This window comes from Mytilus californianus, unplaced genomic scaffold (genome assembly GCF_021869535.1).
Source record: "Mytilus californianus isolate M0D057914Y unplaced genomic scaffold, xbMytCali1.0.p SCAF_25, whole genome shotgun sequence".
NCBI lineage: Eukaryota > Metazoa > Mollusca > Bivalvia > Mytilida > Mytilidae > Mytilus > Mytilus californianus.
In genome coordinates, this window is record NW_026262674.1 from 3,910,700 (window position 1) to 3,982,224 (window position 71,525).

Sequence of the window (71,525 nt, forward strand, 5' to 3'; positions counted from 1 at the left end):
TATCTATCCCATTCGCAGTGGTACTGTAAATATATTTCCGGTTCCCTTTGGTACTGTAAGTATATATCCCCTTCCCTGTGATACTGTAAGTATAAATCCCTTTTCCTCTGGTACTCTAAAAGCCTATTCCCTTTCCTATCATACTATAAGTATCTATTCCATTCCCTGTGGTACTGTAAATATATTTCCGGTTCCCTTTGGTACTGTAAGTATATATCCCCTTCCCTGTGATACTATAAGTTTAAATCCCTTTTCCTCTGGTACTCTAAAAGTCTATTCCCTTACCTATGATACTATAAGTATCTATCCCATTCCTTGTTGTACTGTAAATATATTTCTGGTTCCCTTTGGTACTGTAAGTATATATCCCCTTCCCTGTGATACTGTAAGTATAAATCCCTTTTCCTCTTGTACTCTAAAAGTCTATTCCCTTACCTATGATACTATAAGTATCTATCCCATTCGCAGTGGTACTGTAAATATATTTCCGGTTCCCTTTGGTACTGTAAGTATATATCCCCTTCCCTGTGATACTGTAAGTATAAATCCCTTTTCCTCTGGTACTCTAAAAGTCTATTCCCTTACCTATGATACTATAAGTATCTATCCCATTCCCTTTGGTACTGTAAATATATTTCCGGTTCCCTTTGGTACTGTAAGTATATATCCCCTTCCCTGTGATACTGTAAGTATAAATTCCTTTTCCTCTGGTACTTTAAAAGTCTATTCCCTTACCTATGATACTATAAGTATCTATCCCATTCCCTGTGGTACTGTAAATATATTTCCGGTTCCCTTTGGTACTGTAAGTATATATCCCCTTCCCTGTGATACTGAAAGTATAAATCCCTTTTCCTCTGGTACTCTAAAAGTCTATTCCCTTACCTGTGATACTATAAGTATCTATCCCATTCCCTGTGGTACTGTAAATATATTTCCGGTCCTCTTTGGTACTGTAAGTATATATCCCCTTCCCTGTGATACTGTAAGTATAAATCCCTTTTCCTGTGGTACTATAAAAGTCTATTCCCTTACCTTTGATACTATAAGTATCTATCCCATTCGCAGTGGTACTGTAAATATATTTCCGGTTCCCTTTGGTGTTGTAAGTATATATCCCCTTCACTGTGATACTGTAAGTATAAATCCCTTTTCCTGTGGTACTCTAAAAGTCTATTCCCTTACCTTTGATACTATAAGTATCTATCCCATTCGCAGTGGTACTGTAAATATATTTCCGGTTCCCTTTGGTACTGTAAGTATATATCCCCTTCCCTGTGATACTGTAAGTATAAATCCCTTTTCCTCTGGTACTCTAAAAGTCTATTCCCTTACTTATGATACTATAAGTATCTATTCCATTCCCTGTGGTACTGTAAATATATTTCCGGTTCCCTTTGGTACTGTAAGTATATATCCCCTTCCCTGTGATACTGTAAGTTTAAATCCCTTTTCCTGTGGTACTCTAAAAGTCTATTCCCTTACCTATGATACTATAAGTATCTATCCCATTCCTTGTTGTACTGTAAATATATTTCCGGTTCCCTTTGGTACTGTAAGTATATATCCCCTTCCCTGTGATACTGTAAGTATAAATCCCTTTTCCTCTTGTACTCTAAAAGTCTATTCCCTTACCTATGATACTATAAGTATCTATCCCATTCGCAGTGGTACTGTAAATATAGTTCCGGTTCCCTTTGGTACTGTAAGTATATATCCCTTTCCCTGTGATACTGTAAGTATAAATCCCTTTTCCTCTTGTACTCTAAAAGTCTATTCCCTTACCTATGATACTATAAGTATCTATCCCATTCCCTGTGGTACTGTAAATATATTTCCGGTTCCCTTTGGTACTGTAAGTATATATCCCCTTCCCTGTGATACTGTAAGTATAAATCCCTTTTCCTCTGGTACTCTAAAAGTCTATTCCCTTACCTATGATACTATAAGTATCTATCCCATTCCCTGTGGTACTGTAAATAAATTTCCGGTTCCCTTTGGTACTGTAAGTATATATCCCCTTCCCTGTGATACTGTAAGTATAAATCCCTTTTCCTGTGGTACTCTAAAAGTCTATTCCCTTACCTATGATACTATAAGTATGTATCCCATTCCCTGTGGTACTGTAAATATATTTCCGGTTCCCTTTGGTACTGTAAGTATATATCCCCTTCCCTGTGATACTGTAAGTATAAATCCCTTTTCCTCTGGTACTCTAAAAGTCTATTCCCTTACCTGTGATACTATAAGTATCTATCCCATTCCCTGTGGTACTGTAAATATATTTCCGGTTCCCTTTGGTACTGTAAGTAAATATATCCCATTCCCTGTGATACAGTAAGTATAAATCCCTTTTCCTCTGGTACTCTAAAAGTCTATTCCCTTACCTATGATACTATAAGTATCTATCCCATTCCCTGTGGTACTGTAAATATATTTCCGGTTCCCTTTGGTACTGTAGGTATATATCCCCTTCCTTGTGATACTGTAAGTATAAATCCCTTTTCCTCTGGTACTTTAAAAGTCTATTCCCTTACCTATGATGCTATAAGTATCTATCCCATTCCCTGTGGTACTGTAAATATATTTCCGGTTCCCTTTGGTACTGTAAGTATATATCCCCTTCCCTGTGATACTGTTAGTATAAATCCCTTTTCCTCTGGTACTCTAAAAGTCTATTCCCTTACCTATGATACTATAAGTATCTATCCCATTCGCAGTGGTACTGTAAATATATTTCCGGTTTCTTTTGGTACTGTAAGTATATATCCCCTTCCCTGTTATACTGTAAGTATAAATGCCTTTTCCTCTGGTACTCTAAAAGTCTATTCCCTTACCTGTGATACTATAAGTATCTATCCCATTCCCTGTGGTACTGTAAATATATTTCCGGTTCCCTTTGGTACTGTAAGTAAATATGTCCCATTCCCTGTGATACGGTAAGTATAAATCCCTTTTCCTGTGGTACTCTAAAAGTCTATTCCCTTACCTATGATACTATAAGTATGTATCCCATTCGCAGTGGTACTGTAAATATATTTCCGGTTCCCTTTGGTACTGTAAGTATATATCCCCTTCCCTGTTATACTGTAAGTATAAATCCCTTTTCCTCTGGTACTCTAAAAGTCTATTCCCTTACCTGTGATACTATAAGTATCTATCCCATTCCCTGTGGTACTGTAAATATATTTCCGGTTCCCTTTGGTACTGTAAGTAAATATGTCCCATTCCCTGTGATACGGTAAGTATAAATCCCTTTTCCTGTGGTACTCTAAAAGTCTATTCCCTTACCTATGATACAATAAGTATCTATCCCATTCCCTGTGGTACTGTAAATATATTTAAGGTTCCCTTCGGTACTTAAGTATATATCCCCTTCCCTGTGATACTGTAAGTATAAATCCCTTTTCCTGTGGTACTTTAAAGTCTATTCCCTTACCTATGATACTATAAGTATCTATCCCATTCCCTGTGGTACTGTAAATATATTTCCGGTTCCCTTTGGTACTGTAAGTATATATCCCCTTCCCTGTGATACTGTAAGTATAAATCCCTTTTCCTGTGGTACTCAAAACGTCTATTCTCTTACCTATGATACTATAAGTATCTATCCCATTCCCTGTGGTACTGTAAATATATTTCCGGTTCCCTTTGGTACTGTAAGTATATATCCCCTTCCCTGTGATACTGTAAGTATAATTCCTTTTCCTGTGGTACTCTAAAAGTCTATTCCCTTACCTATGATACTATAAGTATCTATCCCATTCCCTGTGGTACTGTAAATATATTTCCGGTTCTCTTTGGTACTGTAAGTATATATCCCCTTCCCTGTGATACTGTAAGTATAAATCCCTTTTCCTGTGGTACTATAAAAGTCTATTCCCTTACCTTTGATACTATAAGTATTTATCCCATTCGCAGTGGTACTGTAAATATATTTCCGGTTCCCTTTGGTGTTGTTAGTATATATCCCCTTCACTGTGATACTGTAAGTATAAATCCCTTTTCCTGTGGTACTATAAAAGTCTATTCCCTTACCTTTGATACTATAAGTATCTATCCCATTCGCAGTGGTACTGTAAATATATTTCCGGTTCCCTTTGGTACTGTAAGTATATATCCCCTTCCCTGTGATACTGTAAGTATAAATCCCTTTTCCTCTGGTACTCTAAAAGTCTATTCCCTTACCTATGATACTATAAGTATCTATTCCATTCGCAGTGGTACTGTAAATATATTTCCGGTTCCCTTTGGTACTGTAAGTATATATCCCCTTCACTGTGATACTGTAAGTATAAATCCCTTTTCCTGTGGTACTATAAAAGTCTATTCCCTTACCTTTGATACTATAAGTATCTATCCCATTCGCAGTGGTACTGTAAATATATTTCCGGTTCCCTTTGGTACTGTAAGTATATATCCCCTTCCCTGTGATACTGTAAGTATAAATCCCTTTTCCTCTGGTACTCTAAAAGCCTATTCCCTTTCCTATGATACTATAAGTATCTATTCCATTCCCTGTGGTACTGTAAATATATTTCCGGTTCCCTTTGGTACTGTAAGTATATATCCCCTTCCCTGTGATACTATAAGTTTAAATCCCTTTTCCTGTGGTACTCTAAAAGTCTATTCCCTTACCTATGATACTATAAGTATCTATCCCATTCCTTGTTGTACTGTAAATATATTTCTGGTTCCCTTTGGTACTGTAAGTATATATCCCCTTCCCTGTGATACTGTAAGTATAAATCCCTTTTCCTCTTGTACTCTAAAAGTCTATTCCCTTACCTATGATACTATAAGTATCTATCCCATTCGCAGTGGTACTGTAAATATATTTCCGGTTCCCTTTGGTACTGTAAGTATATATCCCCTTCCCTGTGATACTGTAAGTATAAATCCCTTTTCCTCTGGTACTCTAAAAGTCTATTCCCTTACCTATGATACTATAAGTATCTATCCCATTCCCTTTGGTACTGTAAATATATTTCCGGTTCCCTTTGGTACTGTAAGTATATATCCCCTTCCCTGTGATACTGTAAGTATAAATTCCTTTTCCTCTGGTACTTTAAAAGTCTATTCCCTTACCTATGATACTATAAGTATCTATCCCATTCCCTGTGGTACTGTAAATATATTTCCGGTTCCCTTTGGTACTGTAAGTATATATCCCCTTCCCTGTGATACTGAAAGTTTAAATCCCTTTTCCTCTGGTACTCTAAAAGTCTATTCCCTTACCTGTGATACTATAAGTATCTATCCCATTCCCTGTGGTACTGTAAATATATTTCCGGTTCCCTTTGGTACTGTAAGTATATATCCCCTTCCCTGTGATACTGTAAGTATAAATCCCTTTTCCTGTGGTACTATAAAAGTCTATTCCCTTACCTTTGATACTATAAGTATTTATCCCATTCGCAGTGGTACTGTAAATATATTTCCGGTTCCCTTTGGTGTTGTTAGTATATATCCCCTTCACTGTGATACTGTAAGTATAAATCCCTTTTCCTGTGGTACTATAAAAGTCTATTCCCTTACCTTTGATACTATAAGTATCTATCCCATTCGCAGTGGTACTGTAAATATATTTCCGGTTCCCTTTGGTACTGTAAGTATATATCCCCTTCCCTGTGATACTGTAAGTATAAATCCCTTTTCCTCTGGTACTCTAAAAGTCTATTCCCTTACCTATGATACTATAAGTATCTATTCCATTCGCAGTGGTACTGTAAATATATTTCCGGTTCCCTTTGGTACTGTAAGTATATATCCCCTTCACTGTGATACTGTAAGTATAAATCCCTTTTCCTGTGGTACTATAAAAGTCTATTCCCTTACCTTTGATACTATAAGTATCTATCCCATTCGCAGTGGTACTGTAAATATATTTCCGGTTCCCTTTGGTACTGTAAGTATATATCCCCTTCCCTGTGATACTGTAAGTATAAATCCCTTTTCCTCTGGTACTCTAAAAGCCTATTCCCTTTCCTATGATACTATAAGTATCTATTCCATTCCCTGTGGTACTGTAAATATATTTCCGGTTCCCTTTGGTACTGTAAGTATATATCCCCTTCCCTGTGATACTATAAGTTTAAATCCCTTTTCCTGTGGTACTCTAAAAGTCTATTCCCTTACCTATGATACTATAAGTATCTATCCCATTCCTTGTTGTACTGTAAATATATTTCTGGTTCCCTTTGGTACTGTAAGTATATATCCCCTTCCCTGTGATACTGTAAGTATAAATCCCTTTTCCTCTTGTACTCTAAAAGTCTATTCCCTTACCTATGATACTATAAGTATCTATCCCATTCGCAGTGGTACTGTAAATATATTTCCGGTTCCCTTTGGTACTGTAAGTATATATCCCCTTCCCTGTGATACTGTAAGTATAAATCCCTTTTCCTCTGGTACTCTAAAAGTCTATTCCCTTACCTATGATACTATAAGTATCTATCCCATTCCCTTTGGTACTGTAAATATATTTCCGGTTCCCTTTGGTACTGTAAGTATATATCCCCTTCCCTGTGATACTGTAAGTATAAATTCCTTTTCCTCTGGTACTTTAAAAGTCTATTCCCTTACCTATGATACTATAAGTATCTATCCCATTCCCTGTGGTACTGTAAATATATTTCCGGTTCCCTTTGGTACTGTAAGTATATATCCCCTTCCCTGTGATACTGAAAGTATAAATCCCTTTTCCTCTGGTACTCTAAAAGTCTATTCCCTTACCTGTGATACTATAAGTATCTATCCCATTCCCTGTGGTACTGTAAATATATTTCCGGTCCTCTTTGGTACTGTAAGTATATATCCCCTTCCCTGTGATACTGTAAGTATAAATCCCTTTTCCTGTGGTACTATAAAAGTCTATTCCCTTACCTTTGATACTATAAGTATCTATCCCATTCGCAGTGGTACTGTAAATATATTTCCAGTTCCCTTTGGTGTTGTAAGTATATATCCCCTTCACTGTGATACTGTAAGTATAAATCCCTTTTCCTGTGGTACTATAAAAGTCTATTCCCTTACCTTTGATACTATAAGTATCTATCCCATTCGCAGTGGTACTGTAAATATATTTCCGGTTCCCTTTGGTACTGTAAGTATATATCCCCTTCCCTGTGATACTGTAAGTATAATTCCTTTTCCTGTGGTACTCTAAAAGTCTATTCCCTTACCTATGATACTATAAGTATCTATCCCATTCCCTGTGGTACTGTAAATATATTTCCGGTTCTCTTTGGTACTGTAAGTATATATCCCCTTCCCTGTGATACTGTAAGTATAAATCCCTTTTCCTGTGGTACTATAAAAGTCTATTCCCTTACCTTTGATACTATAAGTATTTATCCCATTCGCAGTGGTACTGTAAATATATTTCCGGTTCCCTTTGGTGTTGTTAGTATATATCCCCTTCACTGTGATACTGTAAGTATAAATCCCTTTTCCTGTGGTACTATAAAAGTCTATTCCCTTACCTTTGATACTATAAGTATCTATCCCATTCGCAGTGGTACTGTAAATATATTTCCGGTTCCCTTTGGTACTGTAAGTATATATCCCCTTCCCTGTAATACTGTAAGTATAAATCCCTTTTCCTCTGGTACTCTAAAAGTCTATTCCCTTACCTATGATACTATAAGTATCTATTCCATTCGCAGTGGTACTGTAAATATATTTCCGGTTCCCTTTGGTACTGTAAGTATATATCCCCTTCACTGTGATACTGTAAGTATAAATCCCTTTTCCTGTGGTACTATAAAAGTCTATTCCCTTACCTTTGATACTATAAGTATCTATCCCATTCGCAGTGGTACTGTAAATATATTTCCGGTTCCCTTTGGTACTGTAAGTATATATCCCCTTCCCTGTGATACTGTAAGTATAAATCCCTTTTCCTCTGGTACTCTAAAAGCCTATTCCCTTTCCTATGATACTATAAGTATCTATTCCATTCCCTGTGGTACTGTAAATATATTTCCGGTTCCCTTTGGTACTGTAAGTATATATCCCCTTCCCTGTGATACTATAAGTTTAAATCCCTTTTCCTGTGGTACTCTAAAAGTCTATTCCCTTACCTATGATACTTTAAGTATCTATCCCATTCCTTGTTGTACTGTAAATATATTTCTGGTTCCCTTTGGTACTGTAAGTATATATCCCCTTCCCTGTGATACTGTAAGTATAAATCCCTTTTCCTCTTGTACTCTAAAAGTCTATTCCCTTACCTATGATACTATAAGTATCTATCCCATTCGCAGTGGTACTGTAAATATATTTCCGGTTCCCTTTGGTACTGTAAGTATATATCCCCTTCCCTGTGATACTGTAAGTATAAATCCCTTTTCCTCTGGTACTCTAAAAGTCTATTCCCTTACTTATGATACTATAAGTATCTATCCCATTCCCTTTGGTACTGTAAATATATTTCCGGTTCCCTTTGGTACTGTAAGTATATATCCCCTTCCCTGTGATACTGTAAGTATAAATTCCTTTTCCTCTGGTACTTTAAAAGTCTATTCCCTTACCTATGATACTATAAGTATCTATCCCATTCCCTGTGGTACTGTAAATATATTTCCGGTTCCCTTTGGTACTGTAAGTATATATCCCCTTCCCTGTGATACTGAAAGTATAAATCCCTTTTCCTCTGGTACTCTAAAAGTCTATTCCCTTACCTGTGATACTATAAGTATCTATCCCATTCCCTGTGGTACTGTAAATATATTTCCGGTCCTCTTTGGTACTGTAAGTATATATCCCCTTCCCTGTGATACTGTAAGTATAAATCCCTTTTCCTGTGGTACTATAAAAGTCTATTCCCTTACCTTTGATACTATAAGTATCTATCCCATTCGCAGTGGTACTGTAAATATATTTCCAGTTCCCTTTGGTGTTGTAAGTATATATCCCCTTCACTGTGATACTGTAAGTATAAATCCCTTTTCCTGTGGTACTATAAAAGTCTATTCCCTTACCTTTGATACTATAAGTATCTATCCCATTCCCTGTGGTACTGTAAATATATTTCCGGTTCCCTTTGGTACTGTAAGTATATATCCCCTTCCCTGTGATACTGTAAGTATAAATCCCTTTTCCTCTGGTACTCTAAAAGTCTATTCCCTTACTTATGATACTATAAGTATCTATTCCATTCCCTGTGGTACTGTAAATATATTTCCGGTTCCCTTTGGTACTGTAAGTATATATCCCCTTCCCTGTGATACTGTAAGTTTAAATCCCTTTTCCTGTGGTACTCTAAAAGTCTATTCCCTTACCTATGATACTATAAGTATCTATCCCATTCCTTGTTGTACTGTAAATATATTTCCGGTTCCCTTTGGTACTGTAAGTATATATCCCCTTCCCTGTGATACTGTAAGTATAAATCCCTTTTCCTCTTGTACTCTAAAAGTCTATTCCCTTACCTATGATACTATAAGTATCTATCCCATTCGCAGTGGTACTGTAAATATATTTCCGGTTCCCTTTGGTACTGTAAGTATATATCCCCTTCCCTGTGATACTGTAAGTATAAATCCCTTTTCCTCTTGTACTCTAAAAGTCTATTCCCTTACCTATGATACTATAAGTATCTATCCCATTCCCTGTGGTACTGTAAATATATTTCCGGTTCCCTTTGGTACTGTAAGTATATATCCCCTTCCCTGTGATACTGTAAGTATAAATCCCTTTTCCTGTGGTACTCTAAAAGTCTATTCCCTTACCTATGATACTATAAGTATCTATCCCATTCCCTGTGGTACTGTAAATAAATTTCCGGTTCCCTTTGGTACTGTAAGTATATATCCCCTTCCCTGTGATACTGTAAGTATAAATCCCTTTTCCTGTGGTACTTTAAAAGTCTATTCCCTTACCTATGATACTATAAGTATGTATCCCATTCCCTGTGGTACTGTAAATATATTTCCGGTTCCCTTTGGTACTGTAAGTATATATCCCCTTCCCTGTGATACTGTAAGTATAAATCCCTTTTCCTCTGGTACTCTAAAAGTCTATTCCCTTACCTATGATACTATAAGTATCTATCCCATTCCCTGTGGTACTGTAAATATATTTCCGGTTCCCTTTGGTACTGTAAGTATATATCCCCTTCCCTGTGATACTGTAAGTATAAATCCCTCTTCCTTCTGGTACTCTAAAAGTCTATTCCCTTACCTATGATACTATAAGTATCTATCCCATACACTGTGGTACTGTAAATATATTTCCGGTTCCCTTTGGTACTGTAAGTATATATCCCCTTCCCTGTGATACTGTAAGTATAAATCCCTTTTCCTCTGGTACTCTAAAAGTCTATTCCCTTACCTATGATTCTATAAGTATCTATCCCATTCCCTGTGGTACTGTAAATATATTTCCGGTTCCCTTTGGTACTGTAAGTATATATCCCCTTCCCTGTGATACTGTAAGTATAAATCCCTTTTCCTCTGGTACTCTAAAAGTCTATTCCCTTACCTATGATACTATAAGTATCTATCCCATTCCCTGTGGTACTGTAAATAAATTTCTGGTTCCCTTTGGTACTGTAAGTATATATCCCCTTCCCTGTGATACTGTAAGTATAAATCCCTATTCCTGTGGTACTCTAAAAGTCTATTCCCTTACCTATGATACTATAAGTATCTATCCCATTCCCTGTGGTACTGTAAATATATTTCCGGTTCCCTTTGGTACTGTAAGTATATATCCCCTTCCCTGTGATACTGTAAGTATAAATCCCTTTTCCTCTGGTACTCTAAAAGTCTATTCCCTTACCCCTGATACTATAAGTATCTATCCCATTCCCTGTGGTACTGTAAATATATTTTAGGTTCCATTCGGTACTTAAGTATATATCCCCTTCCCTGTGATACTGTAAGTATAAATCCCTTTTCCTGTGGTACTTTAAAGTCTATTCCCTTACCTATGATATTATAAGTATCTATCCCATTCCCTGTGGTACTGTAAATATATTTCCGGTTCCCTTTGGTACTGTAAGTATATATCCCCTTCCCTGTGATACTGTTAGTATAAATCCCTTTTCCTGTGGTACTCAAAACGTCTATTCCCTTACCTATGGTACTATAAGTATCTATCCCATTCCCTGTGGTACTGTAAATATATTTCCGGTTCCCTTTGGTACTGTAAGTATATATCCCCTTCCCTGTGATACTGTAAGTATAAATCCCTTTTTTTCTGGTACTCTAAAAGTCTTTTCCCTTACCTATGATACTATAAGTATCTATCCCATTCCCTGTGGTACTGTAAATATATTTCCGGTTCTCTTTGGTACTGTAAGTATATATCCCCTTCCCTGTGATACTGTAAGTATAAATCCCTTTTCCTGTGGTACTATAAAAGTCTATTCCCTTACCTTTGATACTATAAGTATCTATCCCATTCGCAGTGGTACTGTAAATATATTTCCGGTTCCCTTTGGTGTTGTTAGTATATATCCCCTTCACTGTGATACTGTAAGTATAAATCCCTTTTCCTGTGGTACTATAAAAGTCTATTCCCTTACCTTTGATACTATAAGTATCTATCCCATTCCCTGTGGTACTGTAAATATATTTCCGGTTCCCTTTGGTACTGTAAGTATATATCCCCTTCCCTGTGATACTATAAGTTTAAATCCCTTTTCCTCTGGTACTCTAAAAGTCTATTCCCTTACCTTTGATACTATAAGTATTTATCCCATTCGCAGTGGTACTGTAAATATATTTCCGGTTCCCTTTGGTGTTGTTGGTATATATCCCCTTCACTGTGATACTGTAAGTATAAATCCCTTTTCCTGTGGTACTATAAAAGTCTATTCCCTTACCTTTGATACTATAAGTATCTATCCCATTCGCAGTGGTACTGTAAATATATTTCCGGTTCCCTTTGGTACTGTAAGTATATATCCCCTTCCCTGTGATACTGTAAGTATAAATCCCTTTTCCTCTGGTACTCTAAAAGTCTATTCCCTTACCTATGATCCTATAAGTATCTATTCCATTCGCAGTGGTACTGTAAATATATTTCCGGTTCCCTTTGGTACTGTAAGTATATATCCCCTTCCCTGTGATACTGTAAGTATAAATCCCTTTTCCTCTGGTACTCTAAAAGTCTATTCCCTTACCCCTGATACTATAAGTATCTATCCCTTTCCCTGTGGTACTGTAAATATATTTTAGGTTCCCTTCGGTACTTAAGTATATATCCCCTTCCCTGTGATACTGTAAGTATAAATCTTTTTTCCTGTGGTACTTTAAAGTCTATTACCTTACCTATGATACTATAAGTATCTATCCCATTCCCTGTGGTACTGTAAATATATTTCCGGTTCCCTTAAGTACTGTAAGTATATATCCCCTTCCCTGTGATACTGTAAGTATAAATCCCTTTTCCTGTGGTACTCAAAACGTCTATTCCCTTACCTATGATACTATAAGTATCTATCCCATTCCCTTTGGTACTGTAAATATATTTCCGGTTCCCTTTGGTACTGTAAGTATATATCCCCTTCCCTGTGATACTGTAAGTATAAATCCCTTTTCCTCTGGTACTCTAAAAGTCTATTCCCTTACCTATGATACTATAAGTATCTATCCCATTCCCTGTGGTACTGTAAATATATTTCCGGTTCCCTTTGGTACTGTAAGTATATATCCCCTTCCCTGTGATACTGTAAGTATAAATCCCTTTTCCTCTGGTACTCTAAAAGTCTATTCCCTTACCTATGATACTATAAGTATCTATCCCATTTCCTGTGGTACTGTAAATATATTTTCGGTTCCCTTTGGTACTGTAGGTATATATCCCCTTCCCTGTGATACTGTAAGTATAAATCCCTTTTGCTCTGGTACTCTTAAAGTCTATTCCCTTACCTATGATACTATAAGTATCTATCCCATTCCCTGTGGTACTGTAAATATATTTCCGGTTCCCTTTGGTACTGTAAGTATATATCCCCTTCCATGTGATACTGTAAGTATAAATCCCTTTTACTGTGGTACTCTAAAAGTCTATTCCCTTACCTATGATACTATAAGTATCTATCCCATTCCCTGTGGTACTGTAAATATATTTCCGGTTCCCTTTGGTACTGTAAGTAAATATATCCCCTTCCCTGTGATACTGTAAGTATAAATCCCTTTTTTTCTGGTACTCTAAAAGTCTTTTCCCTTACCTATGATACTATAAGTATCTATCCTATTCCCTGTGGTACTGTAAATATATTTCCGGTTCCCTTTGGTACTGTAAGTATATATCCCCTTCCCTGTGATACTGTAAGTATAAATCCATTTTCCCGTGGTACTCTAAAAGATTATTTCCGTACCTATGATACTAAAAGTATCTATCCCATTCCCTGTGGTACTGTAAATATATTTCCGGTTCCCTTTGGTACTGTAAGTATATATCCCCTTCCCTGTGATACTGTTAGTATAAATCCCTTTTCCTCTGGTACTCTAAAAGTCTATTCCCTTACCTATGATACTGTAAGTATCTATCCCATTCCCTGTGGTACTGTAAATATATTTCCGGTTCCCTTTGGTACTGTAAGTAAATATATCCCCTTCCCTGTGATACTGTAAGTATAAATCCCTTTTCCTCTGGTACTCTAAAAGTCTATTCCCTTACCCCTGATACTATAAGTATCTATCCCATTCCCTGTGGTACTGTAAATATATTTCCGGTTCCCTTTGGTACTGTAAGTATATATCCCCTTCCCTGTGATACTGTAAGTATAAATCCCTTTTCCTGTGGTACTCAAAACGTCTATTCCCTTACCTATGATACTATAAGTATCTATCCCATTCCCTGGTGTACTGTAAATATATTTCCGGTTCCGTTTGGTACTGTAAGTATATATCCCCTTCCCTGTGATACTGTAAGTATAAATCCCTTTTCCTGTGGTACTCTAAAAGTCTATTCCCTTACCTATGATACTATAAGTATCTATCCCATTCCCTGTGGTACTGTAAATATATTTCCGGTCCTCTTTGGTACTGTAAGTATATATCCCCTTCCCTGTGATACTGTAAGTATAAATCCCTTTTCCTGTGGTACTCTAAAAGTCTATTCCCTTACCTTTGATACTATAAGTATCTATCCCATTCGCAGTGGTATTGTCAATATATTTCCGGTTCCCTTTGGTGTTGTAAGTATATATCCCCTTCACTGTGATACTGTGAGTATAAATCCCTTTTCCTGTGGTACTATAAAAGTCTATTCCCTTACCTTTGATACTATAAGTATCTATCCCATTCGCAGTGGTACTGTAAATATATTTCCGGTTCCCTTTGGTACTGTAAGTATATATCCCCTTCCCTGTGATACTGTAAGTATAAATCCCTTTTCCTCTGGTACTCTAAAAGCCTATTCCCTTTCCTATCATACTATAAGTATCTATTCCATTCCCTGTGGTACTGTAAATATATTTCCGGTTCCCTTTGGTACTGTAAGTATATATCCCCTTCCCTGTGATACTATAAGTTTAAATCCCTTTTCCTCTGGTACTCTAAAAGTCTATTCCCTTACCTATGATACTATAAGTATCTATCCCATTCCTTGTTGTACTGTAAATATATTTCCGGTTCCCTTTGGTACTGTAAGTATATATCCCCTTCCCTGTGATACTGTAAGTATAAATCCCTTTTCCTCTTGTACTCTAAAAGTCTATTCCCTTACCTATGATACTATAAGTATCTATCCCATTCGCAGTGGTACTGTAAATATAGTTCCGGTTCCCTTTGGTACTGTAAGTATATATCCCCTTCCCTGTGATACTGTAAGTATAAATCCCTTTTCCTCTTGTACTCTAAAAGTCTATTCCCTTACCTATGATACTATAAGTATCTATCCCATTCCCTGTGGTACTGTAAATATATTTCCGGTTCCCTTTGGTACTGTAAGTATATATCCCCTTCCCTGTGATACTGTAAGTATAAATCCCTTTTCCTCTGGTACTCTAAAAGTCTATTCCCTTACCTATGATACTATAAGTATCTATCCCATTCCCTGTGGTACTGTAAATAAATTTCCGGTTCCCTTTGGTACTGTAAGTATATATCCCCTTCCCTGTGATACTGTAAGTATAAATCACTTTTCCTGTGGTACTCTAAAAGTCTATTCCCTTACCTATGATACTATAAGTATGTATCCCATTCCCTGTGGTACTGTAAATATATTTCCGGTTCCCTTTGGTACTGTAAGTATATATCCCCTTCCCTGTGATACTGTAAGTATAAATCCCTTTTCCTCTGGTACTCTAAAAGTCTATTCCCTTACCTATGATACTATAAGTATCTATCCCATTCCCTGTGGTACTGTAAATATATTTCCGGTTCCCTTTGGTACTGTAAGTATATATCCCCTTCCCTGTGATACTGTAAGTATAAATCCCTCTTCCTTCTGGTACTCTAAAAGTCTATTCCCTTACCTATGATACTATAAGTATCTATCCCATTCACTGTGGTACTGTAAATATATTTCCGGTTCCCTTTGGTACTGTAAGTATATATCCCCTTCCCTGTGATACTGTAAGTATAAATCCCTTTTCCTCTGATACTCTAAAAGTCTATTCCCTTACCTATGATTCTATAAGTATCTATCCCATTCCCTGTGGTACTGTAAATATATTTCCGGTTCCCTTTGGTACTGTAAGTATATATCCCCTTCCCTGTGATACTGTAAGTATAAATCCCTTTTCCTCTGGTACTCTAAAAGTCTATTCCCTTACCTATGATACTATAAGTATCTATCCCATTCCCTGTGGTACTGTAAATAAATTTCCGGTTCCCTTTGGTACTGTAAGTATATATCCCCTTCCCTGTGATACTGTAAGTATAAATCCCTATTCCTGTGGTACTCTAAAAGTCTATTCCCTTACCTATGATACTATAAGTATCTATCCCATTCCCTGTGGTACTGTAAATATATTTCCGGTTCCCTTTGGTACTGTAAGTATATATCCCCTTCCCTGTGATACTGTAAGTATAAATCCCTTTTCCTCTGGCACTCTAAAAGTCTATTCCCTTACCCCTGATACTATAAGTATCTATCCCATTCGCAGTGGTACTGTAAATATATTTCCGGTTCCCTTTGGTACTTTAAGTATATATCCCCTTCCCTGTGATACTGTAAGTATAAATCCCTTTTCCTCTGGTACTCTAAAAGTCTATTCCCTTACCTATGATACTATAAGTATCTATTCCATTCCCTGTGGTACTGTAAATATATTTCCGGTTCCCTTTGGTACTGTAAGTATATATCCCCTTCCCTGTGATACTGTAAGTTTAAATCCCTTTTCCTGTGGTACTCTAAAAGTCTATTCCCTTACCTATGATACTATAAGCATCTATCCCATTCCTTGTTGTACTGTAAATATATTTCCGGTTCCCTTTGGTACTGTAAGTATATATCCCCTTCCCTGTGATACTGTAAGTATAAATCCCTTTTCCTGTGGTACTCTAAAAGTCTATTCCCTTACCTATGATACTATAAGTATGTATCCCATTCCCTGTGGTACTGTAAATATATTTCCGGTTCCCTTTGGTGTTGTTAGTATATATACCCTTCACTGTGATACTGTAAGTATAAATCCCTTTTCCTGTGGTACTATAAAAGTCTATTCCCTTACCTTTGATACTATAAGTATCTATCCCATTCGCAGTGGTACTGTAAATATATTTCCGGTTCCCTTTGGTACTGTAAGTATATATCCCCTTCCCTGTGATACTGTAAGTATAAATCCCTTTTCCTCTGGTACTCTAAAAGTCTATTCCCTTACCTATGATACTATAAGCATCTATCCCATTCCTTGTTGTACTGTAAATATATTTCCGGTTCCCTTTGGTACTGTAAGTATATATCCCCTTCCCTGTGATACTGTAAGTATAAATCCCTTTTCCTCTTGTACTCTAAAAGTCTATTCCCTTACCTATGATACTATAAGTATCTATCCCATTCCCTGTGGTACTGTAAATATATTTCCGGTTCCCTTTGGTACTGTAAGTATATATCCCCTTCCCTGTGATACTGTAAGTATAAATCCCTTTTCCTCTGGTATTCTAAAAGTCTATTCCCTTACCTATGATACTATAAGTATCTATCCCATTCCCTGTGGTACTGTAAATAAATTTCCGGTTCCCTTTGGTACTGTAAGTATATATCCCCTTCCCTGTGATACTGTAAGTATAAATCCCTTTTCCTGTGGTACTCTAAAAGTCTATTCCCTTACCTATGATACTATAAGTATCTATCCCATTCCCTGTGGTACTGTAAATATATTTCCGGTTCCCTTTGGTACTGTAAGTATATATCCCCTTCCCTGTGATACTGTAAGTATAAATCCCTTTTCCTGTGGTACTCTAAAAGTCTATTCCCTTACCTATGATACTATAAGTATCTATCCCATTCCCTGTGGTACTGTAAATATATTTCCGGTTCCCTTTGGTACTGTAAGTATATATCCCCTTCCCTGTGATACTGTAAGTATAAATCCCTCTTCCTCTGGTACTCTAAAAGTCTATTCCCTTACCTATGATACTATAAGTATCTATCCCATTCACTGTGGGACTGTAAATATATTTCCGGTTCCCTTTGGTACTGTAAGTATATATCCTCTTCCCTGTGATACTGTAAGTATAAATCCCTTTTCCTGTGGTACTCTAAAAGTCTATTCCCTTACCTATGATTCTATAAGTATCTATCCCATTCCCTGTGGTACTGTAAATATATTTCCGGTTCCCTTTGGTACTGTAAGTATATATCCCCTTCCCTGTGATACTGTAAGTATAAATCCCTTTTCCTCTGGTACTCTAAAAGTCTATTCCCTTACCTATGATACTATAAGTATCTATCCCATTCCCTGTGGTACTGTAAATATATTTCCGGTTCCCTTTGGTACTGTAAGTATATATCCCCTTCCCTGTGATACTGTAAGTATAAATCCCTTTTCCTCTGGTACTCTAAAAGTCTATTCCCTTACCTATGATACTATAAGTATCTATCCCATTCCCTGTGGTACTGTAAATATATTTCCGGTTCCCTTTGGTACTGTAAGTATATATCCCCTTCCCTGTGATACTGTAAGTATAAATCCCTTTTCCTCTGGTACTCTAAAAGTCTATTCCCTTACCTATGATACTATAAGTATCTATCCCATTTCCTGTGGTACTGTAAATATATTTTCGGTTCCCTTTGGTACTGTAGGTATATATCCCCTTCCCTGTGATACTGTAAGTATAAATCCCTTTTCCTCTGGTACTCTAAAAGTCTATTCCCTTACCTATGATACTATGAGTATCTATCCCATTCCCTGTGGTACTGTAAATATATTTCCGGTTCCCTTTGGTACTGTAAGTATATATCCCCTTCCATATGATACTGTAAGTATAAATCCCTTTTCCTGTGGTACTCTAAAAGTCTATTCCCTTACCTATGATACTATAAGTATCTATCCAATTCCCTGTGGTACTGTAAATATATTTCTGGTTCCCTTTGGTACTGTAAGTAAATATATCCCCTTCCCTGTGATACTGTAAGTATAAATCCCTTTTTTTCTGGTACTCTAAAAGTCTTTTCCCTTACCTATGATACTATAAGTATCTATCCTATTCCCTGTGGTACTGTAAATATATTTCCGGTTCCCTTTGGTACTGTAAGTATATATCCCCTTCCCTGTGATACTGTAAGTATAAATCCATTTTCCTGTGGTACTCTAAAAGTCTATTCCCTTACCTATGATACTATAAGTATCTATCCCATTCCCTGTGGTACTGTAAATATATTTCCGGTTCCCTTTGGTACTGTAAGTATATATCCCCTTCCCTGCGACACTGTGAGTATAAATCCCTTTTCCTGTGGTACTCTAAAAGTCTATTCCCTTAACTATGATACTATAAGTATCTATCCCATTCCTTGTGGTACTGTAAATATATTTCCGGTTCCCTTTGGTACTGTAGGTAAATATATCCCCTTCCCTGTGATACTGTAAGTATAAATCCTTTTTCCTGTGGTACTCTAAAAGGCTATTCCCTTACCTATGATACTATAAGTATCTATCCCATTCCCTGTGGTACTGTAAATATATTTCCGGTTCCCTTTGGTACTGTAAGTATATATCCCCTTCCCAGTGATACTGTAAGTATAAATCCCTTTTTCTGTGGTACTCTTAAAGTCTATTCCCTTACCTATGATACTATAAGTATCTATCCCATTCCTGTGGTACTTTAAATATATTTCCGGTTTCTTTTGGTACTGTAAGTATAAATTCCTTTTCCTGTGATAATGTAAGTATATATCCCCTTCCCTGTGGTACTGTAACATTTTTTTTTTGGCATAATTGTTTGTTTTTATAGTGATTAAGATTATAACATAATGTTGACAGCTTTTTTTTTTACTTTTTGTACCCATTATATCTGTTTGTTTTGCTCACACATTGTTGTCAATATAGTGGCATTTTATGCGACTTTCATACAAGTGAGAGGTTTAGCTAGCTATAATACAAGGTTTAATCCACCATTTTCGACATATGGAAATGCCTGGAACAGATGATAGCGGATATGTTCTATCCCGAATGTGACCTACCGAATTAGACTTATAACCGGGTTTGTACTAGCATGAGCAACACGACGGGTGCCACATGTGAAACAGGATCTGCTTACCCTTCCAGAACACCTGAGATCACCCCCAGGTTTTGTGAGGTTCGTGTTGTTCAGTCTGTAGTTTTCTATGTTGTGTTTTGAGTACTATTGTTTGTCTGTTCTTTTTCTTTTTAGCCATGGCTTTGTCAGTTTATTTCGACTTATGAGTTTGAACGTCCCTTTAGTATCTTTCGCCCCTCATTTATTATTTTACTTTTTTTTCAGAAAAACCTGACAAGAAGTTATCTATAACCCCCCCCCCCCCCCCCCCCCCCCCCCCCCCCTTTCCCCCATGCATAATTTCTTCCCAAAAAAGAATTTTTTATATATAAAGGGGGCGTTCGAATCCCGCATGTAGCAGGTGCGCTCGACTCCAATCTTAATTGACTAGGGTTGTCAGTTTCCCTACCGAATTAAAGATCGGTGGTTCTCTCCGGGTTCTCCGGCCTCCTCCTCCAACAAAAAACTGACCACCATGAAATAGCACAATAGTGCTGAAAATGTTGTGATGTTACTCTATTGTTTCAAATAAGGGTGAAGGTTTGGTACCATTAAAACGTTTAAACCCGCTGCAATTGTTTGCACCTGTCCTAAGTCAGGAATCTGATGTTCAGTAGTTGTCGTTTGTTGATGTGGTTCATAAGTGTTTCTCGTTTCTCGTTTTTTATATAGATTAGACCGTTGATTTTCCCGTTTGAATGGTTTTACACTAGTCATTTTTGGGGCCCTTTATAGCTTGCTGTTCGGTGTAAGCCAAGGCTCCGTGTTGAAGGCCGTACTTTGACCTATAATGGTTTACTTTTATAAATTGTGACTTAGATGGAGAGTTGTCTCATTGGCACTCATACCACATCTTCTTATATCTATTATTCACCAATATATTAATCAATTTATTCATATAAAAACTAAATGCCGATCACAATTATGATCTACTTTGGAATAGTGTTAGCTTTTTTACAAAACGTCATTGTTAACTATTTGGTTGTGATAGTGGTGGTTGATGAGGATGATGGTGATGGTAGTGTTGGTGGTGATGGTGGTGATGGATGATGATGATGGTGGTGGTGGTGGATGATGGTGGCGATGGATGATGATGATGATGGTGGTGGTGGTGGATGATGGTGGTGACGGATGATGATGATGGTGGTGGTGGTGGATGATGGTGGTGATGGATGATGATGATGATGGTGGTGGTGGTAATGATGGTGGTGGATGATGGTAGTGATGATGGTGGATGAAGATGATGATGGTGGTGGTGGTAGTGGTGGATGAGGATGATGGTGGTGGTGATGGTGGATGAAGATGATGATGGTGGTGGTGGTGGTGGATGATGGTGGTGGATGATGGTGGTGATGATGGATTAGGATGATGGTGGTGGTGGTGGATGAGGATGATGGTGGTGGTGGTGGTGGTGGATGAGGATGATGATGGTGGTGGTGGTGGTGGTGGTGGATGGTGGTGATGGATGAAGATGATGGTGGTGGTGGTGGATGAGGATGATGGGGATGGTGGTGGTTGATGGGGTGAAGGTGATGATGGTGGTGGTGTAGGTGTTTGTTGTGATGATGGTGGTTGATGAGGATGGTTGTGGTGGTGGTGGTGGTGGTGTAGGTTGATGAGGATGATGGTGGTTGCGGATGAGGTGGTGGTATTGGTGGTGATGGTGGTGATGGATGATGGTGATGGTGGTGTAGTGTTGATGGTGGATGATAATGATGATGATGACGGTGGTGGTGGTGGTGGTGGATGGTGATGGATGATGGTGATGATGGTGGTGGCGTTGGTGGTCGTGGATGATGGTGGTGATGGATGATGATGATGATGGTGATGATGGTGGTTGATGAGAATGATTGTGATGGTGGTGGTGGTGGTGGTGGTGGTGGTGGATGGGGGATGGGAGATGAGGATGAAGATGATGGTGGTGGTGGTTATGGATGACTTTTCAAAGCCTATTGTCAAATCAAATGCATATCCAGGATATTGTAATGTGATACGAATATAAACCATGCTTTGTATTAAAACAGCAAGTTCTGTTGGATTTTCAACGTGCTTGTTCACAAGGAAACAGTCCACAGGAAGACATATCGCCATACCCGCACACATTATTCTGACTCCGAGCCAACCAGTTTTCTTTCTTACTTCTATATATATATAATTTTCAAGTCTTTGGTTTGACATGCTGGGGTTCGACCACCCGCACATGAGGCGAGCATGCTAACACAAAACCACCGAGAAAGTCAAAGAAAAGTGAAATTTCAAACAATTTTGTAAATCATGTGTTACCCTTTCTTTTGTTAATATCAATAAATAAAACGTTTTGAAAGTTCGACTTGGTGAACCCACTGAACAATTTCTAGATCCGCCCCTGTACCAACTAAAATCTTGCATTTAAACTTGAAGTATAATAACGTGATAAGTGTATTCCTCTCTAATGTGTAATAACATGTATGGGTCATTCACTTCATTCATTAGTTATACTAGATATGGTAATTATATTTGATGGATAGATTAAACTCTCATATGGTTCTATAATGTACTCAGTACGTCATTTGGTCGTAAAGAATCAACTGTTTCCGGTATGTAAAAAAAGTTGATTAGAGTGCATTGGTGAGAATTGTCAAAAATTGAAGTCTTTCCTTTTACGACCCTATCTGTTATATAGGTCCTTCTACAACCCTATATGTTATTTATAGTCAACGTATTGATTATAATTGTATATGGTGTCGTTAACATTTTTACTATTTGACATGTCTGCAATAGATGCATCAATATCTGCAATAATATTAAAACAACTCTGCATAAATCTCGTTTTTAAATGTTTTACATGTTGTCATATCGGGGCCTTTCACGGTTGACTACACGGTTTGGGTTTTGCTCATTGTTGAAGACCGTACGGTGATCTTTAGTTGCATATGTCTACGTCCTTTTGTCTCTGGTGGATAGTTGTCTCGTTGGCAATCATACCACATCTTTTTATTTTTATAGTAATGAAGGTCCTTGTGGACAGAATCTGTGTTAAACTGCCTCTATTTGAGTCAGCACAATGTGGTTCTATTAACAGAAACAATCTTGTCAAATTATGGACATAGTTAAAAAACAATTTAATGTTCATTGAATCATTTAAATTTTATATAACACAAACAACTGTACAAACAATAATAAACAATATCGTGTCAAAGAATGCGTGTTGTCATGGCGGTACCTTTTATAGCTTACTATACGGTATAAGTTTTACGGTGACCTGTACTTATTTACAATTTTCCTATCTTTAAATCGTACATGAAGCAAGCTCTTTCATCCTTCGGCAATCCCTCGGCAGATAACAAAGATGTATAGGGTAGTGGAATCTGCCGAGGTGTTCCGATTGGCCCTTTCATAACATAATCTGCTGGTACCAAACTCTGTATTGTAATATTGGTGGTTGTCCTTAAGAGAAAAATTCAAAGCTTTATTACATCAACGTCATACATTTTTACAGGGAAACACAACCTTGTGAAACGTACAGATTAGATTTGCACAAAATCGATTTCAATTCAGAATAAAAGAAGAAGAAAAAAAAACGTTTTGTTTTGTTTGAAACTATGATTTAGTGAATTGATGTATAAATCAAAAATAATAATATGATTAAACGCGTTAGTTTCATCCTTTATCAATATATAATCTATTAAGACAAAACGGAAATTTAAAAGCTTGCTTTTAGCAGTTGGTCCTTCGGGGCACATAAGTTTTCTCCGAGCCATTTGTAGGGTCAATTATTAGTTCATTTTGTAAAATATTTTGAACTCTTGATTGCATGACTTTTCATCATTTTTCTCATGATGTTGTTTTTCTTTGACTTAATTATGGTGTGTAATTGCCCCATGGTACATGTGTATCTTCTTTTTTGAAATAAATAACTACATATATGTTTCCGACTATGTACTTATATTGTATATTCTTGCGCCAGATAGTAAAAGTTAGCGACTTCAAATCAGTAAACATTTGACTTGTCCAAATGAAAACCTGTAAGTTACCACGACAGTAAACAGAGGAACAAGTTAACACAGTGCTAATTAGGAATGCAGGACCTTACCGTAGTTAATACGATCATTGATCTAAATTATAACGAAATTTGTTACTATTATACAAGATCATGTTGTCGTTAATATGATTTCAGGACATCATAACTATTTATCACGTTTTGCTTGTTTTGTACCCTCCCCCTCCCCCTCCCTCACATTCTCAAACCAATGTACGCTTGTAGAAATCAACATTTCTCTTTTCTCCTCATTGTAACGTCTGCTAATGCCTTACCAAGTAAGGAAAATGAAAGTTGTTTTTCACTCGTTCCGTTGATTGATAACGTTTGATTTTGTCAGTTTTTATGGACTTCCCCTTTTTGAAGTTACCTTGGGGTTCGGTATTTTTCTTATACTTTTATATCAGAGGTTATTGTAGCCGTCTTCAAGTGAGTTGAAACTTTAAAGAAAAACATTTGGCAGAGGTCTCATTGTAACATTGCTATTGAATACTAGTATTGTAATATTGTAAATTTATCACTAATGTTTTTTTAGTTTTTTTTTTTGTGTACTGTTTTGTTTTTATTTTGTTGTTTATTTATTGTTTGTTCAAATTTGTATTGCCAAAAACACACTGTTAATGTTTAATGTCAATAAAATTGATTTGATTTGAATGAACTATGCGTTACAGTACGGTAAAAATAAAAGTAACATATCTGAAACATGCAACAGAAAACCTTTGAACACATTTGAACACATATAGCAAAAATCTTAGACCACTTTCGAGTTATGTCCTTCACTGGAAAAGTTCGTCAATTATTCGAGCCTTTATGACGTCATTTACCAGATAGAGGGGCCCGCCTGTATCCTGCACTACTAAAGTTCATCAAGCGTCTTCGTGATCGTCATTATGCAGGATAATCTAGAAATATTGTTTGTTCCGTAGGTACTTAATCACAATTCCCTAATGACAGCAGTGCTGATTATCAATTATAAGAATTTAATTTGCCGCATAATTCGTGCAATATAGCATCATATATTTTTACAACCGCTAGCTCAACATGTGAAGGAAGTGACGATGCCCCTAAACGCACAAATGATGTTCACTAAAACCAAAGTTTTTGACGGAAATGCAACGAACTCAAAAGTGGTCTAGTGGCAAATACTATGTGTCACTCTCTAACAGATCCTAAATCGACCGAGAATTAACAATTTGTGAAATGACTGTACCATAGACAGAAAAAGACCTAACATTATAACGCAAAAAACACATATATTTATAAAGGAAAAGCATACTAAAGTATAAAACTTTGTATTATCGGGTATCTGATGACATTTGTTTTATATAATTTAATGATAAACCACGCATGCATATTAAAGCCGTTAGCGAAATAAAATTTTATATTTAGAAGGTATTTTATCAGAAGCGAGTAAAATGGTTATGCAGAAAAACTTGCACATGATTATAATATCCTCGGTGTATGAATATTACCTTAACTATGACTGTTAAACAATTCCATAATTCTGGAAAGGCTCACCAGAATGTTTTTTTTTTCAAATCGAAAGCCAGCAGCATTAACCAATCCCAACAACAGTGCAACTTGAATTGTAGTTTTGGTTCACGTCTGTCCTATTTGTTTTTCGTAATTTGTTTTGTTATAAATTAGGCCGTTATTATTTTCTTTTGAACTTTTTAACATTTTTCATGTCGTGGCCTTTTATAGGCGACTATACGGTATCGGCTTTACAAATTGTCGAAGACCATACGGTTGCCTATAATTGCTTACATCCATTTCATTTGAACTCTGGTGGATTGTTGTCTCATTGGCAATCATACCACATCTCCTAATTTTTATAAAGTTAAAGTACACGTAATTCAACCAGTGCATACGAAGGCTAGTGCTAGGGATGTATAAATACTTATAAACGTTAGGAGCGATATGACCAAAAGGGTCCTAAAAATCATCAAAGGTCAATTTTCCTTGCAGAGTCAGAACAGTAGTTTCTTATTAATTTCTTAATTTATCAACAAAGGATTTTATAAGATGACAAGATTATTTTTATTTGTTTGTGATCGTGTCATATCATAAACAATGTTAGTCTGACATTGAACATGATAACTATCATAACTATAGGGATCAATGTCCATAACGTCATCTTCTCTTACGCAAACTTAAGTTCACTGCCTCTTAACAGCACTTGAAAGTCGTTAAATATTAATGCACGCATACTAAGTATTTACGTCAAATCAGGACAGTGCCACTACAATGAAAATAAGAAGATGTGGTATGATTGCCTATGAGACAACTCTCCACAAGAAACCAACTGACACAGATATTAACAACTATAGGTCACCGTGCGGCCTTCAGCAATGGGTGAAATTCATACCGCATAGTCAGCTATAAAAGGCCCCGACATTTCAAATGTAAAACAATTCAAACGAGAAAACTAACGGCCTGATTTATGTACAAAATAATGAACGAATAACAAATATGATATACAGCATCATACGACAACCACTGAATTACAGGCTCCTGACTTGGGACAGGCACATACATAATGTGGCGGGGTTAAACTAGTTTGAAGGCGAGCCAAAACTCCCCCTAACCTGGGACAGTGGTGTAACAGTACAACATATGAACAAACTATAAAAATCAGTTGAAAAGGGCTCAACTCGTCAGATCGATACAAAGCAAAAATACATCTAACAAAAACACAGAGTGGACGTGAGTATGCCTATATGAATACCACAGACGTGCATAGGTCAACATTTACTATAAAAATTAGTAGGATCATCATCGTCGTCGTCGTCGTCGTAGTCGTCGTCATCATCATCATCATCGTCGTCGTCGTCGTCGTCGTCATCATCATCATCGTCATCATCATCATATTCTTTTCGTTTAAAAGTTCGGTCTTCACACCCCGTCTGAATTAAACAATCCACCACTTTTAGCTTAAGTTCATGTTTTAAGAGCTATTGAACTTAGTCCAACAAACATGGTAAACGGACTTAATAAGATACCAAGAACCCGACACACAACACATTGTTTTAAAGTAATGCAAACGACAAATTGTCAATCCACAAGATACAAAATTGAAAACCTTTTTTTCTCTCGAATTTAAATAAATTTTCTTACAATATTTTAAAATTGAACTCGAAGAAAGGTCATCAGACAGAAAGACAGACATAGTAACCAGGATATGCCACTGTAAAATAAATTGTAAGCAGGGGGTCGGGGACGATTATAGTAAAATCATTATTGAAAAAAAAAGTGTTGTATACAATTATTTGTAAGCACATGCTTACAATACTACACCGGTGCTACGCCACTGTGTGCGTGGTATACGTCAATTAGACAGCAACCAAAGGTACCAACAAATCAAGACATCCAGAGGTCAACAATGAGAACAATGCAAACAAATACATAAAGTCTACAATGAAATCAACAAATAGTCAGTGCCATATTACCAATTATTATTATTATTATCTATGACCTTGACATTAACTATACAAACAGTTTGACGTAAATGAAGTGGAAATGAACGACCTCGAACTGATATCATAATTATTTGATAGTGATTTTTCTGTCAAATTTTGTTAATTAACGACATTGTTTGGTTATAAATAAATAGTCCATGTAATGTTATTGATTGAATCAATTTATCAAAATGTTATCGACTTTTCTTATACAGTGAAACCTGTCTAAATCGAACCTGAACCTCTTCGGGACTTTAGATTTTTGTTCGGTTTTGGCAGATGTTTGGTTTAATCAGGTTTTCAACGCATTACAGTTTATATGACTGGACTTCGGAACATGTTTGGTTAAGACAGGTTTTCTTGTTTATGCAAGATTAGGTTTAGACAGGTTTCACTGTACCATGCATGCTTTTAGATCAACAAAGTAATTTATCGATGTCGAAATATTAGATGCCACAAACAAACTGTAAACCAAGTAATGAAAGCTATAATCTCGTATGGTGTGTGCTTGTTATTTATTTTTAACGCATGAGTTGTTTGTATCACACTGCAAGGGATGTATTATGAGTAATTGATACGAAGTTAACCTTTGACTGATTGGGTCTTAACCCCCAAAAATCAATTTCATTTTTTGCTTTATACCAGGAAACATCAAATAAATTGGTTGACCATAATGTTTTGTTTTGTTCAAAAATTGTGTTTAAAGACAGACAACCACAAACCACAATACCATAATATTAATAATAAATTGCGGTCGTATGAAAAAAGCCATTTTGAAAAAAATAATATAAAATAAAGCAATTTCCTTTTATTCCCATTAGTTTCTGGTCAAATATCTTCATTAATTTTTATGGGGGGAGGGAGTAGTATTGCTTGTGATTTAGGTAAAATCTTAGTTGAGATTAAGTTTTCTATATAAAGACATTAAGTACATGCATGTGGCATGTAGATTATGAAGTCATGTAGTATATTTGGCATGCACATTATTTTACCGATACATAGACTAGTTAATATGTATTTCATTTGATTTGTTATCACTCAAGACAAATTTAAGTCTAAGAATTTAGACATAATTCACATGCAGTCTGATGAATTTGATTTGTTTGACCCCAACATGCCCAAGAGTATGTTTATAGCTCAAATTTGTCTATGCCAAGAAAATTAAGGACTTTTAAATAAAAGTCAATGTTATAATAGCCTAGGAAAAACACATTCATGCTCTTCAATGGTGTAATCTGCAGCAAAATGCTATATACAGTAGTTTTATCTAAGTTTATTGATGAACCGTGAAAGTTATCAACATAAAGTCTGTTAAAATCGTGCCATTTTCTGAAATTTTCCTAACATGCGGAAAATAACGAAAAAACACCTTTGGAGCGTTTGAAACCTGTTTTTTCAAAGTTATGGATTGATATATAAAACCGGAATCCAATTCTTTCCGACTTGTTTCTTCTTTTTACAAACATTGTGAGTCATTTTCAGATTATTTCCCATCAAAATCAGTTTAAGTACAATTCAAAACCAAAAATAAATCTGAAACAATAACAAACTACTATTACCACATAAATGACAACAAAAAATAAGTACCTTAGGAAAATATAAACAGTATCAGTATCATTGCGATTACAAAATTAAAAAGAATAAGTAATTGTTATTTCATAAATCAGGATAAAATGAATGCAATGATCAGATATGCTAGACTCCGTTAATAGTACGTGGCAAAGCTTTGCCGTTGATAATTAAAAAGTGGTAATAATCATCTTTCAAATGATTCTCAGCAGTAACTGTCTAGCAAGACTTGATAGCTTTAAATCATTTTAAAACAAATTAAAAAAAAATCTTTAAATTAAATTAAAGATGAACTTCTGTTTCTTATGGCATGTCTAGAATTTAAATGACAACTAGACGATAAGTTAGATTCTGCCTTAAAAATATGTATTCAATGATACAGAAAACAGATTTATTTGACTTCTTTCGTATGAACATGAACTGGACGTTAAGCAACCAACAATCAATCAATCAATCGTATGAACATGAAGAAGTATGCTGGCTTTAATTTGTTAAAAATGTTTTACAAAAAGAAAGCAACTACTAAAGTTAACTTATACTTTAGCATTAGCATTATCATAATTGTTTCTTTACTTATATGTCTATTTATTATACCCCCGCTTTAAAAAAGTGGGGGGTATACTGTTTTATCTTTATCTGTCAGTCCGTCCTATGAATATTTTTCGTCGCATTACATTACAAGGATTTCTGAAATTTGGTTTCAAGGTTTATATTAGTTATCTATACCGTGTGATGCGTTTTCAGATTCATCACTCAACAACTCCCTGTTTAGCGAACACTTACATATTTTTACACTATTAAAATTATCCATATTTGGGCGGGGGTATCATCAGTGAGCAGTAGCTCGCAGTTTCACTTGTATTCATTATAGTATAGGTCGATGATTGGTACGGTGTAAAAGTATTAAGAAAGTACCGATCATCAATGTGAAGTTTTGGGAAGTCCATTAAACCTGACAAAATCAAACACATTATGACTTGGATGGATAGTTGTCTCATTGGCACTCATACCACATCTTCTTATTTATATTTACAATATATCATTATATTTGTTGTTTACATGTGTTTTATGATATCATTATAGTTGTCAGTGTTGTGTTGATTTATTATGTTTGTTTTTATTATTACCACTATTTATTCAATTATTAGTTTATATTATCAACTTAATAATGATAAAAATAATAATAATAACTTTATTTGAAGAGGGTGACTCAATTAGCATTCACTAATTTACCTTGAGGCTTTACGTACATCATTTTACTTCTTTGAAATAAGTATAAACTAAACTAAATAAGTTATACTTTTTAGCATCGTACCTATAAAATCTATTGTACTTTTTTAAACATATATGATTAACAATATTTCGGTAAAAAAAATCATAAATGTATATTATTATCAGTTTAATTTTATACACGTGACGAATTTACATGTGACAGACGTTATCTTACCACAAGGATTTAATCATTTTAAGGTATCGATATTTTATTTATTTTTTTAGTTAGTGAATTCAGTATCTCTGATTATTCGTATGTTATAAATTATGTAAATGTAATAATTTCTAATTATTTTAGAAATTTAAGTTCCGGTGGCAATTAATTCATGGATATTCAGCTCAGGACGATTTTGAATAATAAAATATGAATATACAATTCAGAAAGTATTTCCGATCTATATATTTTTCTCTTTAATTATTCAATTTAAAGTACCATTTATTGTATCGCGTGAATAATTATTTTATGTGGATAACCGTTGATTACATTTTGTAATTAGATTGAAACCGCTGATAATGAAATGTGTTGTAAAGTTAAAATAAGGGAGCTACCATTTGATATTTATGGAAGGGGGGGGGGGGGCTAGGATGAAATTTGGCAAAAAAATAGGCAGGATGACAAATTATGTATAAAAAGTCAGATAAAAAAAAATGCAGGACACAATTTTTCATCCTAGATATGAAATGATTCGAGATGGACAATCTTACTTAGTCACATGATTATTATTTGTTGCAATACTTATAATACAAATAATGACTTTGAGATCTTATCGTCAGCAAAATGGTCCCCCCTTAACCAGTCTAGTCTGGTTAAATGATTTAAACACGAAGTTGTACACCTACAGGCCTATGATCAGTAAGACAATACATGCTATTGGTAAATTGTCTCCCTTGTTCTTACATCTCCGTGTGGACATGACAGAATTAACGATACCTTTTGTCACTTTTCTGTAATAAAAATATTAGTAATGCATTTGGAACTTGTAGTGTCTTATGTCGGTCAAAACGCCATATTATAGATGAACTATTTTGGGGGGTACTATTAAGGAAAATGATAACATTTCTATGTTGATTTTTTTTCAAATTTTAAACAACTTTGAATCCCGGTATTTGTTTTTGAATTACATAATTAAAAATATAATATAACATGTTCAAATATATACAATAACTTTTTAATAAAATTAGTTTACCCTGATCGGGCCTCCGAGTTGGATGTAAGGATGGTTTATGGGGGGACTAAGCCAATAGTCATTCATATGTATCGAAGAATCGGAGATTGTTTTGATTTTAGTCCCGGAGATTTTGATTTGTTTTTAAAATGTATTCATTATTTTTCATAGTCTTATATGGGATCATTTGTAAGTACATTATTAGTAATTAGTTATCGTTAATTGTTTTTTTCAGAATCATTACAAGTTGTCGAAAAATGGTTTATCACTAAAAAAATCTTTTTTAGTGCATGGACTTCGGATTACAAAGCTAAGAACGTGTTTAAAATTTATAACGTTTTAGTAAAATAATATGTATTATCAAATACAACGACATATACAACTGCAGTGAAGTGAAGGAGCACTTTGTCTAATTACTTAAATTGTTTTATTCATTTTGTTTTTAATTCATTCAACTGAATACGATAAATAAATACAATTTTTGATAAAAAGATTTATACAATTTCACTGGTTTGTCTCATTCCCGAAGATTTTTTATTTTATTATGTAACACGTGCATATCTAACAGAGTTCAGTTATGTACTAAACATCTTCGACAAATGGAGTGAGCAGTATAGCTTTAACTTAAAAATGCACACGAGTTTACAGATGATGATGTAGCCAGTAGATTTACATACCTTTAAAGTGAATGATGATTGCAAATATACTGAATGCTAACCTTTTTTATCTTGATAAGAAACTCCGTAAATTTCAAAAAGGATACCTTTAGCAACAAGATGGGTGAAATTAATTGGCTGCTTACTGTAAAGAAAAATTAAGCATTTTCGATTAAATGTTTTTAGTCAAATTTCGTCTTCCATTAGCTTTTAGTTTAAATTTTCTCTTGTCTATTCTGTTAACTAATATTACATCGGCGGATCCAGGGGGTGTTCCGGAGGTTAGAACCCCCTTTTTTCAATTATATGAACGTTGCATTGTGTTCCGGGGGTTGAAACCCCTCTTTTCAAAATGGCTGGATCCGCCTGAATTATGATAGTCCAATTATACATGACATATTTGTGGGAAAAGATTTAATGGTAGTGTTGGTGTCAATGTTTTATTATTATATTACGCAATAAAATAACGGGAAATATATCATCGTAAGTACATAAAAGGCAGTCATTGTTTTCACGGTATTTCGTACTTTAGTTTGCTTCAAGGTGTACATGGTCATCAGACATAGTCGCACGTTAAGTTCGCATAAATATTATTTGAAAAAACCATCAAAAATAAACAAAAGGGGAAATGAAATATTGTAAATACATGTATATAGTCAAAACCATTCATATGGCCAAAAGAAATAAGATGAAAAACGTCCAAAATAAAATGTGTGTTAAATACAAACAATGGTTTGTTTATAATAGTGTAAGCGTTTATATTTTCCAAATGTATTGCATAGGATAGTTGTACACACGAAATACAATTTCCTATTTTGAATTTATTGCCATTTTGTAGTTTGCGACATTGTGTGCAACTCTTTAACATTGAAGAGCACATCACAGCTACCATTCCGTATCTCATGTTTCTATAACATCGTTGTAAGAATAAGACTAGCTCACGGTAGGTATAGTGTCCGGCTAGGATCGTGGTTTTTCGAGTGAATCTGTCCATTTTTTTCGAGTGTAGATCGGGCTTTTTCGAGTGATAAAACATGCGATCAGGTCAATTAACTGCTAATTCGTAATTACATGACTATCCATCTTATTTTGAATACTATACATGTTTTGAGTAACAAAGAAGCACAATTTCCTTGTATTTAACCATTAAATTCAGTGTTTGTTATTGTCCGGGTTTTTTCGAGAGGAACTGTGAAACCGTACGGGTTTTTAAACAAAATTTAATGGTCCGGGTTTTTTAACAAAAATTTTAATAAGAAAAAATGTATTCTTGACTTTAAAAAATAACTTGTCTAGTTTATAAATGTAATTTAATGAAGGAAAGTATCATGTATTCTCAATAAGTAACCAAAACATATTACTACGTTGATTAAAATTAACCATTTTCAATTTAATGCAAATTTTCTGTTCGGAAAACGTTCTACCACAACTTTCCAGTATTAAATTAGAAATTTTTGGATTCTTTATTAAAAGGTCCTTAGAACATAGTGCAGGGGACTCATAATCTTTTCAACTTCATTTTATGGTACTTTTGTTGTCACAGTTAATAATTTTTTTCGAGGTGAACTCCGGAGTTTTTATACGGGGACGTATTATGGTATACCGTTGTCCGTCCGTCCGTCCGTCTAATCGTCCGTTGTCAGCATGTCGGACAATAACTCAAAAACGCGGTAACCAATTTACATAAACTTCGGTGAATTGTTTATATCTATTGAGGCATCCTCCCTTTAGAATTTTGAAAATTTTAGATTTTATGTTTCCGAGTTATGGTATTTATTAAACAAACTAGAGGCCCTAAAGAGCATGTGTCGCTCACCTTGGTCTATGTGCTGCAGTGCATATTAAACAAAGTTATCAAAGGTACCAGGATTATAATTTAATACGCCAGACGCGCGTTTCGTCTTCCTAAGACTCATCTTCTATATTAAAGAAAAGAATAGAATTCATGACAAATTCTCTGTTTTGGTGATGGTGACTTGTTTGTAGATCTTACTTTACTGAACATTCTTGCTGTTTACAGTTATCTCTTTCTATAATGAACTTGGTCCATAAGTTTCAGAGGAGAAGATTTTTGTAAAAAAAAAGATTGCGTTGCTCATGATCCGCTATCATTAACATTAAAATACAGTTATTAAGCTGCTCAGATTGAGATCTGTTCAACAGCAATTATAACTCTAGACGTATATATCCTAGCATCACGGGACAACACAATGAAAAAGTTAACGGACGACGACGACGGCCAACGACGGACGCCAAGTGATGAGAAAAGCTCACTTGACCCTATGGGACCAGGTGAGCTAAAAAGGGGTGATTTTACAGTTTTCGGACAATATTTTTAAAGTGCTTTGAGGAGTTTTAATGAAACTTTGGTGACTGCTTTATATAGATTAAATTAACCACCCTTTTAGTCTTTTTTTTATAAATTTTTGATGACATTGAGAAATTATTTATAGGTTCCATAACGAGTGAGAATGGATATCGCTTGATATCAACTCGAGTTATTTATTTTCAATATAATAATAAACGAGCCTCCGGCGAGTTCATTATTACTATTTGAATGAAATAACGAGAAGAAATTACTTACTTACTTACTTACTTGAATTAAATAACGAGAGTTGATATCAAGCGATATCCCATTCTCACAAGTTGTTAAACCTATTTGTCGTATGATCAACACTCATTGTGTTAAATCAAAAATTCCGCGAATCGTTGGTCTAGTATTTTGCACATGAAATGTATATCGTCGTAACCTTTGATGGTCATCAATTATGGAAAGCCAACGGGGTCAAAATTCTTACTTCGTAACTTGTCAATTTGTAACTTGTAACTGTGTGATTTGTCAATTTGTATATTGATGTTTTGTAACTAGTCGATTCGTAAATTGTCAATTTGTATATTGATGTTTTGTAACTTGCCTATTTGTAAATTGTCAATTTGTATATTGATGTTTTGTAACTTGTCGATTCGTAACTTGTAACTGTGTGATTTGTTAATTTGTATATTGATGTTTTGTAACTTGTCGATTCGTTAAATGTCGATTTGTAAATTGTCAATTTGTAACTTGTCGATTCGTTAAATGTCGATTTGTAAATTGTCAATTTGTATATTGATGTTTTGTAACCTGTTGATTCGTAAATTGTCAATTTGTATATTCATGTTTTGTAACTTGTCGATTCGTTAAATGTCAATGTATGAAATGTCGATGTGTGAAATGTCATCGTTATATTATGCTAACGATCATTATGACGACATATGGCGCTCGGTTTCTTCTTCGGTGTATAAGCCTCCTGTAAGTAGGAGCATCTCCATATGGAATATATACCCAAGTAATTTTAATCAATTAATTACAGCAAATGCATCTAAAAGAAAGCAAAACAAAAATTGCATGTTTACAGGATCCCAGTTTTATTTTGTTTACTGACGTGGAATTTCGTTCGAGAACGGAAACTATATTAAAATACATCCCGACTAGTTCAGTCCCTCGACGTTATCGATCTCTCCTAATTCCGAGGTGAATGAAATAGCCGTTGGTCAGTGGAATATTACGACTGGATTATTCAGGTAAATACAATAAGGAGATGTGGTAATAAACCGTATGATTGCCAATGAGGCAACTATCCACCAAAGCGAAGTTCAAATAAAGTCGGTAAGCAAGTATAGGCAACCTACGGCCTTCAACAATGAGAAAACCTAATACCATATAGTCGGCTATAAAAGGCTACATCATTACTGGAAAATCCAGGTACTAGTTATAAACGATTTCTATTAATCCTAAAATGCTATTATCGGACCATTTTATTCTGACAGGAGGGGAAGGGCTGACATATATGTATATTAATATACATGCCTACTGAATTTTTCTGGTCAAGAAGCTTAAAAATTGCTGCTTCCAGATTTCCGTTCTATAAAAATTTACAACCAAAAAGACCAAAATATTCACTAGTCCCTCAATCTCAACAGCTGCTTAACGCCCAGTACTCCCGATATGAACCCCTACCGGTGCCACACCTCCTTATAGCCCGGCAACCTTCCCAAATCTAATATTTTGTCGATCGGATCGTTAATTAACCGAAATGATTATCGATGTTAATCAATAAAGCTATTTTTTTTTTTAAATTTGCATGTCATATAAAATAAAAAATCATTTGCAATGAATTCGTAACAATATAATCCTAATATCCAATTAACAAACCAGGTTGTATTCCGCCTGGTTCTTCTGTCGAGCAGTCAGCCAGGATCCCAGGCTACCATTTTACTCTAAAAATGACCCAATACATACCCATGGGCCAAACCCCAAATCATGCATGTGCAAATATTTTCATGGAGAAATAAAAAAATTGTTTAACCCCGCCGCATTTTTGCGCCTGTCCCAAGTCAGGAGCCACTGGCCTTTGTTAGTCTTATATGATTTTTAATTTTAGTTTCTTGTGTATAATTCGGAGTTTAGTATGACGTCCATTATCACTGAACTTGTATACATATTTGTTTAGGGGCCAGCTGAAGGACTCCTCCGGGTACGGGAGTTTCTCGCTGCATTGAAGACCAATTGGTGGTCAACGGCTGTTGTCTGCTCTATGGTTGGGTTGTTGTCTCTTTGACACATTCCCCATTTCCATTCTCAATTTTATGTAGGTGACGCGTGTAGTAAAAAATAAACACTTTCATAGTTTTACGATCATGGTCATTAACAAAATATCCAGAGAGGACACCTCCTAGTATATTTCGATCTAGTACCATGATCATTCTAGATCTAGATCTGTATCTGTAGGAAAACGTTGTGGATTCAAATACCTGCTTTAATACAACGGTAGAGAGAGCGCCGTCGATGTATTGACGATACACGCCCTGAGAGCAGTTTCTGAACGGCTGTCAACGCTCGGTGTGCGCACTACAGTTTCTTCAAGGTGGTTCCATTCGAATACTGTTTTTTACGAAAAATGAGTTAGAATATTGTGGTATTTTGCTCGTTGAGATCTCAAAACACTTTGTGTAGTTTTTGATCTGCATGTTTTTTCACAACATTTCTTGACTGATAATTGTTAAATCGGGCCTTTGGCAGCAATTCAGTGTTCTTTTTGGACGAGCTTTTTTTTTAAATTGTCTGGTTCTATAGCACTGAGAAACCAGCCCCTCGACCACCTCGTACAGAAATATTAGCTTCTGGCTTGAGCGTCTTGTCTGTATGTCTTGTAGTTTCAGTTTGGTGAGCGTGTTTATGACGCAACCAACTTCTCTGGATTTGTAGTCTCCTGTTATAAATCTCGCAGGTTGTCGCTGTATTCCTTCAAGCTTATTGATGTTTGTAGATGTGTAATGGTCCCATACTATTGACCATATGATATCCCATTATTGACCTGACCATTGAAATATATACGGTTTTCTTGCATTCCGATGGACAATATCTCAAATTTCTTATCAGGAATCCTAGTGTTTTTTTTCCTTCTTGGCTACTTTGGAAATATTGGTAGTCCATTTTAGGTCCTCGTTTAGTTTTCTGGTTCCTTTAGATTTTATTACAAAATAGTGCATATTCAATACAGTTTTAATATATAGTATACATTAACTAAGTGACTCATTTAAAATAATGTTTCATTCAGTTTGTTTTGCAAAGTACAAATATGATATAATAAAACATTTTTTTATCTTCATAACTCAGGAGCCAAATAAATAAAGATTGTTCGTCCATTTGCTTCTTGTATTAAAACATATAATTAGATAATTACATTCTTTTCTGAAATTTTCATATTGAGATTATAATATTAAGGAATAATGGATGTCAAACCATTTCTCCCATTATACATTTAGTCCAAAATTTACGGCCCAGGACAATATTGGTATAAATTTTCCAGCACCGTCTTATATTTCATGTATTTAGTCTTATTTTGACCCGGTTAAATATTAAGAAGAAATTTCCTGCCAAGTGACAGTAATATATTTGCAAAGTTGATAAGGAAGCCTGTTCTAGCGACACATCTATATACCTTAATACAGGAAGTGACACATCCCATCCCAGGTTTGGTGACCACAGTACAGTAAACAAACATGTTTATTCGAGGTCACCTCTATATAAAACCGAGTCCCTGGTATACGTGCCATATAAAACAAACAATGTATTTATCTTTTTGTTTTCTTTTTAAATATGTATGTGCTGTACATAATTGATTTAAATTACTTTGGTATATATTCCATATGGCGGTGTTCCTACTTACAGGAGGCTTATACACCGAAGAAGAAACCGAGCGCCATCTGTCGTCATAATGATCGTTAGCATAATACAACGATAACATTTCACACATTGACATTTAACGAATCGACAAGTTACAAAACATCAATATACAATTGACAATTTACGAATCGACAATTTACAAAACATCAATATACAAATTGACAATTTACGAATCGACATGTTACAAAACATCAATATACAAATTGACAATTTACAAATCGACATTTAACGAATCGACAAGTTACAAAACATCAATATACAAATTAACAAATCACACAGTTACAAGTTACGAATTGACAAGTTACGAAGTAAGAATTTTGACCCCGTTGGCTTTCCATAATCAATGACCTAACGAATAGCCAATGGAAATGCCGTAAAGTCGTCTTATGATGCTGAATAAGCAAATTAAATTAACGCAAATTTTCGTATCATTTTTCCGTATTACACTCCGTGCAGTGTGATATGAGAAATGTCTATTCATGCAAGAAATATATAATAAGCCACAACCATAAGAGAATGAACTTTATTCTTTGAAAACGCGACGGGCGTATCATGCGCCCATGGCGCAGCTGTTTATTAAAAAACAGAGTAAGAAACCTACTGGACAGCAGAGAAGAATAAAAAAAAATGCTATGTAATAAAAAATATTCTACTAAAAGTGGTATGCCCCCTGCCCCCACAAAAAAAAATTTCATTAATAACAAAACAAAAAAAAAACATTCACACACTAATTCCGACCAGTTTTTATTCCCATTGTAAATAATATCTGAACTGAATTTCATATATAGTTATAATTCATCAGCTTAATTCACTATTTGTACGTACGTCCCAATCCAAATTGTCTATGCTTACATTAGATTATTGACATCATGAATATATACTGTACATGTAATTTACAAGATGAGACAAACAACAATATATACAAATGAACGATACTTGTTACGTGTTAGTACACCTTTATGAAACTGATGAATGCATTGGTTTCGTGCCTTAAAAAGTACACAATTTGAACCCTTTTTTATTGTTTTTAAACGTAAATACACTAACACATAACATTCTAAGCTATAGGAAATTTGTAAAATCACTCGATAAAACACGGACGCACTCGAAAAAGCCCGGACTGCTCTCGAAAAAACCCGAACACATAGAAATGAATTTAGTCTCAAAATGTCGTTTTCAATGCAACAACAAGAATTTTTGTAAAGTGTCCGTATATCTACGGATATACGATTCCAATGTATGCATTTCCATCGACATTTTCATTTGTATGTGTATAAAAATGGCTTAATTCTGTTTTTTGGAATAAAAGCATTGTGAGGCTTAATTAAACTTTTTTAACGAAAAATAATGTCGGATTGATAATATCTTTTTATCTCAAATACTGACACACCTTGTATATCCTTGTATATTAAACTTAAGCTTCTATATCACGTCTTGTCAGAAAGGAAGTCTGTTTGTTTACATTTTTGATCATATTCACTCGAAAAAAAGTGGTCACACTCGAAAAAACCCGATCAAATCACTCGAAAAACCACGATCCTAGCCGGACACTATACCTAACGTGTAGCTACTTTAAATTTGTGTAATGCCTAGAGTCTGAATTTGTTGGACGAATTTTTATGTATGTAACAAAATAGTTCCTTGCATGGTTGTCGGCTTTACTAACAATTTCCACAATCGCAACATTCTTTCAAAGTTAGGGAACGACCATTTAACTTCAAGGGGGGGGGGGGTTATGGTTTTTTTCCTAAAAAAATATTCTGATCCCCAATTTGATGGGAAAAAAATATTGTGGTCAAGCAGATGACAAAAAAAATATTCTGAATCCAGATTTTCCCCATACCTTATAGTATTAAACTTTGAAAAAATTATATGATTGATAGCGTCGAAAAACTATAAAAAAAATGTTAGCGCTTTGCACGAAAAATATATTCTGACTCAGACAAAAAAACATACCCCCCCCTTTTGAAGTTAAATGGTTGCTCCCTCACTCTATCAGCTGACTGATATTGATAAGATGACTGTGATACTGATTTATTCTCCATGAAAACACATTTTGTTATACCGGTGCCTTTACAGCGTAATTTCCGGTATACTTTTTGCTCATAGTTGAAGGCCTTACGGTATCCTTTAGTTGTTTTCATCCTCATCCTTTGGTCTCGGGTTGATAATTGTTTCATTAACAATCATACCACATCTCCATAGGTTAATATACAGGACGACTTTCATGTTCTAGTTTTAACTGTAAAAGGATTTTGTCAGATTAACCCGTTCATTGGAAACAATGTTTCTGAACAATTCAGCCGAGTCAGTAGTTTAATCTAAATTAAGGTTCCATTCCCTCGGGTACAGTTGATCTTAGATGAATTTGGTTATACTTTTATGTCCAGTTTGGACATATCGCTATTCACATTTTTAGGTATTTATACATCTTTAAAAATTGTTGGTCTTTAAATGTTTGGGTGTGAGAATTCTTTATGGAGGTAAACCAGACAAGCGCTTAGAACGTAGTGAATTCATAGTCTTATTTTCGTTTAAACTTTTAATTCCCAACATTTTTAAGTTAAGATACAGAAAATAATATATAAACCATATCAAATTCAGGGGTAGATCAATCAATTTAAAAAGGGGGTCCAACCCCGGATAAAAAGGGGGGGGGGGTTCTAACCATATGTCCCCATTCAAAAGCATTGATCGTCAAAAAAAGGGGGGCTCCCATCCTCGGAACCCCAACCCCCCCCCCCCCCCCCCTCTCCCGGATCCGCCACTGAAACTCCAATATTTGTAGTCGGTAAAGTCTGCTCGTTTGTCCAAAATATTCGATTATTAATATTAGTTGCTTCATATCACAGTTTAGTTCATTTATCCACTAGACTGCAGATTGTGTTTTAAAAGTGATTGAAAATGCGTAGGAAAATAAAATGATTGGTTTATGTTTGCTGCGTCCAGTGTCAAATATTTCATGCATATTTATGACTATAACAAATTCACAATAAATCAAATAGATAGATTCTTTAAATGGATAGCCAAGATGAAAGACGAAAAATGCAGACAGCTACTTGAAAAAAGGGAGGTGTTAGATATGGGCAAATATATTGACACAGTATGTCCTCAAAGAAATGTTGAAAAAAATGAAAACAACACGTTATAAATTTCATGCGTCCGAAGCGCTTTTCTGGATTTACCTTCATCAGTAACGCTCAAAGCAGAATATTTGAAAGCCAAGGATGTACAAAAATCGAAACATTTGAAGCGCTATATAACCAAAAGGTTCTTTAATGTGATTAGACCTTGTCCTTTTCCTGGGGCCGTGGGTAGTCAGAGATCACTCCATATAGAAAACATGGAAATTTACGACCCAGACTCTGTCGTCACACTGCTCAGTTAATCCTTAGGAATGGCCGTCAGACGCCCCAAGGCACTCGCGGACTACCTTCTTGGTGCTAATAAAATTAGTACCTGTATAATGTGGAACTAATTAAATCAGTGTCGTTATACATATCAATAATTCATTTATATTTGACCGCGGTCAACACCAGGAAATGTTATTATCACGGAGAATATAGACGTTTATAGTTCTGACTATAATAAATATTTCCTGCAGGTTCGTTTGTACGGGAAATGATTGATACTTCCAATTGTATAGTGTGCTTGCATACAGAAAAGATACCACGACATAATACGTATAGTTTTTTGGACAGATAAATAGAATCATATCTTTAATGTTCCTATTTGATTTTATTTGCTCCTCAGATCCGTATTTGATTTGATTTGCTCCTCAGATTCGTATTTGATTTGATTTGCTCCTCAGATTCGTATCTGATTTGATTTGCTCCTTAGATACATATTTGATTTGATTTGCTCCTCAGATTCGTATTTGATTTGATTTGCTCCTCAGATTCGTATTTGATTTGATTTGCTCCTCGGATTCGTATTTGATTTGATTTGCTCCTCAGATACGTATTTGATTTGATTTTCTCCTTAGATACGTATTTGATTTGATTTGCTCCTTAGATACGTATTTGATTTGATTTGCTCCTTAGATACGTTTTTGATTTGATTTGCTCCTCAGATTCGTATTTGCTTTGATTTGCTCCCTAGATACGTATTTGATTTGATTTGCTCCTTAGATACGTTTTTGATTTGATTTGCTCCTTAGATTCGTATTTGATTTGATTTGCTCCTTAGATACGTTTTTGATTTGATTTGCTCCTTAGATTCGTATTTGATTTTGTTTCCCAATGGTTCAGTTTTAAGCGCAAGTGTTATGTCGACGCGCCTGGCCTACCAAACCTGGAGTATTTAATGACAAGAACACACTGTTTGGTTACCGTTAGCACCTGAAATTGAAATTATTATGTGACATTAAATATTTCAAGAATTGATTACTACTATCATTTGTTTGACCATTCGGGGAAAATAGTTATGTCAACAGATGAAAGACAAAAAGAACATGTTTTGTAAAAATTATGCCTCGGTAATACGACATAATTAATTTTTACGTGGGAAGTAAGATATGTAGGAGATGAATGAATCATTCAGTAGCCCACTGGTCAACCCAGTCAGTTGCCCACTGGTCAACCCAGTCAGTAGTTTTATATAACTTTTTATTGACAAAGTGACGATGAAGGATTGACGATTTATGTTATCTTTCCTAGTAAACATGTAATACACGATATTATTATTACATACTAAGGTTATGACACAGACTTATGGAGAATGTATCATCATAACCCAAATAATCCATTCGTTATACTCTGCTCACTACGATCACTCCTCTGGAGGACACTGACCGTAAGAGGGCGCTGAACTATTCGAGTTAGTATCACCATATTAGATTCCCATTAATTTTGTGTTGTCTGTTTAAAACCTAATGACACCAATTTTAGTAACCACGCATGACATCGTGACATCATGCTTTCATTAAATATGGGTCCTTAAATACTTAAAATTATTCATCAAATAATACTTCTTTCGAGGACCCAAACTTGAAAGTGTTATATTATAAACTGCATGCGGTAAATTTTAATTCGTAGTAAATATAAATCAACAATGCTAATAGTACTGCCACATGTATATCCTTCAAAAATGAACAGCACTGCAAACAAAGCATGTTAACAACGGTATTGATGAAAAGTCATAAATAAACAGATGATTTTACGAGAACACTCTCTATAAAACAACATTGACCTCTCATAATAGTTTAAGACATCCGTCATGAATGTATGATATTCTTTTTCATTGAACCTTAATTCGTCGTGTCAAGGGAAATTTGTGATAAATATAGATGCAAAATAACAGCTATCAATAAATTGTGTATGTTGGATTAGGGTTAGGGCTGAAATTTGAACCTGCAACAGGCTACCAACGTACCCATAAGAGACCTGTTGCAATGGTTGTTTAACACCCGCTTGACACTCTTCCTTCGTGAGGCAGTTAAACGTTTCCATTTCGACCAGACGTGGCTACGTATTTATACATCCTGTACAGCCAAGCGGGCAACCCGTTTTATCAAGGTTTGTACTGCCGGAATTGGAGACGTCCATGGACGAGCAAATTTCTATACCCTAGTTAAACCCTGTAGGGGTCTGGAGACTTGGAATCCAATAACCTTGAACGATATGTAGCTTCAAAACCATTAGTACCGATACTCATACGGTATTGCCTATGGTATTTTATGTGCTGTTGCCTATGGTGTTTTATGTGCTGGTGCCTATGGTATTTTATGTGCTGTTGCCTATGGTATTTTATGTGCTGTTGCCTATGGTGTTTTATGTGCTGTTGCCTATGGTATTTTATGTGCTGTTGCCTATAGTATTTTATGTGCTGTTGCCTATGGTGTTTTATGTGCTGTTGCCTATGGTGTTTTATGTGCTGTTGCCTATGGTGTTTTATGTGCTGTTGCCTATGGTATTTTATGTGCTGATGCCTATGGTATTTTATGTGCTGTTGCCTATGGTATTTTATGTGGTGTTGTCCGTGGTGTTGTCTGTAGTGTCATCTGTCTTTCTTCAACTTACCGTATTTCATTTCCCCCTTTAATTGTTTTGCTATGATACAATTTTTTTGGTAGTTGTTTTCAAATCGTATTCATATGAACGTAACCGCAACCATGTAGACCCTGTGAAGGGAAGAACGGTGACTAATGGCTGCTAACATCTATGTCATTTGGTCTCTGGTGGAAAGTTGTCTGAACGGAAATTATACTACATCTTCGTTAAAATCGACGCATTTAAACAGTATGGCCATTTTGCACATTATGTTTTAACAAAATAGAGATAAGCAACAGCCTAACCCACAAATATTTTACACTTATTTACATCTGTGTATGAAACATCTTGTAGCAAATGTCTTTTAATGGGTAAGACTGTTGCTCATATCTTAAATATTGATAACTTGATCTCAAAATGGACTATTTTTGCATTGTTTGCAGTTTTGCACTAATTGCAAGAAGTTTAAAGCTCAAATGCAAAGATGTAAGACTTAATTCAACACAATAATTATAGGTATCTGACAGACAAAAGTCTTATGAACACCTGGAGAATGATATTTGTAATAGTGTTTGATATTTATATATATATATATATATTGTCTTTTTGTCTTGTTCGTATATTTTTTTATCTTTTATCAATATCGTTGCACAAACATTTCGAGTTAAAAAATTGTATATGTCTTTATTTCAATTATACTGCAAGGGATCTCTATTTTTTATTTATAAATTTGAAGACTTATTTGTAAATTTTGGCTACCCCAGTAAACAATGCGAGATTTTTTTTCAATTGAAAAACGTGAGATCGAACATTTATGTCATTCATAAATGAAATGAAATGCATCAAGAGTGTAAAATTTGTAAAAAAAGGGGGGGGGGAAGGATTTTTTTGGGATGTCGGGATTGGAATTCGGGATTGGGCCTTTATTTACATGAGAATTCGAGATTTACACCTATCGGGACTTGGGAATTAATGATTGATTTTTCAGGATAAGAGAAATGTAAAATTAAGGAGATGTGGTGTGATTGCCAATGAGACAACTATCCACCAAAGTTCAAATAAAGTGGATGTAAGCAATAATAGGCAACCGTACGGCCTTCAACAATGAGAAAAGCCCATACCACATATGTTTTTTATTTAGGAATTCTGGTTGATACTCCCTCCTACCTCCCCCCCCCCCCCCCCCCCCCCCTCCCGTTAAACATATGACAAGAAGGCCCGAGAACACAGTTATGTTCCCCTATTTGTCTATTAAAACATAATGGCAATTAAAAAAAATTCCACCTGTTCTATTTTAATAAGATTTGGTGTGCATAAAGTTTGACTTTTATCCCAAAACATATCAAAAATTCAGAAAAGTCTACCAGCTCATTCTCTCCAGGTAACCCAAAACATAAGGACACCGGTAAGGATGAAGCCAGAGAGCTTCCGAGAAGAGGAAATTACACCTTTATTTACCTGACCAAATCACTCATTTCTACAGAAAATTTCAAAAAGATTTTTTTCAGACAGTATATTTGAAGTCTTATCTTTCACCTAAATACAAACAAATAATGAAAAATTTCAAAAAAAGACAAAGAAAAAAAATAACAAAAAAATACACTGAAATTAAAGGGAACTACATTTGGCAATTGAAGGTAGATAACTGTGTCCTCGGACCAGAACGAAGTAAATGTACTTTTATTCATCGATTCAAATGTATGACCTCATAGACAATAGTTATGTTGTATAGGAAAAGGTTTCCAAATAAGCAATATTTAGATTGATATAACATATCAAATAATTTGTTTCTTTGTTTTTTTTAGATGTATCCTCCGGACAACAACGTAAGTTATATACTATTCTATTTCTAATATCTATAATGTTTATATGTTTCTGTCTCAATTTAGAAAAAAAAAACAAAATAGGTCAAACACTGAAATCTCTATGAGTATCGGAAACCTTACTAAAGGGATGATTCTAGGAATGGATATTACCAAATTTGTACTTGTTCCTATAAAGAAGAGGAAGATACAATATAAACATATACACATACATATACATGTACACATACACATACATATACATGTACATGTATATATATTGTTAAAATATACTTTTCACTTTTCGGTCTTTTGGAAAATGTTGTTTGTGCTGTATTTAGACCCCTCTACCAAGAAATTTGTTTTACATGCACACGTATAAAAATTGCGGTTTTTATCCAACACAATCATAGGTTTGAACGTTGTTTTCAATTTAGACTTGTTTATATTTTTTCGTTTGGGCTTGTATTATACTTGCCTTAGGGTTTATATGATTCGTTCATCCTATTTTGACTCCTCAAAATTCAAGAGTCTATCCTAAATTGAGGTAAATTGTTGGGCTTTCCAAATACCGTTTCGATTCCTAACATCACTGAAGAGACATTATTTGTCGAAATCCGGATATGGTGTACAAAAACCTTTTCACCTTTTGTTTGCGGTATATCATCTTTTCCGCAAGTTTATTGTTTTCTGTTTAGTATTAAATTTATAATTAAGATCCATTTATTACATCGGTGATCCGTTTATTTGGCAATCGCCAATGGCAGTCAGCAGGGTTTAAGAACATTTGTTGTTCGACCTGTTAGTCAAATGCGTTTTGTTAAAATATACTTTTTCACTTTTTTGGTCTTTTGGAAAATGTTGTTTGTGCTGTATTTAGACCCCTCTAACAAGAAATTTGTTTTGCATGCACACGTATAAAAATTGCGGTTTTTATCCAACGCAATCATAGGTTTGAACGTTGTTTTCAATTTAGACTTGTATATATATATCCATATATGAGTTATAGTCTGTTTATATATGATAGATTTATTTTATTTATTGGAACTACAGGATTTTTATACAAAAACAGATGATTTTGCAGAAGCCGGCAAACGTTTGGAGGCAAATGTTTGCGCAAGCTCCCAAAATGTACATTTCTGTTCATCAACATTCAAACAGTGATTATCCTTGTTTTGTTTCCCGCCTTTTATCGATTATCGCTTGACCTTTACAAAGTTCCTTCAATTTTTTATTCCTTAACAACACTGTTATTTATTCGGTTTCGTGTACTTGCATGAGCAACACGACGGGTTAAACATTTGTTGATCTACACTATATGTGACAATTATCAATAAAAATTGACGTACCGTCACTTGTGTATAACATTTATGACTGCCTACCGCGTTAATTTGGGCATGGCTTTCTTGAAGATGATGTTGGACTCTTGATATCGTTTGGTCATTCGGGCGTCTCTTTGTTTCATTCATATAGTCTTTTATTCGCTCTTTGTTCAAGCTTCACATACTATAGTAGCTATTATTTTGTCAGTTTATTAATTCATTTATCAGACTCATGCTTTACTCAATTTCAAAAATGAATTGACCCCCAATTTCTTGTAGGTTATAATTTTGTATTCTACTTTAACATCATAATGATAATAGTCATTTAAATGACCAAATAGTTTTTTTTTGTAAAAAGCTGTATTTTGTTTAATGAAGAATGCCTGCTATGCATTTTTCACAATCAGTTTTAATTTCCTTAACTAGTTTGAAAATTTACCCAAAGGAAATTGTTGTGTTTTGTTTTCTTTAATCATAGGGTGAATTTTCAGTAGTATATTTATACGTGAATTCGCAATGGTATATTTATAAGGAAAATTCGTAATGGTATATTTATAAGTTAAATTCATATGGTATATTTTATAAGGTTAATTCGTATGGTATATATTTAAGATACATTCGCTATAATATATTTATTAGGAAAATTCGTATGGTATACTTGGTATATTTATAAGGTAAAATCCCTATGGTATAGTTATAGGAAAATTCGCTATGGTATATTTATAAGGTAAATTCGAAAGGGTATATTTATAAGGTAAATTCATATGGTATATCTATAAGGAAAATTCGCTATGGTATATTTATAAGGTAAATTCGCAATGGTATATTTACTAGGTAAATTCGCAATGGTATATTTATAAGATAAATTTGTATGGTATATTTATAAGGAAAATTCTCAATTTTATATGTATAATGGTATAATTTAAAGGTATATTTATACGCCATTTAATTATTTTATTCAATCAGTGTCATATGCAGAAATAACTGCACTATCTGAACAACTTAGTAAAGAACTTCTGATAGAGTTAGCCACTGAAGGTTATGTATTACATGTATACAATGTAGTCTGTTCTGTCATAGCATTGCATGGCTCAATGTTTTAGTGCAAACGGCGCGAGTGATATATGTTACATTTGTTACAAAAAAACAACACTTTGCTGCGTCCGAAGCGCTTTTCAAGATTTACCTTCCTCACGACGCTCTACCGATACAAGTTAATACATAATGTATTCCTTAAATTAAGTGAAATTCTTAAATGTTTGAAACGATGATAAAATGATGATAGTCGTGAAATGGCTGTTACATGTATCCTAGTTTGTCTGTATGCAGCAGATCTCTCTCATTAGTGTATACCCTATCTTAACTACTGTAGTTCTGAGTAGAAAATGCATTATGTGTAAGTAATTACCAATATCTAACTTCTATATTTCTACTTATAAAATGCTTTCTGTGTTAGTATATAATACTATCTAACTACTATATTTCCAAGTAGAAAATGCTTTCTGTACTAGTATATAACACTTTCCTAAATGCTTTATTTTTAGGTAGAAAACGCTTTCTGTTTTAGTTATGTATGGATTTACTTTTTGTGTGTATAGATTTATCATATATTAGTATTTGCATATATTTGCTATATGTATGCCAAAAGATGATTTAGTTTTAAGTCATCAGAAATTACATAGAGTAGACAGAGGTTTATTTTAAGCTTCTAAAACGCGCGCTCAAATTTACATCCGTCTATGCTATAGTTTAGACATAAACATTCGAGTGTTTTCAACTTTTCATAAATATATTTGTGAACTAAAATATAACTTTAGTTAGTTAGATTGGTCGCAGCTGAAGCTTTCTAGAAATATTACTGTAGCTAAAATATAATGTTTATCTGCATGTTAAAGGCTTTTTATGTTATAGATATCAAAATTAGCTTAGAATTCTCATTTTGGTCTGATTTTTGTAGTTTTCGGTTCTGATAAATTAGATATATATACTTGTAGTAATACTTTTCAAAGAATTTATATTAAATCTATTGATTGAATTGAATTGCAAATATTCTTTTTAATCTTTTGAATCAATGGTATAGTCAATCTATTAGACATGTTCAAATAAGTTTTACAATTTATAGATGAAAATTTCTATTACATAGTATTTTTTTTTTTTTTTTTTTTTTAATTGATCATATTATTGAAACTTTTTTATCTATACTACAGGCAAGGCCAAAGCATCAAATCAAACAGGTAATAAGCTTTGTAAATTTTATAGTACCGAGAGTAAGAGAGAGAGAGTGTATGTGTGTGAGAGAGAGAGCGAGAGAGAGAGAGAGCTTCAAGATAAAACCAATCATTGTGAACTTGAAGCGTTTTCAGGTAGAAAAACAAAAGAATATCCTTCCTTCAGAAAAATTAGAGGACATTAACTCCACAACATAGATAAGTTGAACTTGTGACTGGAAATATATGTATTATACAAATGGATGGTTTTGTTGCCAAAAATTCTGGTTTTTCTCCCTTGGAAATACATGAACCAATTCAGAATTTTGATTGCAAGCCTAGAATCATTTTACTTTGAAACTGAACGGGAGCCTTTGCAATCTCGCAGACAAGGAAGAAATTTAATATTTTTTATAATTTTGTTTTCTGCATTGGATAGAAAGAATTTTCCGTAAGGCGGAAATGATTTTAGACAACCTTTAACTAGATATCAGTTGTACTCAAACTGCTTTCCCCCTTCTACAATCAGACTTTGGAACAATTAAGACCCAACTATCAGTAACCTCTCCACGATTAACAAACGTAAAAAGGCCAATAAATCCAATTAGCATGTCATTATTCTGATGGTTGCAAATTATGAAATATTATCAATACCGTTAAAAAAGTTATTTTAATGATCCAGGTTGTTTGTATGGTAATCGAAAACCCAGTTCATTATTTCCTTCAATGCTCTAAATATACATTGACACGCGAATAGTTGAAAATAAGTCACGAGACAAGAAAGTCTTTTTTAAGATATAACATATCAAAGTATTTCTGAATTTTTAATTTTCATACACTGGATGTTGTCACTAACATTATGAGCTGCGTCGGATAGAAAATGACCTTGCATATCAAAATACATCTGTTAACTTATTTCGGATTGAAAAAAAATGTCCACGGAAAGTCTGTAACTGTTTGAAAATTGATATGTTATAAGAACCTTACAAAACAGACCAAAATTCATCTTTTATTTCGTATTTGAATGTTCCAGAATCAACCAAAGTCTTATACATGTACGATTTCTATCCAACGCCGCACATGTAGTTAACACATGTTAAATAAACAAATGTATAACAATTCTAATGTGTAACGTATAGTACAATTCCACTTGTTATAAAAAAAAGTCATCAAAGTTACCAAACTTATAATTTGGTAGACTTATTTAGTATGACGATAAATTTTCACTTCTGTACTCATACTCTGAACAAAAAAAATATTCATTTTGTAAAAAATGTTTACTTCAGTACTCCTAACAAAATTATTATATTTAAATTTACCTGTTTACGTTGTTTTATTTAACGCCATTTTGTCCCAGGTAAGAGTTGTCTTATTGACACTCTTCCTGCATCTTTTTTATTACTACCTGTAACGTCTATATTATAAAGGCACCTACGTTTTGAATATTGTTTTTATATTGTGTCATAGATCAAACTTATTCGTTAAATGTATGTTTACTTGTTTTTGTTTAAATGTCTTTTTGATCGAGTTAAGCCATTTCAATTGATATTTTTTAGTGTGTCTTTTTATGTTGTAATGTTACACTACAGTCTCAGGTTAGGGTGAATGTTGGCGCCTGTTAAAACGTTTAAACCCGCTGCATTTTTATGCACCTGTCCTGAGTCAGGAGTCTGTTGTTCAGTGGTTGTTTGTTGGTGTGGTTCATAGGTGTTTGTCGTTTACCGTTTTTATATAGATTAGACCGTTAGTTTTCCTGTTTGAATTGTTTTACACTAGTCATTTTGGGGCCCTTTATAGCTTGCTGTTCGGTGTGAGCCATGGCCCCGTGTTGAAGACCGTACTTTGACCTATAATTGTTAACTTTTTATACATTGTGACTTGGATAGAGAGTTGTCTCATTGGCACTCATACCACATCTTCTTATTCATATTAAGAAAGAAATGTTGCTGTGTTGCATTTACTGGTTTTATATTTATCATTCATTTTGTTATTTCTTTCAGCACAGAGCATTCCGACAACTACAGGTAAACACTTCATGTCGAGTCTTGTTTGTGTGTCAAATGTTTCAGTTGCTTGTGTGTTATGTTTTAGTTGTTTGTGTGTGTAATGTTTTATTTGTTTATGTGTACAATGTTTTAGTTTTTCTTGTGTGTAATGTTTTAGTTGTTTGTGTGTGTAATGTTTTAGTCCTTAATGTGTGTAATGTATAAGTTGTGTGTGTGTTTACTGTTTAGTCCTTTATATGTGTAATGTATAATTGTTGTGTGTTTAATGTATAAGTTGTTTTTGTGTGTAATGTTTTGATTGTGTGTGTGTTTACTGTTTAGTCCTTAATGTGTGTAATGTATAATTTGTTTGTATATAGATATAAGGAGATGTGGTATGAGTGCCAATGAGACAACTCTCCATCCAAGTCAAAATTTATAAAAGTAAACCATTATATGTTTATATATAAGTTGTTTATGTGTTTATGTATAAGTCGTTTGTGTGTGTAATGTTCTAGTTGTTTGTGTGTGTAATGTTTTAGTGGTTAGTGTTTGTAAGGACTGATTTTTTTCTTCGGAGAAGCGTTATAAATTTTACTGTACCTAGTTCATGTATAAGTCATATTAGACATATGTGTACATTTTGTAATGTAGCAGTAATGACCAATTGAACATATGTAATATTTGAGACTGAGACATTATATTGCCCCGAAATTATACAAAAATATAAATCTTTAATGTCTGCAAACCTATATTAGTTTTATGTTAAATTAAAAGCATAATCTAAGCAGGAAACTAACGAAAATGAAATGCCAATTGAGGTGTGTCCCTTTGGCCTACTCTAGGGGCGATGTGAATCATGTGGATACTAAAAATATCTGATAAAGTACATACAATCTAAGCCTTTTTCCTCTTTTGTTAATATAAAGACATTTGACTTTTTTATCCGTTTCACTGGTAAACCCCATTCTAAACTTAGACAGATAAAAAAATATTGTCCATCTTTGTTTCATCAAAAAGAATGGCCAACGTAGATACTAATATATTGTTGTGGGAAGGGATAAATCATACTTTGTAAAAAAGAAAACACTCTGATTAAAAATGAAACAATTCTCTGAACCTGAAATCATAAAGATTCTTGGTTTTATTATTGACAACATATTTGTTACGTTTGGAAGACATGTTTTTCAATAAACAATCGGTATTCATATGGGAACTAATTGTGGTCCTATTCTTGCCGCATATGAGACAGATTTCAAACAGGAGTATCTCGGGAAGAATGCAGAGGAGCTTGCATTATCCATTAATTTCACGTTCCGCTATATAGATGATGTCCTCTCACTAAATAATCCAAAGTTTGGTGACTAAATTGTACGCATATATCCCATCGAACTTGAAATAAAGGATATCACAGATCACAGATATAGTCAAGTCTGCCACATATTTTGACTTAAGTCTAGAAATTTACAATGAAGGTTGGTAGGGAACAAAACTTTACGACAAAAAGATGAACTCAGCTTCCAAATTATGAACTTTCCATTTCTATGTAGTAATATTCCAGTAGCACCTGGATGTGGAGTATATATCTCCCCGTTGAAACTATATTGTATGAACAGACCAGAGCACATTAGTTCATCCTCGGTTTTTGTGGGGTTCGTGGTGCACACTTACGCTCAGAAAATGTGCACTTCCAAATCAGTATTGTAATATTTATTTACAACACATTGGTTTATATTTTGGTGGCTTTTCAGTACAAATTTCTAATTGTTATACCATCTATACTAACAAGTGCAAACATAGTTTCTCTCTCTCTCTCTCATACATTACACATGTGAGTCTCTAAAAGTAATAAGTAATGCGATTTCTTTATCAAGTAATACATTTTCAATACATATTAGCATCAAAATACATAAAGATTATATATGTTTCAGAAAATGCCAGGATGAAGAATTTCAAGCAAGTAGCAATGGGTGAGTATTTTTTTCTGTAAGGAAATGCCTGTACCAAGTCAGGAATATGACAGTTGTTATCCATTCGTTTGATGTGTTTGGGTTTTTGATTTTGCCATTTGATAAAGGACTTTCCGTTTTGAATTTTCCTTGGAGTTCGGTATATTTGTTATTTTACTTTTTACAACACCATGTAAAAATACGAAAGAGGGACGAACAAAATACACGTCCACAAAACGCTACATAGAAAACTAAAGACTGGGTACAACGAACACAACCAAAAACTCGGATTGATCTCAGGTGCTCCCGAGAGGGTAAGCAGATCGTGCTCCAGTGGTGACACTCATCATGTTTTTCACAGTAAGTAGTAATTCGATGTTAATTCTGAATCGGTGATGTCACAATCGTCGAAAAGAGGACGGATTTGTGGTAATGACAATTGGAACATATACGTGGCCATCTGTGACACAGATATCTCATAATGGACAACCAACTCGCGATGACGTCCTTTAAATTTTCAAAGAGTTGGCATGTACTAGTATGATATTTTTTCGGTAAGGTGCTAAAACAAAGTTTTATAGCTGACTGTGCGGTATGGGCTTTGCTCATTGTTGAAGGCCGTACGGTGACCTATAGTTGTTAATTTCTGTGTCATTTCGTCTCTTGTGGAGAGTTGTCTCATTGGCAATCATACCACATCTTTTTTATATTCACTTTGGCAAATACTTGGAAAAACATATGTGTATGAGTTGACGCTTGTTTAACAAATTTTAGGACTCTAAAATACAGGTTAGTTACATATGCTAACAAAACATTTATTTGTACGGTCCACGTGTCCGCACATTTTATGCATATATTATTAGTTACATAGTGTGCTAGTGACATAATACGGTATATATGGGGTCAGTAAATTCCATATGGGATGAGAGCGAAGCTCGAATCCCCATATGGTATTTACTGACCCCATATATACTGTATTACGTCACTAGCACACTATGTAACGAATTTATCTTACCGACTATCTTAACATGTGGTATTTAGACTAGTTACTTATCAAAGTGAGCAAGTCTTCAATACCGTTAGCATTACAAAACTACTTCCATTGGTCATACAAAAAAAAAACAAATGCCAACAATAACAACTTGTTAGCTTTAAATGTATTTTATGAATTTATTTCAATCTTTCATCATCAATTTCTTTAAACCTTTAAGATATTTTCTCAGTACCGTTTTGTTTTTATAAAGGGATATAACACCACTACTAACCGTGTATTGAAATAAGCCCCGCCTACTAACCTAATATGGAATATACACGGTCTCCACGCGGTTGCTTTTAACCAATCGCATTCCTAGAAATGTATAGGAGGTAAGATAAAGGTCTATACTTTAACAGTGATATATATTTACATATACCTAAGTTTGTTTATTTATATATTTCAGCCGATGGTGCTTTGAGCCAATTAAGAAACAGTAAGTTTCATTTAATTTGATAAGAATTGTAAAAACAGCTTAAAAAGGGGGGAGGGTTATATTTACACTAGATCGGTTATATGTAAACTGATTGTTATTTAAAAATGGCGGGAAAAGGTTGACTCGGACTTTTACCTTATATTTGCATTGGTATTAATTGGGTCTCAAATCGAAAAAAAAAAGAAATCTAGAATCTGCTTAAATTTTGGTAAATGACCTTTTATGAGCTATTGAAGTCTTATATGAAAAGAAAAATGGGGGTTATGGGTCAAAACATTTTACCCTTTATCGTAGGAAAAAACCCAAGGAGTCCAAACAACTGACAAAAATTCCAAAATCTGGCCTAAGTACATCCTTAAGTCTAAGAGAACATGATTTATTTATTAGTTAAAGTGACATTTTTCAGTAACTGTCCGTACTTGTAGATTTGTTCTTTGGTCTTTTAGTCTATTTGTTAGCTTGTTATTTGCTTAAGGTGGTACATAACATTACAGGGAGATAACTCTGTAAAAACCAGCTTAACGTTTTAATCACGTTCTAATGTTAAGGAAATATTAAGCTTCTCAATTATCAAAATTAGTGTTTGTCAAACTGCTATATATCCAATGAAATTTTTCCGATAAAGTGTGTGGTTCAAGTTTTTTGAAATTTTTATATTTTTGTCAAAGGGTCAAAGTAAATATTTTGTCAAAACTTAATGCAAATTAAACGAGCCAAAATAATTTTAGTCAAGGTGTTTGGTACCACCTTCATGCCAATCTGATGAGTCAAGTTACTTCCGACCGATTTTTTATTTGTTCTTATTTAGTGCTGATATAACACTGTTTGAAGAGGGTTGCACGCTCAAAAACATGTTCAAGCCGCATTCTTTATGTACCTGTCCTAAGTTATGATCCTGAGATTCCGGTTGTCGTTGGTTACTGTGTATAATGTTTGAATTATTTCATCGTGTCGTGTCATTTTATAGCATACTATACGGTATGGGTTTTGTTCATTGATGAAGGTCGTACGTTGACCCATAGTTGCCTTACATTTAAGTCATGTATTTTGAACTTTTTTTTTTTTTCAATAATCACTTTTTGCTTTCAGTAAAAAATTAAAGGCTGTATACATTGAGACTTGTAGCTGCTAACATATACGTCATGTTGTCTCATGTGGATACATTTCACATTGGCAATCATACTACATTTCAGTGTCGGATCCAGGGGGGGGGGGTTCCGGGGGTTGGAACCCCCCTTTTTTGGCCGATCAATGCATTTGAATGGGGACATATGGTTGGACCCCCCCCCCCCTTTCTCCTGGGTTGGGACCCCCCCTCCCCTTTTTAAAATGGCTGGATCCGCCCTTGCATTTTCTTTTGTATATTTAGCTACACGACTTCTTGTACAAAGATGTCGATGTGCGTTAAATATCTTTTTGGTTAAATCCGTGACTCATACATCCTTTTGCTAAAAATTATGTGGAAAGTAATCAATTTAGGCTAAATGTGTCAATTTGTCAAGTTTTTGACATCATAGTTTGACATCTCAACTGACATAACTGCACTTATATGTCAAGATTATCCTTTGCAATCAGCAATAAAAGGATTGACAAGTTCTGTAATTGCTGAAATTGTAGGGACCATACAGTGACTGTTATAAATCAATCCTCCACCTTAAATGAAAAAAAAAACAATTTGCATCATCTATCTTTGGTATATAAATAAGAAGATGTGGTATGATGCCAATGAGACAACTCTTGACCAAAGACCAAATGACGTAGAGGTCATCAACAATAGGTCACCGTACGCCTTTCAACAATGAGCAAAACCCATATCGCATATCAAGTTATAAAAGGCCCCAAAATGACAAATGTTAAATAATTCAAACGAGAAAACTAACTGCCCGATTTACGTACAAAACAATAAACGATAAACAAATATGATGAACAGAAACAAACGACAACCACTGAATTACAGTCTCTGTTTTTTAAAGGATTTAATATATTTTTAATGAATATTATTGATGTGTAATCTGGCCGATTAACTCACAAATCAAAGGACTTTTATGTAAAGTGTGTGAGTCTTTGGCATAGTTTACACATCTTTAGAAAAACGAGTTTGATCCTGAAAAGTCTCAATTCAAACAGTTTTAATTTTTATTCAACTTCCACTTGCTTATAACTGCAGGATTCCATCCATGTGTATCGCTCATGAATATATCACGGTGATATCTACATAGTGTTTACATAAGTTTCGAAAGTAGTTCCCGCAACATGGTCTATTGAAATGTAATCAAAGGGGGAACATTAACAGTTCCAATTACATTTAAGTATTTGTAGATATACAAATCATATACGATTATATGTCTTAAAAACGTGATGAACTGAGTACTTCGCCTTTTCAGAAACTTAAAGACTATGTAATCTCATTGTCAGTACACCAAAATGAAAATAACGTTACGTCATTTGTTGAATTTCCTTTATTAAGGACGTTTTAAACCAATCACAACGGTGTGGTATACGCTTTTGAAAAAAAATACCCCAAATGCATTAGATTCTGAAACGGCAAATTGACCTATTTACATAGTAATTGACATACTAAGATGATATAAACTGTTGTAGGATTATTACAGAGAATGATGCTGGAATCCCAGAACAAACCAAAAAATACACATCAGAAATTACAACTACAGCGCATGCATCAAGAAATGAAAATACAGAAGCTTCAACAGGAATTGGAAGAACGTAAGCGTCAACAAGTAAAGTTACAACAGATGCTAGCTTTACAACAATCGTCAGTTCATGATCCAGCACCTACACAATTAAACCATGACCCGATGGGTTCTGGTGGAATGGCTAGTTTTCATAGTCATGGTCAAGCTTCGTTAAAAGCTCTTCCTATGGACGCAATGATGCAAACATTACGAAGTAGAATGAATAATGCTGGTGCGGGGTCTTCTTCATCTTTAATTCCAGATTTAAGTGGACTCAAAGGTCAATTAGATGCTATCGGCTTTCACACTCCAGGTCCTTCTGCGGCAAAGCCTTTTGATGTCAATTCTTTAATGCCAAAACAAGCCATTAAGGCAGCACAACCAGCTACAAACAAGCATACAATAAATATTACTGTTAAAAGAAAAACAAAAGTAGATGTTCCTGGTCTTCCAGTTAACATGGCACAGTTTCAGAAACATAAACCTGCAGCACAAATAAATTCAAATATTTCAACAAAACCTGCTGCCATAACACCTGAACTTTTATCAATGTTAGAAGCTTTGAGAGCTGGAAATGCAGCAAGTCCTGTTGCAGCAAGCCCTGCTGCTACACAAACATTAGTAAATACAGCACCAGCAGCTGTACCAGTCAATGTAGCAAGGCAAACACCAGCAATGACAATGGGGGCATTAACAGGTGCCCCATCAATCCAACAAGTTAATCCTCTTGCAAATATGGTTCAGGCTGCCGCTGCTATACAAACACAACAAACTGGTGCCGTTTCTGGAAACATGTTAGCATCAGCTGTGACAGCAAAAAAAGCAAGCAATACCATGGCTGATATGCTTGACACACAATTGGATGCCATGTCGGACATGGCTGAGGCCGGAATGGGATTCGGAATGATGAATATGATGAGTGGGATGAACGTTATGGGGGGAATGATGGGAGGAGGTATGGGAGGGGGAATGGGAGGAGGAATGGGTGGGATGAGCGGCATGGGTGGAATGGGCGCGATGGGTGGAATGGGCGCGATTGGTGGAATGGGTGCGATGGGTGGAATGGGCGGGATGAGTGGAATGGGCGGGATGGGTGGTATGGGAGGTATGGTGGGAGGAGGGGCAGGTGGGATGGGAAATGGTATGGGAGTTGGTGGTGTTGGTGGAGTGGGATTCGGCGGTTTGGGCATGAATCGTATGATGACTTCGACGTTTATGTCACCGATGATGTTCTAACGACTCATTCAATGATTATAATATGATAATGATGGTAATACAAAGGGTCACAAAGGGTCGATGTGAGCAGGATATAGCGTGAGTCGGCAAGACAGTTCAAGCTTACAAAGTAAATTTGAAAGGGTTAGAACATCGAAACCCAAATTGAGTCATTGGTGTTGACTGAATATTCTGATGATGTTAGACAGATATGATTTTTCCACATTCATCTTAAATGTATTATTGTAAGTAATGCGGAATGTTTAAGCTGTGTTTTCTATAAGGAGTGTACATCTCTTATTTTCGTGTAATGTGTACGTTTAAAGATTTGAATTGCATTTGATTTTGACATCAAGAGAAAACGTTTGTCAAAGTCATTCATAAAAATTCTTTGTCGCATTTTAGTTCAGATTTGTAAAATGTTATGGAGATTTTACAAAAGAGATGTAGAACCACCTACTTAAAATGATTCCTTTCTCAGTCATTAATGCTATTTATAATTTTCATTGTTTATATTTGTATAACATCATCGTATAAATCGAGTTAACCATTACATAACTTTTCAAACGGTCATTCATCGGTTACATTATTTTGAAAATCCATTAATGTTTATGGTTAAGGATGTTTGCTACTCTGTTTCAAAATAACAAGCTTTTAATTGTTATGAATTGAAAGTATATGTATAACGGAACTTAAAAAGAAGAAAAAAATGATAGGTCCGTGTGCTTGTTTTTGAGATCTAAGCCAATGAAAATTTGGCGGAAAATGATTCTCTCTAGATTTTTCATACATTTAACATTGGCACCTTTTTTCTTTCAAAAACTATGAAAAAATAACAAGGATTTTATAAGATTTTCAAATACGGCTTTTGAAACTATATGTAATAAAATTATGAAAAGAAAAGTAGGGGTTAGCGGGCAAAATTTTTGAATGGCACTACATGGATAAAACCAGAGGATTGCGAATATATGGCAAAAATTCAAAAACAAGAGGAGCGAACATCCTTAAGTATTGTTTAAATGTGTATTACTTATATTTTATGCGAGCAGAATTTTTTTTAAAACCATCTTTGAACAACTGTTTAGCTGAGAACATTCACCTCATCTTTCGCAAGTTTGTTTACGCGGGTTATTCAGTGTGCACCACATTTTTGATGTTATTTCTTCATAGACAGAAAAAATATTACAGTCATTCCTTAAACAAAGTCTAAACAGTTTTATTTAATGTTAATGTGTATAGAACATTACACTTTTTGTTGATTTGTACAATTGCATATGCTTATTTATTTCATTGACTTTTTTGTGAATAGCTATTTTGATAAATAAAATAATTTTTTGTTAGAATTTATTGGGGTATTTTTATAATTGTTTTTCCACTAGATATAGAATAACACCTACTTGTATAATTAAACAATGTGTTGAACTTTGAAAGAAATGAACAAGAACACGAGGTAAACACAATATTCATACTAATAAAAGACAAGAATAGAAGTGCCAGCATACATTTTCTCACTCTTACGGAGTACATGTACTTATCTTTTAATCAGTAATTGAATAACTAACGTCCATTTCAAAATATCTCTACAGGCGAACATCCTTAAGTATTGTTTAAATGTGTATTACTTATATTTTATGCTAGCAGAAATTTTTGTTCAAAGCCATCTTTGAACAGCTGTTAAGCTGAGAACATTCACCTCATCTTTCGCAAGTTTGTTTCAGTAAATTGTCTTATTAGTTTGAAACGTCAATTTTCATTTTTAAGGAAGTTCGCTGCTCAATTTCAAAATAATAAGCTTTTCATAAAACTAGTATAAATTGATAGGTGATTATTAAAGGAACCAAAAGAGCAACAAAAAAATATAGGTCAATGTGCTTGTTTTCGAGATATTAACCATTGCAATTTTGGCGGTAAAATGTTCTCTCTTGATTTTTCATAGCCTTACCATTGGCAAGTTAAAGTTCTCAAAAACTATTAAAAAATAACAAAGATTTTATAAAACTTTTACAGATGGCTTATAATTATACATGTAAAAGATTTATAAAAAGAAAAATGGAGGTCAATGGGCAAAATGTTTTAAGGCATTCACATGCATAAAACCAGAGGATTCCGAAAATCTGACAAAAATTCCAAAACATGACAAGCGAACATCCTTAACAATATCATTGACGGTACTAATTGTATTGCAGCAGATGAACATTTCGATGATTAAAATCTTTTCTGTGATTCAGAACTATGCTCGAGGGGATGATTCCTAACTTTAAAATGACTTCCAAAATTTCATAAAAAATTAGTTTTGCTTATTTCTTTCGTGATTTATTATAAATATTTGATATAGAGAAGGGGATTACCATATGGATAGTTTCAAGTTGTTTTCTCATGACTAGTTCGGTCCATTTTACACTCATATATTGACCGCAACATGTATCAACAAAGGGGGATAAAAATAAAAAAAATTGAATATGAAATAACCAATCCATTTTATCAAATTTAATTTATTTTGGCTTGAATGTTTCGAGTGCAGTCCCTTTACATGAATATATCTCGCCCCAGATATTGAGGCATACATTGAGCATCACTATAGACACATTAATTCATTATTGTTATTAAACATAATTTATTCATCTTTAATTTCTTAAGATAAACACTATTGTATTGATTTTTTGTATTTACATTTGTATGAATTCACACATATGTTAAATGCATTAGCGTGATTTAAGTTTTTCTGGTTAGATTCTTACACCAAATATGATTTACGATGACACTGATATGCAGCTGTAAAGACCCAGATGTATCAGAGTTGATTTTTTTACAGATTACACTTAAAATTCAATGATACCAATGTTAAGTGGTTGATACCAATGTTAAGTGGTTGATACCAATGTTAAGTGGTTGATACCAATGTTAAGTGGTATAAGACATAACTGGAGCGATGTAATATCCCAAATGTTTAGAATAGCTAATAAAAATATCAACTAGATTTAGATACGGATTAATTTGATTACGGCAATAAAAAAAAATATTATGAAATAAACTTAATTAAATATAAGTCAGTAAAATAATAGATTTTTTTTTAAATAAATGAAAATGCGTAAGTTGGGTATAAACAATGTATACCTGTAGATATGCAACGTAAAATCAAATAAGTGAAGTATCCTTATGAACTTTTATGGTACCTTTATATACTAGTCAACAAAAGAAACGATACAAGGCAATGTATTTTCCATATATAATGAAATTGGATACACTGTACCAAGGTTAATAATTGCCCAATTGCTCTTATATTTACAGAGTGTTATTTTCTTATCAAAACCATTGTTTTACGGCAAATACGCGAATTTCTTTTTTTTTTTTGCAATTTTTGTTATATAAAAAACTGTATTTTCACCCAAAAATTCAAAAATCGATATTAGAACTTAAAACTTTAAACTTAAACATGGTCTGCTTAAAATTTTGAATGCCTTTACAGATATTTGAATACTTAATTCTCATCTCCGAAATTAAGTGCTGACTTTTGTCATCATTTTCCGCAAAATAAATTTGACCCCTGTGTTTAATAACACGGTATTTTCTCACTTTCCAATTTGGTCAGATTCATTGAATCATATGCATTTGCTTTGTAAATGAATGTTTTTCATTGGATATTTTAACAGTTTTTCCCTATTTATTATATTTTATGATAAATTGGAGTTCAAACTTGTGTATCGTTACTTTTGTTGACTAGTATATCAACCCTACATGATTTCTTTGTGAGTATCCTGCTTCAAAATTTATTAGCTTTTTATTTATTTTTTATCATGATTAACTGAAACAAATATTCAATGTCAGAAGTTTGTAATTGTAAACAAAGTTTAAACTGTTTTATTTAATGTTAATGTGTATAGAACATATGTTGGCAATACACTTTTCGTTGATTTGTACAATTGCATATGATTATTTATTTCATTGACTTTTTTGTGAAAAGCTATTTTGATAAATAAAATAATTTTTTGTTAGAATTTATTGGGGTATTTTTATACTAGTTTTTCCACTAGAGATATAGAATAACACCTATTTATATGATTAAACAATGTGTTGAACTTTGAAAGAAATGAACAAGAACACGAGGTAAACACAATATTCATACTGATACAGGCCCGAACTGTTAACCTACAATAATATGGATGCAATTATAACGAGCTGCGTCGGATAGAAATCGACCTTATGCAAGTGCACATTTACATGTACATGTATATGACTTTGATTGGTTTTTAAATGTTTTAATACGAAATAAAAGATGAATTTTGTTTGTTTTATAGGGTTATTATATAACATCTCAATTTTCAAACAGTTACAGACTTTTGATATAGATTTTATTTCCAGCCGAAATAAGACACCAGATATTTTGATATTCACTTGCATAAGGTCGATTTCAATCCGACGGAGACCAGTCATTATTATTTAACACAGTCAAATATTCAATTCAAATATTAATTGCTATACAACAGTTAGTTAGTAGTGGAAAAGTACAAGAACAGTATAAGTACAAAACACAAATATAAAATGATATACACATATAATACTTATTTATTTTTTTGTGAATAGCTATTTTGATTAATATAGATTAATAAAATGATTTTTTGCTAGAATTTATGACTATTGAACAGCGGTATACTACTATTTCCTTATTTTTTTTATAGATTACATAATACAGTTTGTAATATAGGATTGCGCGTGCTGGACAGGAAATGCTAAATTAGAGACAACAATTGTTTACCGATGTTTAAAATCTCATAAATCAAAAAAGAAAAACAAAACCAAATCGATGTAATAAAAACACTTAGGGAATCGCATGAATCCCAGAAGGAGTGAGACCGAGCTTACCCTGTCAACGTACACGCTCTCGGTCTGTTTAGAGTTTGTGCGATTCATTCAGGTTTGTTTTCCTTTATTTGTGATTTTGAAATATATTAACGGGTTTCTTAAACATCGGAGTACTAATGTTGTAAACACTGATGCGGTTCAGATGCATTCTTAAATTTTAAAGTTTTTAGTAATTTGAGAATTATTATGAGTGAGCACCATTTTGTTTACTCTTGAAGAGGTAAGAAAAAAGGATGACAATCAGACCATAATCTCGTTATTTATCAGTTTAAAATATGACGATAGTCTATTTAGTCATGTAATTGATTTAAATTCCGCCATTTTCTTTGCCTTGTGGTCAGCAGACATTTATTATTTTGTAGTTTGAATATCCCTTTAGTATCTATCGCCTCTCTTTTTGTATCATTTCTTACCATATGGGTCAAGATGCGTAATTCAGTTCAGGTTGGTGGTTTGGGTAGTATTTTTTTCAATATATATGCCCATATCGTAAACTTTCGAAGCTGAGACATTTAATCATATTAAATTTATGGTTATGTTTTTGTGGTACGAAGTGATATTAGATTTCCTAATTTTTCAAACCGCGAAAAACCCTTTGTGATGCAGCTTCTTCAGCTTAAAAAATCCTGACGAAAAACTCTCAACGACTTAGAATTAAGGCGACAGTAGTTTACCATTGTTTAAATCTTGTAAATCGATCCGGTAGAGACAAATCAATGTATACAACAGAAACTGAGGAAATTTTCGGGAACTCCTAACGGAGCGGGAAAGTTATGGTGCGTCGACAGGGTTAGCGTCTCTTGCTTTGTCATGCGAATTCACACTAAGTTAAAATATCACAAATTGGAATAGGACACAATCCGTAATATTACAGATCTGACCACTATACTGGTATCTTAAGTTCTAACACCGCAATTGTCGCTATTGAGTTGAGACACCGACATATAGTATCGGTCAACAAACGTGATGGTTACCATGAACTCTATGTAGTGTCGATTTCAGTCGTTTTCCCTCATAACTTTGTTGGAGCAGTTTTTGTGCAAGGAGCAAACCACTGTCAATGAAGTAAATATAGTATGAATATGCACGAGCGTATTGTATTAACTGAGATCTGTAGACGCCATAATATGGAGCAGAGGGTATGTACCGATTGAAAAATGGTGACAATAGTAAAGTTGCAATCATAACGTTTGTCATATATTCTATTTTGAAGTCGTCCATCTTTGTCAATATCGAAGAAGGAATAAAGACCTGAAGCATACCTTCTACTGTCAGTAGTGTCCTAATTTCAACTTCACTGGGTTATTTTAGTTGAAAGCGTTCATTGCAAAGTGTTTTATTGAGTGACAGAACATCATCAACTTACCCTTAAGATCTTTCCGAGATAATTTTTGTTTGTCTTTGAGAGAGTTCTGTTTAAATTCTGTATAACAATTGTTAAACACCAAGTCGGTCAGTAATGGTGCACGATGAGTATCCATTGGAATGTCGACTGTTAATTCAGATATTGTAGTCGATCTTTTAATTGAACAAGGGTTTGATATTACTACGGAAGCCGATAAGGGCCATTCAAAAAAAAAAATTATGTCGTAATTACGACATCACTATGTCGTAATTTCGACATAATATGTCGTTATAACGACATCGCTATGTCGTAATTTCGACATAACAAGTCGTTATTACGACATCACTATGTCGTAATTACGACATAGCTATGTCGTTGTCGTAATTACGACATAGCTATGTCGTAATAACGACATCGCTATATATATAAAAGAATATGTATTATGATTGCCAAGAGACTAAATGACACAGAAATTAACAACTATAGGTCATCATAATGCCCTCAATAATGAGAAAAGCCCCCGCATAGTCAGCTATAAAAGAGGGACGAAAGATACCAGAGGGAGAGTCCCCGAAATGACAGCTGTTTAACAATTTAATTCAAACGAGTGAAAATAACGGTTTTAATAATGTACAAACAAAGACCGAAACACGAATATGTAACACAGTAACAAATGACAACCACTGAATTACAGACTCCTGACCGCTATCTGATAATAACGACAACCTTATAGTTTAACTTTTCACTTTTTGAAGCGATAGGAATTTCAAAATGGTCGCCAGTAAAGGCAAAGTTTGTAGCGTAAACAAATTCATCTTTTTTTTTTGAGAATATTGAACACTTTATGCAATCAAGCTTAATTAAAGTTATTCACTAGCACCTCAGACTTGCACATACTAGAACTTTATTTATAATCAAGTCAAATGAGACCCAGTTGAATAGGGGAGCAATTCAAGCTCCCTGGAGCCTCTAATTATGTTTGGCATTGCAGGTTCTGAATAAGATGAGTTTTAAGCTTTTCCCAATAAAGACTATGTTAAACTTTGGACTCATAGTGCTCAGACCCACGGATCTCTGTACCTTCATTTGTACACACTTGAATTTTAATGTACTACTGATGCTTGATGCAAATTATAACTGCATTGCTATTGTTGTTTCTTAATGAGATTCTTCAAGCGTCCTCCCCATTGAAGCCATATTAAAACTTTGTACCCCAAGTTCTTTTAACCACTCTTCCCCAGGACAACTATTCCTACAAACTAAGAGGGAGGGTTGGGATCCCGCTAACATGTTTAACCCCGCAACATTCTTAATGTATGTGTCTGTCCCAAGTCTTTAATTTACATATTTGTTTTTCGTTTATTTTTGTACATAAAATAGGCCGCTAGTTTTTCTCGTTTGAATTGTATTACATTTGTCATTTCGGGGCCTTTTATAGCTGACTATGCGGTATGGGCTGTGATCATTGTTGAAGGCCGTACGGTGACCTATAATTGTTAATTTCTGTGTCATTTGGTTTCTTGTGGAGAGTTGCGTTTATTACCAAACCAGCGTATCCCAAAGCCTTGATAACCTCTGTAGGCCCTAAATAAGACGAAAAAACATCAAAATTGGAGAGAAAACTGAAAATAAATGGTTTCTAACCTCAGGGATATTAACCCTTGGCATGCTGAATTGTTATCAGAAATTGTCTAAATTTCGAGTATTTGTAAAAATATGCAAATGATATGCAAATGAGCTGTACCCTGATGCTGATGCATACTGATTGCATTAAATCTAAGATAGCCGAGGGTTAATATCCCTGAGGTTAGAAACCATTTTTTTCAGTTTTCTCTCCAATTTTGATGTTTTTTTTGTCTTATTTGGGGCCTACAGAGGTTATCAAGTCCTTGGGATACGTTGGTTTGTTCAAAAACGCAACTCTCAACAAGAAACCAAATGACACAGAAATTTACAATTAAAGTCACCGTACGGCCTTCAACAATGATCACAGCCCATACCGCATAGTCAGCTATAAAAGGCCCCGAAATGACAAATGTAATACAATTCAAACGAGAAAAACTAGCGGCCTATTTTATGTACAAAAATAAACGAAAAAAACAAATATGTAAATTAAAGACTTGGGACATACACATACATAAAGAATGTGGCGGGGTTAAACATGTTAGCGGGATCCTAACCCTCCCCTTAAGTTTGTAGGAATAGTTGCCCTGGGGAACAGTGGTTAAAAGAACTTGGGGTACAAAGTTTTAATAGGGCTTCAATGGGGAGGACGCTTGAAGAATCTCATGAAGAACCAACAATAGCAATGCAGAAATAATTTGCATCAAGCCTCAGTAGTTACTGTACATTAAGATCCAAGTGTGTACAAATGAAGGTACAGAGATCCGTGGGTCTGAGCACTATGAGTCCAAAGTTTAACATAGTCTTTATTGGGAAAAGCTTAAATTCATCTTATTCAGAAGCGGCAATGGAAATGCAGGACTTCATAATTTACACAAATCTGTACATGCCAAACATAATTAGAGGCTCCAAGGAGCTTGAATTGCTCCCCTATTCAACTGGGTCTCATTTGACTTGATTATAAATAAAGTTCTATTATGTGCAAGTCTGAGGTGCAAGTGAATAACTTTAATTAAGCTTGATTGCATATAGTGTTCATTATTCTAAAAAAAAAAGATGAATTTGCTACAAACTTTGCCTTTACTGACAACCATTTTGAAATGCCTATCGCATCAAAAAGTGAAAAGTTAAACTATAAGGTTGCCGTTATTATCACATAGCGGTCAGGAGTCTGTAATTCAGTGGAATTGTCATTTGTTGCTATGTTACATATTCGTTTTTCGGTCTTTGTTTGTACATTATTAAAACCGTTATTTTCACTCGTTTGAATTAAATTGTTAAACAGCTGTCATTTCGGGGACTCTCCCTCTGGTATCTTTCGTCCCTCTTTTATAGCTGACTATGCGGGGGCTTTTCTCATTATTGAGGGCATTATGATGACCTATAGTTGTTAATTTCTGTGTCATTTAGTCTCTTGGCAATCATAATACATATTCTTTTATATATATAGCGATGTCGTTATTACGACATAGCTATGTCGTTATTACGACATAGTGATGTCGTAATAACGACATGTTATGTCGAAATTACGACATAGCGATGTCGTTATAACGACATGTTATGTCGAAATTACGACATAGTGATGTCGTTATAACGACATGTTATGTCGAAATTACGACATGCTATGTCGTAATTACGACATAATTTTTTTTTTTGAATGGCCCTTATCGGCTTCCGTATATTACCGCATAATTGTTAAGATTATGATTGAGTATTTTGGAGTAGATCTTTTGAATTTTAAGAATCCACATTTGATTGACACCACTAGTTAGATATACCTCATCACAACATGTCTAAAGGCAATCTTTTGCTGTGGAAGGCATGGTGTTAAATCTTTAGAAAGATGTTTAGTCAACATCTTGACTCTCAGGCAATATATAGTTTTATAGGAAATTATTAAGGTTAAGGTATACAGTATAAAGATGGATATCCTTCGTCCATTTGAAAATATCTACAGGCCCAAAATGTTAACCTACAATTATAGTAGAGATGTAATTATAACATTAGTATTTCATACAATAAAGTACTGTAACCAACTTATTTTCGCGGATACTTTTTTCGAGTTTAGCCATTTCTCTCCTGCTTCGCGGCGATTTAATTTCACGATTTCTCGTTTTCTTGGAGTAGTTAAATATGGAGAAATCCGATTTATACACATTCGCGACGATTTATATTCGCCTCATTTTCCTGCTCGCGAAAGTCGCGAAAAAAAATCGCTCGCAAAAATTAGTTGGTTTACAGTATTTAATTCAAATGTTAATTACTATTTAACATTTTCTTTGAAACAAGTACAAGAACAGTATAAGTACAAAACACACCAATAGAATGATTTAAAAATATAGATTACATAATATAATTTGCAATGACGGATGGCGCGTGCTGGACAGGAAATACTACATTAGAGGCAACAATTGTTTACCAATGTTTGAATCTCATAAATCTAAAAAGAAGCAAACAAATCAATGTAACATATAAAAAATGGAATCGCATAAACTCCAAAAGGAGAGAGACCGCGCTTAATTACCCTGTCAACGTCGCACGCTCTCGAAAAGCCATTTGTGATACGGTTTTCTGAGGTTACAAAGTTCTTATTTTTACACAAAAGGTCCTTTAAAAATTTAGCTATTTGCATACATATAGTAACTTCTTGATTTTTACACTTTTACCTATATAATACAAATGGTTAAGTTCCGTAATCTTTTCAAACAAGAATGTGTCCATAGTACACGGATGCCCCACTCACACTATCATTTTCTATGTTCAATGGACCGTGAAATTGGGGTCAAAACTCTAATTTGGCATTAAATTAGAAAGATCATATCATAGGGAACATGTGTACTAAGTTTCAAATTGATTGGACTTCAACTTCATCAAAAACTACCTTGATTAAAAACTTTAACCTGAAGCGGGACAGACGGACGAACGAACGAACGAACGAACGAACGAACGAACGAACGAACGGACGGACGGACGGACGGACGGACGGACGGACGAACGAACGGACGCAAAGACCAGAAAACATAATGCCCCTCTACTATCGTAGGTGTGGCATAAAAAAATGCCAAATGTCCAACATCACTGTACAGATAATTGATGTCATGTTTGATTACCTCAATTTGATGCGCATTTGGGATATTGACCCATACGAAAGACTTATATATATATGTATTATCTAACCATACGAAAGACAAATATGTGAAGGTATTTATGAACCAGCAACACGACTTATACTGTTATATGTATTTCATTTCGTACCATATTGACCACCAAATATATAATTTGCAAACTTGAAAATTCATGGCTCCCTAGATTTAATGTTAGCTTGTATTCATTTTCACTGCATTTCCTGACATTTTGCTTGATTATGTATGAACATTATTTGTACCAATATTTTATAAAAAATTACCCATGATTTTTTTTTCAGATTAGCTTAATATACAGCAAACAATACCGTTTTTTTTTTTGTAAAGTCATAAACATTTTATAAAAACCAATTATTTTCAAAGAATTGTTACACAAGTTTAGATCATATTCATGTAAAGAAGGTATCCCAAATATTTTTATAAAAACCCATTTGTGTTTATCTTTTTAAAAATAAAGTTAGGTATGTCTGTCCAAAGGATAGATTTTTTCCAAGAAACCGAAATTGTGAGTCAATGTCTGAAATTTGATCCCTATTTATCTTTTAAAGTAACACATGAATGTATATTTTGTTTATTACATATTTGAATTAAATAGGTAAAAAAATAGCTTGTATGGAAATTTTCGTCGAAATTCACTGTGTGATCATTGAAAATCGACAATGTGCAATGAGCTTAATGGTTTCTGACCCTTAAAGAAGCCCGAGGTTGTGGATGCTGTACCCTCTTTCGACAACAAATATGTTGTTGTTCCAGCAGACAAAGCCTCAAATAATATTGTTTTCATATGCAAAAACCGTTATTTGTAGTGCCTCACTAAAGAACTTGGAATTCACAACAAAATTGGATTTCCGCATATACTCCTTCCTCATTTACTAAAGAGCAGATTAGAAAATCACAAATCCGTCCTTCTATACTTCTGCATTAACATAAAAAAGGATGGATAAAATCTTCAATGTTTATACTGGATACCTAAACTTCACAAATTACCCTATAAAGAACGATATATAGCCGGGTCGTCAAGATGTTTGACTAATAAAATTGAGAATGGAAATAGGGAATATGTCATAGAGACAACGAACCGACCAATGAGCAGACAACAGCCGAAGGCTACCAATGGGTCAACAATACAGCGAGAAAATCCCGCACCCGGAGGTGGTCCTCAGCTGGCCCCTAAATAAAATGTGTGCTAGTTCAGTGAAAATGGACGTCATACTTAACTCCAAAACATATAAATGAACTAAAATTAAAAAACATACAAGACTAACAAAGGCCAGAGGCTCCTGACTTGGGACAGGAGCAAAATGCGGCGGGGTTAAACATGTTTTGTGAGATCTCAACCCTCCCCCTATACCTCTAGCCAATGTAGAATAAAGAACACATAGCAATACGCACAGTAAAACTCAGTTTAAAAGAAGTCCCAGTCCGATGTCAAAATAGGTAACAAAAGAAACTAAGCAAAATGACAATGATACATAAATGAACAAAGGACTACTAGCAGTTGAGTTCCGTAGCTTATACAAGATTACAAGACTTTTTCAATATAATTGTATCAAGTTCTACTGATTGCCTCCCTTTTAACACCAAATTCAACCGTGTATTTAGCTTTTGTTTTTTTATAAACATAATTAAAGTAAATATTTCAAGAGTCCTCTGGCCTCGGTTCTAAAGACTGTAATGAAAAGGATCCAAGCTTGTGATCTTGGGATGAGTATATATGTAACTCTATCTATATCATTTAAATCTGTAAAGTATATTCTCATTTATCAAAACATCAAAATAAACTTTTGTAATATTACTGTTAATATCACAATATAGAAAGAAATGAATTTGATCTATAAAAACAGTTATGTGTGATATTAGTAGTTAATTATTCGTTTTAGAAATTGGAGTCAAATGGTGGCATGACCATCT

The 71,525-nt window shown here is 34.4% G+C and overlaps 1 protein-coding gene across 1 annotated transcript; it reads left to right on the forward strand.

The window, feature by feature from the left end:
• The first annotated feature begins 31,224 nt into the window (after positions 1 to 31,224).
• Positions 31,225 to 58,664, forward strand: LOC127732479 (PE-PGRS family protein PE_PGRS47-like). Its single transcript, XM_052241518.1, has 5 exons — positions 31,225 to 31,318; positions 45,807 to 45,827; positions 53,249 to 53,287; positions 54,706 to 54,735; positions 57,337 to 58,664. Exons 1-5 carry the CDS (start codon positions 31,279 to 31,281, stop codon positions 58,662 to 58,664), a joined length of 1,458 nt encoding a protein of 485 aa, XP_052097478.1. The 5' UTR covers positions 31,225 to 31,278.
• The last annotated feature ends 12,861 nt before the right edge of the window (positions 58,665 to 71,525 follow it).

Excerpts from the sequence above, each read along its gene's own strand:
- LOC127732479 (XM_052241518.1), top strand. The coding sequence starts at position 31,279 with ATGTATTCATTATTTTTCATAGTCTTATATGGGATCATTT. Across the intron at positions 31,319-45,806 it reads AGTCTTATATGGGATCATTT|ATGTATCCTCCGGACAACAA; the intron begins GTAAGTACATTA and ends TGTTTTTTTTAG. Across the intron at positions 45,828-53,248 it reads TGTATCCTCCGGACAACAAC|AAAATGCCAGGATGAAGAAT; the intron begins GTAAGTTATATA and ends TATATGTTTCAG.